Here is a 72,089-nt window from a genome sequence, read left to right as displayed (position 1 = left end):
CTGGCAAGAGAAGCTGGTATTTATGTGCAGCAGACCAGGGGAATTGGCGGGCTGGGGAATACCACACCCAGCCAGCTCCATTATTCCACACATGTGAAGCTGTGCTCATGGAAACCTGTAGAGCTACAGGTCCCAGACGCACAACCTAACAGTTGACATGCTCCTTTGCTGGAAAAAGCAACGGGACAGTAAATAAACATGGCTACCTCCCTAGAACTGAGCCACCATAATAGTAACACTTCAGAGTTGGGAAGACATGCTGAGTCTGGAAAAATCTCAAATTATAAGATGAACACAAAAGGCAATATTATGCAACATTACATTTCTGCATATGTTTCCTTTAGATCCGCCACTTGTCTCCAGCAGTTCAAAAAAATTGGAAGTTAACTGGTTCTTAGAAATGTGAGGTTTCTGTAGAAAAATTAGATTGTGCCAAGGACACATGTGAGTGAATACATTCTTTGTGTAGCAATGCAGAGTTGTATAGATAATTGATGATAATAGCAATGTACTGTATGTGTTCTGCTAAATCTTTATCATACCCATGTGAGTACAATAGGTAGAGTAACATAAAGAAAAATCTATTATTCATTCTTCCACTGTCTCTGTACGCTCCTCAATAAGTCATAGTCTCCACTTTTTTATTTGTCATGTCTCCCATCTGTCTTTAATTCAGTCTATTCCAGTGTGAGGACAACCATCAGCTGATTTAACACTGCTTGGAACAGTCCACATGTACTTTAAAAGGCAGATGAATTACAGTAGTTGACTTTGTGCTTTGGCATGCTAGTGGGAGTTGTGGATGTGTACATTTGTAAAGCACAGTAATTCTTCCAATAAAATATTGATGTTAATGTATTCTCCTGAAACTAGCCGCTCGTGTCATTTTATATATCATCAGTGTTTCCAGTCCTTGACAATTTTTAAAGGACACATTTTGCCAGTGACTTATGTTTCTAATATATTATCATTGCACTCCAGTCTTTGTCTAGGAATGAATGTTGGACTACCCAGCTAAAGAGAGGTTGAGTTTGGAGGTGACAAACCTGTAACAATTACAGGAGGCTGACTTATAACAATAACCCTTGCCCATATGCCCTAATAAAGCCTATGGACTCTATATTTTAGAATGGAGAGCCATTCAGTAAGAGCATCTTCCTCTAGTGAACTCTAGTGTGTTGATGCGTGACATACAGGGGGTGGACAAAAATACGGAAACACCATACAAAAGGCATGCCTTAAAATCAGTCTCTACATGTCTTATTGAAAAATGTTTTATAATCCCACGTAACTTAAATGGAGGTAATATACTGCCAGGAACAAGAACCTCTACCTGAGCAATAGGGTTCCATTGGTCAGAGGTTTGAGCCACTCAGCTGCTGTTACCAGTTGGCTACCACAACTACCCAGAGCAGGACAAGAGGTGAAGTAAACACAAATTTGCTGGGAATGCTCTCAGCTAAGCAGGGGTCAAAAGGGCAACTCAGTGCTAAGAGTTAAAATACAATGCATGGTGTTTCCATAGTTTTGTCCACCTCCTGGTGATGGCCATTCATTTGAATGCAGAATTGTATGCCTAAGGGCTTAAACATATGGACGCATGTGAAAATGCACTCGCCGCTACAGAGCGTCTTTGCGCATGAACCAGTGAAACGATCTTTTTTTTTACTGTTTAAACTTCGCGCTATTGCACATGGTGAAAAAAAGCAGAAAGATAGGTCCTGCCCTATCTTATCTCGCACATAGAAAAACTATGTGTGAGGAAAAATAGGGCAAGGCCTCTCTTTTCTCACGCATGGTAATTTTGCATGAGAATCAAGCTACTCAAAATGAAACCATCTAAATCATAAATAGCTAGAGGGTGGTGGTCATTTACCCCTCTTCATCTCCTCTCAGAACACTGGTGAGTGCATGCATGATATTCTGTGTTGTGTTCCCTCCGTCTGTAGGTGTGAACTGTGTTCTGTTTGTACTCCCCACTTTCCGTAGGTGTGCGGACAACCATGTCTGAACTATTTCCTATGTCTAAACCACCTGCATGATTGGTAGTCGGATGCCCGATCCATGTTTGTTTGGTGGGCATACACTATGGCTTTCTCTTATCTGTCTGTCCATCTGTAGGTGTGTAGATGCCTGGCGTAAAAAATGTCCTGTTTGTCATTGCTGTTTGTATTTGCTCTGTCTCTGTCTTGTGTTTCCTGCCTCTTGCCCTCTTTCCATCTAGGGTGAGCCGGGTTTCCCTAGGTTCCTGTGTGGGGCTGCCCACTTTTAGGTAGAGTCCCTGTTGCTCTGGGCTTTTATTAGTGTTAGTGAAGGGACTCACAAGATAACGAGGACCTTTGACATGGGCTTGTGAGCTTGTGTATTTTGGCCAAAATATTAACCAATATCTCATATTTATTAGTTTTTCTATCTGCCTTTTGAGTATGAGTATATTGGTAAGTATTTGGTTGCTTTGCTTGATTTATGTCTGTCTGGTCTGAATGCTAGCTGATATAGCATCTTATACTTGAACCATGTTTTGGTTTGGAATACATGTCCTTCCTTTTAGGTTTAAATTTATTATGTTCATGTAGGTGGCTGATCACACAGCTTGCAGGAATAGAACACAACTGAGAATGAGTCCACTTTCCTCTCCTCCAGTGCAAGCTCTGCACAGTATTTATGTGTTTTAGACACTATATGTGCTGACTCGACAAGGGAGTGTGGCTTAATTGAAAAAGCTGTGGGTGTAGTTTAGCTGGAAAGGGGCATGGCTTAAAATATTACACTATGTACCAAGATTTTGACACAAAATATTTCGGTGAACTAAGCCAACAAATATGTGATGTAAAGTTAGACAAAAGTGTCTAAAGATGCAACAAATTTATCACACGTCATGAGCTACTGTGTTAAGCTTGGTATATTCACCTAGTCCTAAATTTACCCTATCTAAATATTAGACAGACTTAGTATATCTGAGCCAATGTCTATACATGTACTATAATAGGTACAATATCCATGGTAACCAGTAATGGCCTCTACAAACTCCTGAGTGACTTAGGATAACTCTGTTCAGTTATCACTTTGACATTGTGTGATGCAGTTGATGGTTGTAGCATTTAATATGCTAACTTCCAAGTTGGTTATGTCATCACAAACTGCGCCATTGTCATGTCCAGATCAAGTTTTAGCTACAGCCTAGTAGAATAGACAGTAGAGGATCTCTGGAAAGGCTTTATTCAAGTAAGGGAATCTTTAGAGACACGTAAAGTTTCAAAAGCACATCTAAAAGTTAAAGTCATCGGTGCATCAAAAGTAACAGCAATTTCTATCATCTTTACACTTAACTGAATTTTGCTAACACTTTCTCTAACATACAGATATTACTGAGTGATTTGGTTAGGCGGATTGGTAGTCTTGTATCGTTGTAGATCTTCTACCTTGTACTGTAGATAGAAGACACAAAAATGAAATCTGAGATTTTCTCCTGGTTTTAATAGTCTTCACTGGAAATATTTGCTTTGTAAAAGGCATTCCTTAGGGCACACACTTTGCTTGATTTGTGTGTATTTAAGCCACCATCAGTCATTTACTTTAAAACCAAGTGAGATCATGACTTCTATAATAACCATTTTCCATTGACTATAAGAGTGGATTTTAACGTCTTTCCCTTGTGAGGCATTGCTCTCTTTCTGACACTATCTGGCTGTATTTTCCACCTAGTGCTTATTTAATACTATTATTGTAGTATTCAGTAATGTCTAGTTAATAAATCCACAGACGTTTAGTAAAAGATTTTATAACTTTGGTGTTTGTTACATAAACATTCCCTAACATACAGTTCAGATTATTGTTTATTATTCATCCCTTGTTTGCAAAAATTTAAGTTTCTAATTTTGGTCTATACTGTTTATAAGCTTCAAGTACTTTCAGTCTGCAAGATTCTATCTTGTAAATAAAGGGCAGAATAGAAGGAGGATTGTAGCACCACAGTCTTTTATGTCCCCCTTACTCAAAGAGATGTAGAAATAGCAAAAACCCTTTAAATGTCTTACCCAAACAGAGAATTCAAGCAGTCCGTTTGTCTGTAGATAGAACTTGCTAGTTTATTGAGTTCTGTGATCATAGCAGCATCTGCACTAATTTCTCTCTCAAGTATTAGAGGGATGCGAGGAGGAAGGAAGTATAATAAGAGCTAGCATGTGTATATAAAACAGTTCTTTGAAAAAAAAACAAGTGCAATGAAGGAATTGGGTGGAGCACCTCCTGGGACTGATATAGAGGTGTCTGTGGATAGCTCTGTGAGCCCAATGGGCTGTAAATTGTAGAGGTTTGGATTGTGTAAATCCTATTACTGCTGTCCCAAGACTCACTGTCATCCAAAATGGTGTGCATAGGAATAGGAAGATTCATACATGGAAGTAGGGCAAAAACAGGAGATGTGGCACAATCTTATTTGATTGACATCAAGAGACCGTGGGTTAAAACATTTAATGCTGTTTATGTAGCGCCGCAATTAATGCATTTTGAGGCTCTTAGCCTCCTCTTCAAAGAGCTAGAAGTGTACATTACATAAAAAATAAAACAGTTGCAAACATGGTGGGAACACGCCAATGTACTGTAAAATATACAAAAACATATCTTTAAAATCATCAATAAAAGCTAGATTTATAAAAATCTAATAAAAATGCAGTAAAATATCACAGAAACGATGGCAACTCTATTATAGGTGATACTCAATGTCTGTATCTAACATGTTTGCGCATCTATTTCATAGTTTTTCTTTTCCTATTTCTTTCCTCTTCTCCATCAGTGGTATTATTAATGTCAAGATTCATACATCATCAGATGACTGATTTGATTCCTCTGATCTCTGTTTTCCTATATTTCACTCTCTAAGCGCATGCGCACTGTATATAGATGCACAGTAATGTTAAATTCAGTATAATGACCTCTTCTTATAACAGAATTTCCATTGTTTCTGTGATATTTTACTGCATTTCAAAGGCTTTTATAAAATCTATATATCTAGCTCTAAAAAAAGCTATCCAGGGACTGTATAAACTTACTCGGAGTAGTGAAGTCAGAGCAGCCATTTCTGGCTGAGTTCCAACAAGCGGTCATATGGTACTGAAGCCGCTCCATTGTAAGTGACATCATCACTGAGAGACTGGGTATTGGCTCATTAAAATAACTAAGCCAGACCACCTTTCTATCATGGAGAGGTAGAAAGAGGGTCTGGCTTGGCTATTATAATGAGCCAACAGCTAGTCCCTTAAGCAATTATGTCACTAACAACAGAGGGGTCGCAATACCACATGACCGATCATTAAAACTTAGCCAGAAGTGGCTGTTCTGACTCCACTACTTTGGGTAAGTTTTTTAAGTCCCCTTTAGTTGATGATTTTAAAGATGGGCTTCTTATGTTTCTATATTTTGCTGTATATTTGTGCATTCTCACCATAATTGTAACTGAGTTATTTTAAATGTAGTGTACCCCTCCAGTCTTCTGAAGAAGAGGGCCTCGAAATACGTTAGTTTATGGATTAAATAAGGAGAATTACCGGTAAATGTTTTAATTGATAGACTCTTGATTTTAATAAAATAAGGTTGTGCCACTTCCCATGGTTTTTTGCCCTATTTCCTTGAATGGAAAGGCAACCTTGACCGGATTGCAGGTCTACTGTATGTACAACATAACAGACAATTATAACAGCTTCCTGTTAGCCAGTTAGAAATGTTTGTAACACATAGGAACTGATGCCATTGCTAATTATGATACAAACAGCTGAGCACTGAAAGTCTTCATAAAAGTACCGCAAATGACAATAGAAGAGCAGTGTGATTTTTAGATTTTTCCTGATAAGTATGTTTTAAGGCCGGGTTCACACAGTGTAAGGTAGTTATTTATGCAGGTGGATCCAGGAGTGAATTGTTGTCTTCCTTGTTTAATCCATTACTCATTTTCTTACTGTTAAATGCATCAAAGGAATAATATTAAATGCATCAAAAACTGCAACAAAATGCCATCTGGGAATCTAGTCAAGGATTAAAGAGATTCAGCAGTATTGTTATTTTCTGATGATGTCATTTGCTCACTTCACTAAACATCAATGAGAGTTAAGAAAATAAGATCCTACCAATGCACAGTGAAAGCTGGACTGCGAAAAAAGCTGATAGGAGGAGGATTGATGCGTTTGAGCTGAGGTGCTGGCAAAAGCAGCTGCATCTGCCCTGGACAGCGAGAGTAGCAAACAGAGAAGTCCTGAATCGTATAAGACCCAATATATCACTGGAGGGCAAGATGACCAGACTCAGGCTCACAGATTTTGGCCATGTAATGCGGACAGAGTTGCTAGAAAAATCTATAATGCTTGGACAGATCAGTGGGAAAAGAAGACCCGGTCGCCAAAGGACACGATGGCTGATACTGTCAGAGCTGATACTGGCATGGATATCACACAACTGAAAGAAGCCGTGCAAAACCGAAAAACATGGAGGGAGCTCGCCTTTAGGGTTGCCGAGGGTTGTGAATGACTAAACGGCTAACAACAGCAATGCACTAAATTGAAAAATTCCATAGTTGGCCTTGGATACCATCTTACACAAATGTGTACCTGGTGCAATAGATGCAGATTACTCCATCTTTATATATATAAATGAATTGCTATTGTCTGTTCTTTATGCACAGCCTACCAACTGGACCAATCTGCACCAAAATTGCCACTTAGGTAAATCAGGCACTTCTGATGGTTTCCGATCATGTTTCAACTCTCTAGAACCTACCGTTCTCAAAATATTTGCAAAATATCAGAATAAAAAAGCAAATATTAAGAGGATTGTCTATTTACTTGACCAATCCACTTCAATAGAAACCCCCATATTAAAATAATAAAGTCAACTATACTTACCCCTTCATGGCTGCCGGGGTCCAATGCTACAGCCCTGCTGTGGTCCTGGTGATTTTTGTTTCAGGCAATCAGGTGACTACTGCATAATGTTCCTGTACTCCTGGCATCAGTGAGCGTCGATGCCAGGAGAACGAGCGGTGATGCTGCAGCCTCTCATTGGCTGCAGTGGTCCCCTGACTTCTTGTCACATCATCTGTCACAGCAATCACCTGAACTTGCATCCAACTACAGCAGGGCTGCAGTGTTGGTTCCCGGCAGCTGCGGAATGGTAAGTAGAGTTGAATTTATTATTTTAATACAGGAGGTCCTATTGAAGTGGGTTTGTCCAGTAACCAGACAACCCTTTTAATCAAAACCTCATCAGGATGCCACTGGCAAGACATCAAATTTCTGCGCTTAACAACCCAGCCATTTTTCTTTACTTGCCATCAACAAACTGTACTTCATTATGTTTATTATGTTGGCTTAATATCAGTAGCAAACAAAGTTTTAACCACACAAACTACAAACAGTTATACGAAATAGACCCCGTGTGAAGCCGGGTCGAATTCTGCTTGTACTTAATAAGCATCCATTCATTGTAATGAATGCCAGTGAGTCTTCAAAGCAGCAAGCTAAAGACCAAGAATAATGATGATAAAGCCTGATTGGAGCACCCCATCCCTTACAGTATTTCAGGATATCCAAAATCCCATTATTTACAAGGTATTGTCTAACCAGGCAACTTTTTTAAACTTTTTTTTTTTTTTTTTGGCAATTTGACAGTTATTTTACTTATCATATAGAATAACTTTATGTAAATAAAAAGTGCTTCCAAAAATGTGATTTATGTGCATGGCATTTTATAATTTTAATAGTTGGGTTTTTTTTGTCCTTTTGTGAACTGAATTTAAACTCATGAGTAATGTTCTCTGGTGTTGACTAAAAGCATGTCGTCATTCCAAAAACACCCTCTGGGGGCTCTCTAGTATTCCTCTTTGTGCATTTAAATACGTTTCTCGTCATCTTTTCCATTGTTGTATCTGATAGAGAATTATTAATGTTCATTGTGATAGAAGAGTCTGTAAAACAAGTATCATAATTAGCGATACTCTTACAATGAGTCAGTGGATTGTTTTGTTCAGATCATTTCCTTCAGCATACAATAGGCTGATGCTACTATATAAAAAGCCTATCTCAGGATCTGAATATATCCATACATAACAATACTAATTTACTTGCCCTGTGGACTTTTGTTCATGTGTTGAGGAAAGAAGCTTTGTCTTTAGATTACAAGTAAAATGAAGACACATGTTTAACATTTGCTTATTTTGCTTTTTTGTGATGTATTAATGAATCAAACAAAGATTTTGACCCCTAATCAGATGGATATCAGTCTAAATAAATTAAGAAATGGTCATCTTTCAGACCTTCCTTAAATTACTTATAGCTATAATTGTATTATGAAAACAGTGACTGTAAATACATAACAGGAATAAGAGATTTCTATTGTGCTAACATGAAAAGAGATGAAATCCAATGTTTCTGGTTAAACTATTCTAATACTTAGAAGAGAGCTGTACATGCAAATAGCCAGTTCAGCCCAACCATCTATATTCACAGATCTTATGTTCCTTTTACACTGGGCGATTATTAGGCCCGAGCACTCCTCCAAAACTCTTGTTTGCCTAAAAATAAGGCTATGAAAAAGGACCAGTGATCAACTGACAATCAAGCAAACCCTTCTTCATTGGCTGATTGGCTTGTTTGTGTGAGTATAAAAATGCTCACTGATTGGCGGTATATTGTGAAAAGGAAGATGTACAGTCGGCCTATGGGGACAAAAATCATATTTGCAATCCCTGATCTCCATAAGCTAACTCTTGGTTCAATGAAAAAAATAATGAAACAAATGCCAATTGATATGCAAGTTAATCGGCGCTAGTTACTTTTGGACGAAATCTTGGCTCATGTAAAAGGAACATATTGGTCTGATTGGTTAAAAAGAAAGATGAGTGTGCAAACATAACCATGGGGGTTATTCTCTGTGTGAAGTGCGCATGAAAGTATAGGTGGAAGAAACACATGAAAGCACAGACGGATCATACAAACACCATGCGGATGCAATTGCAAACAAGTAAGTGAACCTATTGGAATTACGTGAATTTTGGAATTAGTTGCTAATAAAATGTGGTCTGATTATTATCTAAGTCTCAATCATAGACGGGCCCAATCAACTAAACTAATAACACATAAACAGTTTACGTCTTTTATTTAGCACACAGAGGGCTCCTTCACACGAGTTCCTATGATTTTTGGCCGGACACGTCACTGCCACAGCGCAGGCAAAAATCTCATGAACAAGAGGCAGTCGTGACCAAGTCTCAGCTGCATCTCTCGTTTAAACATCCGTTCAGACAGCCCGGGTGCGGCGAGTATACACCCCAAGCTGGAATACCATTGGGCGGGGAGAGAGAGTTTAGCTCAGCTAAATCCCCCCCCCCCCGCCCCCTCTTCCCTCCACCTCTCTGCCCCTTATCGGCTCATGGCAATCGGAGGGGGGAGGGGTGACGGAAGCTAGTGTGCTAATAGCCCGCCCCCGTCCCGCCCCCCTCATTTGCTGGCAGGTGGTAAGAAGCAGAGAGGGGGGGAAGGGGGAGGGAGGGAGTTTAGCATCAGTGAGAGATAGAGGATATTCCGGCTCTCCATGTCCTTCTTGATTATGAACTACCTATACGGGAAAAAGATGTTTGAATTGGATGGGGTGTAGGATGGGACGTTGGTCTTAGGTCTTGATTTTTTTAGTGTTACAGCACGGTTAGCCTTCATTCAGTGGGGGCGCTCTTGTCAGGGCGATCGCCCCACAGTTAGGCAGGGTGATCGTACATCCTGTATAGGGTCAGTGTGCTACCAAAGCATCACCTTCAATATAGACTGATTGTCCCTGGAAAGTAATCTGTGTGTAGTACCATCAACATCAGAGTTTAAGTCAACAAACTGTGCATACTACATTAATACCTGGGGTATAACCCTTTACCCTTAAGCCTCCCTCACACAGGTGTTTTTGTACAGTGTTTAGCACTGCCTTTTCAGCCAAACGCTATACAACGCTCCTATTCATTTCAATGAGGCTACTCACACAAGCATTAAAATGCAGCATTTTCAACACTGTGCTTTGAAAGCGATGTATGTCCTACTTTTGGCTTTCAGCTGTGCGTCGCCCATTAAAATGAATGGGCAGCGTTTTCAGCAGTGCTGAAAATGCGGCACAACTTGGTACCGTGTTTTTGACAACACTAAACACAAGCCCTAGCTACCCTACCTAAAAAAAACAATACTCACCTAGCAGGCGCTGTCCGGGTCCCTCCCGCTGTTCTCTGGAGCTCCGGGCAGGTTTCCAGGTACTTGTCAGTGCCGACAGAGCATCTTTTGCTGGTAAGAGGGTTTGAAGACCCTGCCTCCAGCAAGAGATTGCTCTTAATTGGTTCTTTGAGTGCTAAAAACAATCACAGAAAAATGGCCATTACTTACTGAGTGAGGAGTGCATATAGATGCACCCTCCTCTCACCATGCAGGTAGCTGACTACCAAATGGAGGAGCCAATAACACTATGTATCCACTATGTGTGGGAGTGTACACCAAGCATCCACCCCCCTCATTATCAGGAGACAGTGTGAGTGGGTGTTTTATCGGTGTCCTCACAGATGTTATTGGCTCCTCCAGGAGCATCAAGAAATTGTTCATCTGAAAGAGCCCATAGGAAACCATAGGTTCTTTTAGTTATAGTTCAGAGAAGTTTCAGTTTAAAATGATAGGGCACTATTTAGTAATTAACAATGAGCACTTTGGTTCCCAACATGGTACCCTTCATTCCAAATATAAAGGTATAGGCTCCAATTATTACTCTGTTATGAATTTGAAAGACTGTATGAAATTCATTTATTTTTCCTTCAATTCTAAACCAGTGGGTCACTGTGATTGAGAGGTATAACAGCCTTCAGATTCCCACCAAATGTAAACAGCAGGATACATGGGCACTGACCATTTGTCCATATGGGGCTCGGTTATTTCTGACGCCAACCCTGGCTGTGGCAGGACATGAAACAGACAGTTTATACATAATAACATGTGTTTAAAATAAAGCTGTTCTGCAAAGAAGTGTGGGCTAAAATTCCTCAACATCAATGTGAAACATTTATTTCGAATTATGGGAAACATTTAGTTTTATTTCTTCTGGCAAAAGGTGTTGAAACCAATTATCCCATGTAAAATATTTGGGGTTCCGTCAAACTAATGATTTAAATGACATGCATGCTTACTCAGCAGATGCCAGACACTACAGCTATGGTGCCCATGTAGATGGAAGGGCCAAGCTCAGTTTGGCCCTTTCTGCCTTTTCTATCCGTGGTTGAAAAGAACCTCAATGTATTTTGGTGGGATCAATCAGCGCTAGGACAGGATCTTCATTTTGATTCTTAGATTAGTTACAGGCCCGTTCTCCTCTGTATAGTGTATATTAGCACTTGAAAACTAGGGTGAATTGTCTGTTATGGGCCATGTAAATGCCACTGTCAAGTTGGCAAATATGTTGACTGAAACTTTAAAAAGTTTCGATTTTTTTTAAATTGGGGAGGAGTAAACTAAAATGAAAGAAATGAAATAATAATAATAAACTTTATTTGTATAGCGCCAACATATTCTGCAGCACTTACATAGACAGGGGGATACAGAAAGACAAAAAATACAAAAATTACAGAACCACGGTTACATAGTAATCAGTTGATGGAAACAATAGGAGTGAGGGTCCTGCTCCAACGAGTTTGCATACTACAAGCAATGGGGTGATACAGAAGGTAAAGGGGCTGGAGATGTGCGCGGTATGGCGAGGTGGAGAGTGAGGGATGTTATACACATAGACAATGGTCAGACATTTAGCCGTGTGAAGGCAGAATCGGTATGACTGCAGGAGCGGTTTATTATGGTTAGCAGGGATTGCAGTCAATAGGTCAGGAAGCATGTTATCAGAGGGGTACAGAGGGGTTTGTTTAGGGTATGTGGTATGCCTCCCTGAAGAGGTGTGTTTTTAGAGCATGCCTCAAGTTCTGTGAGTCCTGGATAGCCTTTGGTAGTGCATTCCAGAGGACTGGTGCTGCTCTGGAGAAGTCTTGGAGGCAGGAATGAGAAGTTTGAATTAAAGGGGCGCTCAGTCTGGTTTCGTTAGCAGAGCTGAGAGCCCTGGCTGGGTGATGGATTGAGATGAGGGAGGCAATATAGGGGGGAGCTGCGCTGTGGAGGGCTTTGTGGATGAAGGTAGCAAATAATTAAAAAGAACTTGAAATTACAATTGTTTGCAATATTCAAGTATATGAAGCATTTGAACATCCTGGCTAAAGTTATATATTGCAAAATGTTTTTAAAAAGGTGAACCAAAGCTATAGTATTTTTAAAATTTGCCTAACTTTTCAGACAACTTCTGCTCATCCTGTAGCCTGTAAGTGTCTCATCCATCTTGTAATATACTTTCATTAAATTTCTTTTTACCACTGAAAATCAACTGTGAAAACATGCCTATCTCTAATCCAACGGCCAACTCTGATGGCCAAGGACATGGCATCATCAAGGCTGCGAGGCATTAGATAGGCAACCAATAGGTCTTTAATATTATTAGCCAGACCACAGTAAAATGGGATTCGCAAAGCAGGGTCATTCCACTGAGTCTCTGTCGCCCAATGGCGGAATTCCACGCAGAAATCCTCAACAGGAGAGTCTCCCTGATGCAAACCACTGATCTTTCTCTCTGCCAGTGACACCCTATCGGGATCATCATAGATTAAACCTAAGGCACAGAAAAAAAAAACTATCCACAGAGGATAAAGCTTCAGAGGAGGAAGGCGAGGAAAAAGCACATGCCTGAGGAGCCCCCTGGAAATGATGATGAGTTCTGCAACTCGTCACCAGAGGAAACAGGACGTAACCTAAAAAAAAGCCTGTAAGACTCCCTCTGCAATCCACTGCTTGTTGTTAGGTATTCAGCTTCTCTAGTAACTAAGATATTAGGATGTTGCTTTGCTATGAGTGAGGGGCTGTCTTCACAGGTCTAGCTTATCTGCACTCACACTGCTCTCAGATCTGCAGTCAGTGTGTACACAATTTCTGCCTCCCCTAATGGTATATTTAACTAACCTGCAATGTGTACTTATCTTTAAACTGTAGGCAAAGCAGTATAATTCTTATTGTATTGCTCTCTATCAGCTGTTTTACTAGCTCTTGTGTCGTATGGTCACAGCATACATAGAACATATATAGAAAGCTCCAGAGATCTCTGTATATCGTTGTGGTAATTGCAATAGATTGGATGTAAAAAAAAAATCTAATTTTGGTTTATTGCACTGGTGGCCAATCTAGTGTACTACACCAACTGTAATATGTCGTATGTCAACAGACCAATGAGAAACCGTCAAATTCCCTCTCTTTCTATAGGAATATATATATATAGCAAAATGGGAATGTTTTTTTGTCTCTCCTGTAAAGTGTGACAGATTTAACATACAACCTATTTCAGTTACCACAACGATATGCTATGTGACCATGCAGACATATAAGACCTAGTAAAACAGCTAATAAATAGCAATCCAATAAGAATTATGCACCTTTGCCTAAATATAAAGATCAGTGCACATAGGTTAGTTAAATAAACCATCAGGAGACTGCAGATCTGAGAGCTGCCTGAGTGCAGAGAAGCTGAGTCTTTGAAGATAGCACCTCCCCCCACAGCTAAGAAACATCTTAATAACCCAGAGAAGCTGAATGCCTAATAACAAGCAGTGGATTGCAGAGGGTTTGCACTTCAGCTTTGATTTAAAGTGGTAAAGAAAAAAAAAATGTTAATGAAAGTATATAACAAAATTGATGAGACACACACAGGCTATTAGATGAGCAGAAGTTGTCTGAAAAGTTTGTTACGCTTTGAGGGCACATTGTGAAAGCTGTATACAGTTAGGGCCAGAAATATTTGGACAGTGACACAAGTTTTGTTATTTTAGCTGTTTACAAAAACATGTTCAGAAATACAATTTTATATATAATATGGGCTGAAAGTGCACACTCCCAGCTGCAATATGAGAGTTTCCACATCCAAATCGGAGAAAGGGTTTAGGAATCATACCTCTGTAATGCATAGCCTCCTCTTTTTCAAGGGACCAAAAGTAATTGGACAATGGAATCTAAGGGCTGCAATTAACTCAGAAGGCGTCTCCCTCGTTAACCTGTAATCAATTAAGTAGTTAAAAGGTCTGGGGTTGATTCCAGGTGTGTGGGTTTGCATTTGGAAGCTGTTGCTGTGACCAGACAACATGCGGTCAAAGGAACTCTCAATTGAGGTGAAGCAGAACATCCTGAGGCTGAAAAAAAAGAAAAAATCCATCAGAGAGACAGCAGACATGCTTGGAGTAGCAAAATCAACAGTCGGGTACATTCTGAGAAAAAAGGAATTCACTGGTGAGCTTGGGAACTCAAAAAGGCCTGGGCGTCCACGGAAGACAACGGTGGTGGATGATCGCCGCATACTTTCTTTGGTGAAGAAGAACCCGTTCACAACATCAACTGAAGTCCAGAACACTCTCAGGGAAGTAGGTGTATCTGTCTCTAAGTCAACAGTAAAGAGAAGACTCCATGAAAGTAAATACAAAGGGTTCACATCTAGATGCAAACCATTCATCAATTCCAAAAATAGACAGGCCAGAGTTAAATTTGCCGAACAACACCTCAAGAAGCCAGCCCAGTTCTGGAAAAGTATTCTATGGACAGATGAGACAAAGATCAACCTGTACCAGAATGATGGGAAGAAAAAAGTTTGGAGAAGAAAGGGAACGGCACATGATCCAAGGCACACCACATCCTCTGTAAAACATGGTGGAGGCAACGTGATGGCATGGGCATGCATGGCTTTCAATGGCACTGGGTCACTTGTGTTTATTGATAACATAACAGCAGACAAGAGTAGCCGGATGAATTCTGAAGTGTATCGGGATATACTTTCAGCCCAGATTCAGCCAAATGCTGCAAAGTTGATCGGACGGCGCTTCACAGTACAGATGGACAATGACCCCAAGCATACAGCCAAAGCTACCCAGGAGTTCATGAGTGCAAAAAAGTGGAACATTCTGCAATGGCCAAGTCAATCACCAGATCTTAACCCAATTGAGCATGCATTTCACTTGCTCAAATCCAGACTTCAGACGGAAAGACCCACAAACAAGCAAGACCTGAAGGCTGCGCCTGTAAAGGCCTGGCAAAGCATTAAGAAGGAGGAAACCCAGCGTTTGGTGATGTCCATGGGTTCCAGACTTAAGGCAGTGATTGCCTCCAAAGGATTCGCAACAAAATATTGAACCAAAAAATATTTTGTTTGGGTTATGTTTATTTGTCCAATTACTTTTGAGCTCCTAAAATGTGGAGTGTTTGTAAAGAAATGTGTACAATTCCTACATTTTCTATCAAATATTTTTGCTCAACCCTTTAAATTAAACGTTACAATCTGCACTTGAATTCTGTTGTAGAGGTTTCATTTCAAATCCAATGCGGTGGCATGCAGAGCCCAACTCGCGAAAATTGTGTTACTGTCCAAATATTTCTGGCCCTAACTGTACGCTCTATAACATTTGCACAGACCTACAGCAAATCTACAGTATTTGAATGGTTTGTTAGAACATGATGTCACCATGAGATGCACCAAATTATGAATTCAACAATCAGCTCTGCTACATCAATGTAAGAGCAGGTTACAAAGTGGATGGGAAAAAAATCCTCATTTAAAATAAATGCAAAAATGTTATAAGAGTGTGTAATACATGCCAAATGTGACTCATCCAAGAGCTGTTATCTGTAGATTTCCTGCAAATACACATATCTAATGTGTCCTGGATAATGGAGATGACCCTCTGCTTCCAAGCCAAAAATTCTGCTTCCCAGAAGTGATTTTTTTTTTAAGTAACTTGGGATTTGTTAGTATTATTATTAGTTTCAGTAGTAGTGGTTTAGTATTATATGTAATTTAGTGACAGTCCATTAGAAGATTCAAATCCTTAAATAGTATGTTACAATGTCACAGAAAATATATACAATTACATTTAGCAGATTAATATTGTGACAAACCGGATTGGAGATGAAATTGGGGGGGGGGGGCAGTACAGTGGCCATTTTGGTTCAGCTCCCTAAACCACTGCATCCCTACGTAAATGATCAGCCTTCACGGGCTCATGCTGCAAACATAAATTCCCTGCATTTTAACCAGTGCTCTTACTTCCCTGGTCTCTGAGGGTTACTGCTTTTTTTCTTGGACCTTGGTTAGTTGTCTCTGTTTTAGCCTTTAGAATATTAGCTCCTCCACCCAGGACTCGGCACCAGTGGTCCTCCAGCCATCTGCAACCCTAAGGCATGGGGTTTGCAGGTACTCTAGCTTTGTCGCTAAGCCACTGGTCTACCATTCTAGTTAGTAGGACCACACATCTGTGTCTCCAGGCACGGGAAACACAGGACCTGCTACATGGGCATATGGTCCAGCTTCTCCAATGTGGGCTATATGCCCTACTACTATCACTCTAAGGTGTGGCCCCTACCCACTTGGGAAACTACACAGCTTCAGAGAATTAGCCCCCACTAAATACACTATTAACAGCATATAAACAGTAATCAGAATGTTGCACAAATTTTTTGCATGTGCATATTTTGGGAGTACTACTGATCTTCCTTTAAAGAAAGCTTTTTGCTGTCTTTAAAAAGGGGATTCCGGTCTCGGGCAGTCATGGCTGAGATGTGAACAGACATCTGTGGTTATGTTCACTGAGGGCCCAGTATTGCAGAAAATGGCCAAACTGGCTGATCTACACTATTAACATAACTCCCATAGAAGTTAATGGGGATTACAAATGGAAACAACATTGCAGCAGCTTTCGATGGGCCATTGATCCTAAATAAGCACTTAGATCTTTGCTGCTTTTGGAGAAAGGATCTGTTGATCTTTTCTGGTTGTAGCCTTAACACTACAAATATGTTATACAAATGTAACAAATTTATGTGATAGAATTAATTTGCAGGTCCTAATTTTCTTTGATTTGTTAGCAGTTAACCATCTGGGAAGCGTGTGATTGATGATTAAGACGTAAAACTTCACATCTTAATTATCAATCTGGAAATGAATGAAAGGGGATGAAGATGAATGGAGTTGTTTGCAGTAACATAACAGTTGGATATTTATATGTCTATCGACATTGAAATATGTTCTGTCAGTCACGTCCTCCGTTTATATGAGTTATGTGTTTATTCTTCAGCCATTGGTGTTAATATTCACTACACTGCAGTTCTGTGTAATGCAGACACATCAATCATTATCTTCATGTAAAGTAAATAGAGGATTCCTTATAACTCTACAGTTAAAGATTTCCTTTCCAGGGTGATTTTACAATGTTATTAAAAGGGTTATACAGGCAATTTTTATTGATGACCTGTCCTCAGGATAGGTCATCGATAATTGATCAGCCGAGGTCTGCCGCTCAGGCCCCCGACTGATCAGCTTTTCCGGTGCCCATTGTCACCAGCAAAATACACAGGGGACAGAGTGGTTCACTCTGACCCCTGTGTAGTGGCTAGTGCTGGTAATTGCAGGTACAGCTCTCATTGATTTTAGTAACAGCTGATTGGGTCCTTGACCAGGTGACGGAAACCAGCCAATCAAGTATTGACGCCATTTCCTTCTTTTTCCTTCATTGTCCTTTTTCCTTCTTATTCCTCATTTTCTTTTTCGTCTTTTTCCTTGTTCTGTCAGAGGATTTGGCCAAGACGAGCTACCAGATATTCAGGTTCTTGTCGCACCACAGCTTGACGCAAAATAGGGTTCTACTTTTTCGGTTAGCTTAACTCTAGTTATGATCAGCCAAAATGTAGCCAATTAGTCATCTGTTGGATGATTCTTAAGGCCGCCTGCAGACAGCCGGGTCGGATCCGGCAGCGAGAATTCTTGCTGTGGGACCCGACCCGAGCACCTGCAGAGAGCAACACGTACTCACCCGCGCCCCACAGCTCCGGATCTTTCATGTGTTGGCTGCTGGACAGCCGGCACATCCGCAGTCCGGAGCCGGCGGCGGGTGAGTGATGTTTCTGTGTGGGGCTCGCAAATAGAACATGCCGCGGCTGTCTGCATAGGATTGCGTTTGTTAACGCAATCCTATGCAGGCTTCCAGCGGCGGAAATCTCGCCGCGGAATTTCCACCCGTCTGCAGTCGGCCTTACGAAACAATTTCTCTGCTGTTCCCAAACTTGAAGCAGGGTGCTGCTACTCAGGATGCAGAATTTCAACAGAAGAACAGTCACGCAATGAGATACGTATTTCTCTTTACAATATGTATGAAATAGTGAAGGATCAGGAAATTCGAATGTAGATCTCTCTGTTTGTACAAAAATATGAAATGCAAAAATAAACAAACAGGAAAAACAAAATACTATGATGAGTAAAAATAATCATTACTAACAAATCACTAGGGGAGTTATGATGTTTGTCAGGAAGATCTATGTACCGTCACTATTCTTCTGAAAACTGTATTTGGCAACATGAAGGGAAAATATAAGTGATGTAGGACCTGACAATAGCTTCACAATCTAATATTTTGTGTTTTATCTTTTTTATTCTAATTTTGTCACTTGCTGCCGTGAAACATAAAAATACATTCTCCAGGAGTAGAACAAAGGCATTCTGTACAATGTGTAGGCTGGATACATGGAAATGAAGTACATCTGATCACTGTGGGATTTGCCCTCTGCTAACTTTTTTCTTTAACGAAATCAAATGCAAAAATAAACAATGTTTTGTCATTATTTGGTGAATGTGATCATTTTCAGTGGTTTGGAAAGTGATATTTGTTTTTATTGGAACATATGAGAATACTATGCCTAACATTTTAGTTTCAGGTACAAACAAATTTTGTTTGACTAGTGTGATCAATGGACGTCAGGAAAATACACTGACTGTATATGTCATTTATTTATTGTACAACATCATTTATTTAGAGTTCCTAAAATCCATGCAAGAAACACATGGAAATGGTCATGTTTCATACAAGTGACTCTTACTAAGGTCACCTATCATGGAATTAGATACTGACTGGTTTTATATACGTCTAGTATGTCACATAATTACAATATTTTTATTGCTTACATTTGGGAGGTATTTTGGCCAGATTTTTCTAAACATTAGTGAGTTACAAGATCCATCCATTGTATAGCTCTGCCTCTATAAACAGAATAGTTACTTGATCTAATGAAAATGATATAGTACAGTTCATACTTCCGTATCCAAGTCCCTGTGACTCAGTCATCAGATCTTCATTCCCATACTATTGGACTGTAAAGTTAATATATATGCCAGGCAACCTAAGAGGGACATGGGTCCACCACCTTTACCTCTTTACATACATTGATTCGAAAACAATTCCTTTACTTTAGCTTACAACAATAAAAAAACAAACATACAACTTGTTGGCCTTGTTTAAATCACACACACATATAGACATATTGAACTTGAGGTTTACAAGGCTGAGAGGAACGGTATCTACATCTAGCTTGAAGAAAAGTTAAAAACAAGCATTGTTGCGTTGCACCCAATGTTGGGTCAACATAAGTCCATATAGTTTTGGCTTCCTGTCATGTTACAAAGTCTGTTAGAAGGTCAGACATTAATAGGTGGCGCTGCAGAGGCATTGTACCATCTCCCATTTGAATACCCATATGGCATGGAAATTCAAGATATTCTTTTTGTGCTTCAAAGTACACTAAATGAAGCACATCATGGCATAAGCAACGTATGTATCAAGCTCTGATATGTGGATGGAAAACAGTCTGCCTCTCTAATATGGTCATTGTGAAATCTAAAGTTGATTGACTAGTTTAGCTATCAATGCACACCTAAAGACACCCATGCAGGTAGTGCATTGGACCTCCTTTAGCCTTCAGAACTGTAGCATCCACCCTAGGTTTCGGAGGACTCTGCATGTGCCAGGAAAACCCCACACCTTTATTCAACTTCCACCAGTCAGACCTGCTGACACCTGACAGGAAGGGTTCATCAATTCATGCTGCTTGCACCAAATTCTGAGCCTCCCACTAGCATGGAGCAATAGAAATCTAGACTCCTCTGAAAGGTGATGGTTTTCCACTGCTCAGTGATTACATTTTTGCACTCTTTTGTTCTCTGAAGTCTTGTCTTTCTGTTTCTCGAACTGGTCATCTGAGGGTCATACCCATTTGTGCTAAGGAGAGCAGAATTGTGTATTCAGACGCATTACTGTCTGCTGTGTCAGTTCAAGGCTTCTAAGTTTGGCTTGTCTGAATTAGACAGCCAGTCCTTCCTGTGTGAACAAGATTGTGTAGCTCCCTGGGATGCATGCTGAATCACATCTTGCGAAAGACTAGCTTTTCTTTGGAAGCTGTTTTCATTTTGTCTATGTAAGCGCATCCTTTTGGCAGCTGGAGTATATTGACTCATTGCAGATTTTTTTTGTCCCAGCATTATCAGCAAAAAAAATGAAAAAGCAATGAAAATTAAGAAAAAAAAGGAAGTAATGAGCTAAATCAGCCTCACAATATGAAAAGTATACCCTGAATAAATAGGATGGAGCAGATTTATAAAAAACGTCTAAAGGTGTGTTTCCACGGGCAGAAATGCTGCAGAATGTCCACTGCAGAAATTCCTCGGCAAAGTCTGCAGCATTTCTGCATCCAAAACAGAGTCAAAATTCACACTATTGGTGCGGATTTTGACTTGAAATCAGCTGCATACCCGAAACTGATAATTTCCCACTGTTTCAGAGCATATCATACACAGTCCATACAAGTGTATAGAGCTCACGCTGCGTACGTACCCATCAGTGTGCATGGATCAATGAAAGTCAATTGACTTTCATTGACTCCATTCACCATGTATCACGTGTCTGTGCATCGCATGTGTGATACGCGATGAAAGCGCAGTCGTGGACATGAGTCTTTAATGTGGCAGATTAATGAAACTGCTTAATAGAGAAATTGTATTTGTTGCATATAGCAGCCAATCACAGTGCAGCTTTCATTTCTAATATGAAAGGAGCACTGTGATTGGTTGCTATAGGCAACCAAGACAATTTCCTTTTTAGACAGTTTCATAAATCTGTTTCAATGTATTTCAGGAAAATATGTAAATTGCAAATGGAAATATATGTAAATAGCAAATTAGATGTGTATCATGCGCATAAATACTTATGTAAATAAAACAAAGCTTAAATGTAGTGTTTAAATCAAACAATCTTAACAACTTTGATAACGAGGAAAGAACATTATTGAAAATACAGATTTCAGGCCACCCTTAGGCCACCTGCAGATGGCCGGGTCGGATCCGGCTGCGAGAATTCTCGCAGCGAGACCCGACACGTACTCACCTGCTCCCGTGGCCCCGGCTGCTTGATGTGCCGGCTGCTAGGCAGCTGGCGCATGCGCAGATCGGAGACGGCAGCCAGGGAGTGAGATTTCTGTGCGGGGCTCTGCAAGCACCGCGCAGAAATAGAGCATGCCGCGGTTTGTTTGCCGCGCGAGATTTCGCACGGACAAATCGCGGCCATCCGCCTAGGATTGCGTTTGTTAACACAATCCTATGGCAGCTTTCACGGGCGGAAATTCCGCGGGACATCCCGCCGCGGAATTTCCGCCCATCTGCAGGCGGCCTTACACTTAAGTGTTTTTATTACTCTGGAAGTACAAAACAGATTTTGATGATACAAAGTCTTTAATATAACTCAATAATGTAGCTGCATGATAAAGACATTGTCCCAATGGTTCTTGAGTTATAAGCGAACAGGCAGATAGATAGGTGTTACATTGTATAATAAATAGAGATTTACGCATACGTTGCATTGCATAATAGGTCTAACTAAGGGCCCATTTACACTCAACGATTATCGCTCAAATTTCATTCAAACGACCGCAAATGAGTGTTAATCGTTGCGTGTAAACACGGCCATTGTGCACTTTTCGTCTGAATGATGATTTTAAGGTCAGCTGAAAATCCATCATTCAGCCACTGAGAGATAAAGAATCTCTCAATAGACCACATGCTGTGTTCTCAGCGGGAGCCAGGAATTTACATTTTATTCTGCTGGCAGCCCATGCTAGAACAATGCAGCTGTGTGCAGAGCTCCTAGCATCTGCAAACAACTCATGGAGACCCTTTTACATGCAAATGAAGATCATAAAGTGTTAACGGACATTAGTGTCTATTAACACTTTATGCAAAATAATCGCTAAAACTTCAATCTTTTAATTGTTTGAAAAGATTATCTTTGCATGTAAATGGGTCTTAATGCTGGTTTCAAATGTACATACTACAGTTGCATTTCTGTGTGTGTAAGATGGTCCTGTGTCCCAGCAAGACCGTGGAGTCTACTAACCCAAACACAGGGCACTTGTCTGAAACCAGCTTTATACTGTATATCAGAATTAGTGTTGAGTGCACCGAACAAGTTGAACCCTGGTTTCAGGTCGAACTTTGTGAAAAGTGTGGTTCAAACCCTGAGAGGATCCTCCTCCTCCTTGAAGAGAAAGAAGAAGAAAAAAAAAAGTAAAAGCATGGTGTCTCAATGGTTAGCACTGTTGTCTTGTAGCACTAAGTCCTAGGTTCAAGTCTGAGCAAGGACAATATCTGCATGGAGTTTGAATATTCTCCCTGTGTCTGTGTGGGTTTCCTACTGCACTCCAAAAACATGTTAATAGGTGATTACAGATTTTGAGCCCCAATGGGAACAGTAAATATCAAGTTATATAAAGCACTGCACTGTATAATATGTATGTGCTCTATAAATAAATGTGATTATTATGAAACACAAGCAAGATATACAAACGGCTTTTAGATGTTGTCCTTGGTCCGATTTGAACATAAGACCCCAGCACTGCAACTGAGCCCCACCACCAATATTATACACCAATTTTAGGGGTATTGGTGAAGCTCTGGTTCAGACCAAACCCAAATTCGATGAACCAGCTAAACCAAACTTTTCGAAAGTTCACTCAACAGTAATCAGAACAGATCATATTTACCGATGGCTCTTCATTATGTATTTCAAATCTATTAAAGAGGAACATACTCATATTTTACACTCAAGGGGCACTGAACATATACCTGTCAGTAAATCCAAATTATGGGCGCTGCACCAGAGAAGTTTGTGAGTTTCTGGCATTCCTTCTACTTCATTGTTTTATAGCAAGAGCTTATATAGTGTGACAACCCACCACATGGTTAAACAATTAAAAGCCTATAGCATGTGTGATTACAAAGGTTAATCATGGCAAAGATGCATGCCCAGTGTCTGATACTTTGTTAGTAGAAAAATGCATGTCTTTTGTACTTGCTGATGCCACAAATATTATGTACACGACACTACTGCATAAAATGTAATTCAATACTTTCACAGTTGCAATATGGAACAGAATAAAAAAAATAAAACAGCCACCAGATCTATCAAAATGATGGAACCCGGCAACAGTGGACAGACCTCATTAATTATAATGGGTTCCGTGCGGTTCCATCCTAGGGTTCCATCACCCAGAAAAAATAGTGCCGCATGCTGCATTATTTTTTTCCTACATTTATGACCGAACCCCTTGATGGAAGTGTGAACAGACTCTGTATCTAATCAGCAGTATATAATTTTATTTATTTGTTATATATCTGTTGACTATGATATATATTAATATAATCATTTAGTTCTGGTTGGCCCATTTTGCACTGAGCAACACGTCCATATAGTGGTAGATTAGTGACTAGTACCTACATTTCTATCTATTTAGTTCAGTAATACGTGAGCTGAGATATCTGTGCACTAGTAATATTTGGCCAAGCATTTTCTTTGGCTTGTTGATATGTATTCCTTTGTGTGATGTATATTGATATAGACAAATCAGTAATGTAGAACTTTTTCCCAGATACTGGTGGGAATACATTTGCAGTACTCTCCATGTGTGTTGTCCATTTAAAGAAAAACCACTGACATTTCCTACACAAACTGGTGGGAAATAATCTGAAAGCCTTTATGCAAGGCAGATGTTAGCGGCCTGAATGTATTTAGTATGTTAATGAACAAACAAGTCTATTGGGAAGTGTCCTATTTTACTCTCTGGAGACATTCCACAGTGGTTCAGCTGATTGTTTCACTGAAAAAGCATGTACTACTCAAGATGAATTTCACCTCCACAGAAATATGAAGCTGCAATGCTATCCTTGCTCTAAAATATATTGCACATTGCCAAAGGTCATATCTGTTCCTTATTCTCAATACGAATGGTGCTATGGTTAATTAAGTGGCAACAAGCAGTGGTCCATCAGAAAACATATCACTCACTGTAGTAGATTCTCTAAGGTTAGAGAGGTCAAATCTGCAGTGCAACAAGGTGGCAGAACAGCATTTGTTTATTACTCTCCCACACCAATAAACTGAGACAAACAGGACATGTCCTGCAAGGCAACAAAGGAGAGGTGGCAGGTTTTTTCAGTTTATTTTATCTGTGTGAAGGCATGTTATGGCTCTCGGTATTCTGGGTACATTGTTTTTATTAAACCATTAAGTCCATCAGGCCAAAAGTTGGACCATGTATGGGTAGTTCACTGTAACATGGCAAAAACAATATATATTGCACTGCCTGTACTCTGCATGTGTAGAAAGCAGCATATACACACCAGAGCAGCTCAGTGAATAAATACTGTATGAGAACCAAGCTCATAACAAAAATACAGCACCAGATCCAAGTTCATAACATAAATACAGCATCTGAGCCAAGGTCATAAGTACAGCACCAGAAACAAGTTTGGTACAGAAATACAGCACCAAAACCAAGCTGATAACATAAATACAACACCAGAACCAAGCTCAGTACATAGATACAATACCAGAACTAAGGTCATAACATAAATACAGTAGCATAACTAAGCGATTGTATTGTAGGGGCACCTTGGAACATGAGAGTGGGGGAAACAAAGCCATGAGGAGGAGGATTCATGTAGTTCCTCAAGACACTGCCACTTGGAGGAAGATCATCATCTGCCTGGTGCCCCCCCCCCCCCCAACCCTCCACATCCTTACAATCTAGTAGCCAGCACCCTGTGTGACAACACATCCACAACAGTGTCTGCCACCCAAATATGCTCCCATAACAGTACCTGCTGTTTACAGATGCTCATATATTAATTTGTGCCAGACACTGTTTCCTCTGCAACTATGTGCCAGGAACAGATGCCCTAAGAACAGTGACTGTCAATTACAGATGCCTTTATAACAGTGTGGGCCATGTCCTGATGATGATCATAGTTTCTCAGCCACAGATTTCATTCATAATAGTGTGTGCCAGTCCCAGGTGCCAACCTTAACTGTGTTTGGGCAATAGATGGAGTTTGCATGTTCTTTCCATGTTTGTGTGGGTTTATGGTTCCCTCCCATACTACAAAATCATGCTAATAGGTTACTTTGGAATTCAGATCGTAAACCTCAATGAGGATTGGGACCAAGTAAAAAGCTAAAAAGAAATAAGATACCCCCATAATAGAGTGTGTCAATAAGACCGGTTTCACGTCTGCGTTGGAACCTCTGGTCGGAGGTTCCATCACAGATCTGGCTCAAAATACTGGAAGACAAAGTGCTGCATGGAGCGCTCTTTCTTCCATACAAAAGCCGGGCAGCTGAGCAAACGCTGAACGGACCCTATTATAGTCAATGGGGGTCTGTTCTCTGCTGCTCAGTTCTGTCTTGAGACAGAGCCATTCAGTCAAATGCAGCAAGTAAGGGGAATCCACAATGCAGCTGTGAAACCACCCTAATAAATAGCATAAACTAGTATGTGCCAGTAAGTGAGATGACCTCATAACTGAGTAGAGCTTACATATGGCTTCCAAATACAGTATGCCCTCACAGCAATATCTGCTACTCACAGCAGCATCCCAGTGGCCACCTAGACACGAGGCCCACACTGAGGAGCTGGGAGGGTAGAATTGGCATTTGTCTTGGTGGCTCTACCAGACTCCAGGGACGCATGCAACCTCAGACCAAGTACCACTAGGCCTCTTCCAGGCAACACTGGGACAGTGGTTACCTGTATACGTGTGGTGGTCTGTAGACTTGTCATGCTTGACGCCACCGTTCCTTACACACCGGTATGATCCTCAGTGGAGAAATGAAAGCAGTCCACACACATAATTAACTTTAGTACCTCAGTTCCTGGGAATGGGCAGTGACCGGAAACCTTTACTTGAAGCTTGTTAGAGTACAACATTACACACGCCAGTGCAGGAAAGACAAAAAATGTGAGGTCAAGGAGGAGACATAGGATGACATCGGTCCTACAGTCCACGTTATCTGTAAGGTACCACTCCTGGAAAGGATGGGGATAGGATCACTCCACAGACACACTCAGTATTTGTAAGCAGCTCTGCATGGCGGACTCTTCACTTCAGTCACTCCTTAGAGATGGTACCTCTAATAGCAGGCCTCAGGATACCTCTCCTCTTCCTCCATCACTTCACCACATGAGGGTTGAAGGTACCCCCATGTGGTCGGCACTCCACTCCACACTCAACCATAGAAGATGATGAAAGACCCTTTCCCACTCTCAGACACTCACATTTATAGGGTCTAACATACCACGTGAGCCTTTAAAGCTGCAGATTTTTATCTGATGTGAGAAGAAATCGTGAGCAAGTGACATGATAATGAGGCAACGTTACTGCAATTGCAATGCCTCAGCATCTCTACTGAAATCAGAAAAGATGCAGCAACTACAGAAGCAGCCACTCACCCCACCGGGGATCCCTCCACATACCTAGTGGAACAGAGAGAGATATAAGACATGTGGTCACCTTGGAACATTTACTGGGCTGGACACAAAATACGAGCAGCAGGTGGCACTATTCAAACTTTAGTCCGCTAACATCTGGGGAGAGAAATTTTTTTTTTATGAAGTGTAAATACAAAAAAATGTATATAATTATGGGTGGCATTTAAAAACAATATTTTTCATGGGACAACCCCTTTAAGACCAAGGGTGTCACAAAGTTATCTTCTTTGCAAAGGTCCAGGAAGTCAGGTTCTTTGTTGTTAATACGGTCCTGCAGTAAGCAGTAATCCTAAAATTGTCTCTACTGCGTCATTTAAACAAATACTACTGCATTGTTTTAGGCGGAGAATAACTTTTCCTATTTTACCAAAAACAAAAACATTGTCGAAGCAGACAGCAGGGGAGATTTAAAAAATTTTAGACATTTTTCCCACATCTAAAAAAGTATACTGTACATATATGGTATTGTAGTAAATCTCCAAATATTATGATTGCAAGTGCATCCTCTTCTCAAGTCTTCTTTTCCTCACAATGCACTGAGGTCACCCTATTGTAATTATATTTTGGCAAGTAGACAGCAGCTGTCACAGTGATAGTAGGAGTGTGCCTGGTGCCAGTCTCCGTTGTCACGACACGAGCAGTGGTGTAAGGAATAGAGCCTGCAGGATGCAGGACAATACTGGGAAGGAAAAGGAGGGAATCCTCGACCTTGGGCTGTGTTCTTGCTGCAGTAGACCACTGAACCCAAAGTCTCGACAAGCAGCAGTCAAATTCTTGGAAGCTGGAGAAGCAGCAAGTGAAAACAAAAGATTCTATCATGAAGGAAATAGAAAAAAAAGCAGCCAGAATAATTGATTTGTTTTCAGAGATAAAATAAGCAAAAGGGCAGAAGAACGCTATCTGCTACACAATATCAACACGCATAAAAAATAAACTCTTCACAGCCGCCAAGCTTCTATAAAACCAACAAACTATACATTCTATTCCTAGCTTTTCTGCTTGGTATTTTTATCCACAATGCCACTTATTGTAGATAGAGTTCTATGGAACTGAGCCTATAGATAGACATTGTGCATATCTAAAATAGGGTAGTTACTCAGTATTTAGGATGTACATGTCCTTTTGGCGTTTCACCATAAATTGTGACTTGTTAAGCAATATTTTTGCAAAATATATACTTTTTACTATTATTTTTTTTATTGTACTGTATAATAATGTACCAAAAATGTTTCTCTTATGGAGTTATACATTTATCTTAAAAGGTCTTAAGTTGGCCACTACATGAGACATTTATTGGAATATCATTGGCTGATCCAGCTTATCACAGTAACATCTGATGTTAAGATTATGTGCATGACCATCGCAGACCTCAAATTCTCAACAGACCTCAGCAAATCTAGCTGGATCTGCCAGTAGTCTATGGATAATGTCTTACTCATTGTGAGATTTGGAGATGGAACAGTTGGTCGAGTTCAACTTTAACAGTGAACGAGAGAGATTCACAAAGTACTTGTATTGTGCAAACATAGCTATAAATGTGGTTTCGTCATAATTGTATCAATCCAAAGAATAAGGTTTACATGTCCTTTTATATTGCTTGATGAGCACTTTAAAAAAACAGAGGGTAGAATTGCCCCATTTACCCCCAGAAAGAGTTAATAAAATTAATCAGCAAGTTATACAGTATGTACTCCAAAATAACAAATCATTCTATTAAAAAAACAACCACTCACAAAGCCACATCAGAGAGAGAATAGAAACAGTTATGGCTTTAATAATAAGAATATGAAAAAAACAGAAGAAAACCCCCTATTTATGTAAGCCAAATTAGACCCCAATCCGTAGGCGGTTAAAAGTGTTTACATGGTATCAGCATGTAACAGATAAAACAGAGAGAGTTTATAGGAATATTACCAGGAATGAAGGAACCAGGCCAATCGTATCTCTAGGATTGGCCACCAAGTGTTAGGTCCACGCGACGCCAGGGCACCAAGCCTCGGCACAGACGCAAGACGGCATTTGCACAAACACCATGAACGCACACAAAATGCATACTGAACACCATTGTGGGAATGTTAACTGGTCTCATCGCAGACATAACATATCCCTTTTCTATTGGGACAGCCACAGTGTAAAAACCTGCCTGCAAGCAGGGCGATCTTCCCGATAAGGACAGCCCTGCGGTGGAACATAGGGACCTACCAATCCCTGGATGGCAAACGATCCACAGCAGGACAGGACGCAGCTCGCACCAACTCACAGAACAAGACTGTTCACACCTGGCATTTGAAAACCTACACAGATACTGAACATGTCGCTGTTCACACCAACACTCCAGGGACTTGCACGCAAGATAGAACAGGACTGTTCATACATCATGTCTGGTCACTTGCCCTGACCCAATGAACACCACACTATTCACAGACATGTCTGGCCACCTGCACAGACACGCACCACACATCATCCATTAAAGCAAAACCCTAGGGTGACAGACAAACCCAATACAGAAAACCGACTCAGAGCTCACATGCATACAGATAAACCATAGCTAGTGCAAGTGTTCTCACACCAAGGGGAAAGAGTCAGACACTGAACTAAAATACAGGGAACAGTGTCCGGCATCACCCACCTGACACACACATAAGATATCAGACGTCTGGAGGCCGCACTTGTCGAAGGGAAGGGAAGAGGGGCATATGTATAAGATGCAGACAAGGACTACAGGTGTCCAGACTGTCCTCAAGGAAGGTGAGAGACACACTACAGACTAGACATGTATAAAACCATGCTCAGAGTGGGATTAACACATAATGCATAAACATGATAAAATGACCAGCATTCCCTGGCAAGAGAAGCTGGTATTTATGTGCAGCAGACCAGGGGGATTGGCTGGCGAATGCCACACCCAGCCAGCTCAATTAACCCTCACCTGTGAAGGTGTGCTCATGGAAACCTGTAGAACCACAGGTTCCAGCTTCACAACCTAACACCAAGATCATGTGACCCAGATTTATTGCCCAACGGCACAGGTGTGCAGGGTGGCAAATACCTCTTCTAATCATATCCATATACTTAGGAGCATTGGGGTATTATGGCTGGCATAAGGAACATGGTGGCTATCATGGATAGTATGTGGAGTAAAAGCAAGCAGCCTGGGCAGAAAACTGGACAGCAGAGTATGATATGTAGTATAGGTGAAAAGCAGTACAGTACATGCAATGGTGTATAGATAGAGTGCAGTACACTACATCTAGTACAGGTGTACAGGTAGATGAAGCACAATACAGACAGATAGTAGTAAAGTATATTCAGGACAGGTAGACAATAGTACAGTACATGTAGAATAATAATAATAATCTTTATTTGTATAGCGCCAACTTATTCCGCAGCGCTTTCAGGCATGGATAAATGCAAAACAATACAACAATTACAATGTGAGATACATTGGGTTAGACACAAATGGGTTGAGGGTGGTACAGGAGGTGCAGGGGTTGGGGAACACAGGCAATAGGAAATTTCACGTACAGATCATTTATTAGAAGGCAAACAGGGTGGGGCACCATAGGGAGGGGCGAGGGACTAGGTCAGGAGATTTGGTATGCTTCCCTGAAGAGGTGCGTTTTTAAGGCAGGTCTGAAATTTCGTGCATCGGGAAATGGCCGGATGCCTTGGGGTAGAGCATTCCAGAGGATGGGTGCTGCTCTGGTGAAGTCCTGTAGGCGAGCATGTGAGGTTCGTATTACAGGGGTGTTTAGTCTGAGTGTGCTAGCCGATCGGAGTGAGCGGGCTGGGTGGTGTACTGACAGTAGGGAGGCAATGTATGGTGGTGCAGCGTCATGCAGAGCTTTGTGAGTGAGGTAGAGGAGTTCAAATTTAGTTCTGCAGTGGATGGGCAGCCAATGCAGCGACTGGCATAATGCAGAGGTGTCTGAATAACGACTGGATAGAAAAATGAGTCTAGCTGCTGCATTTAGTATGGATTGGAGTGGAGCGAGTCTAGTGCGGGGGAGGCCAATGAGTAGCGAGTTGCAGTAGTCGAGCCGGGAGTGGATGAGCGCAACCACGAGCGTCTTTAGCGTGTCCGTGGTTAGGAACGGACGTATTTTAGCAATATTTCTGAGGTGCATGTGGCATGTTTGGGCCAGAGATTGGATATGGGGGGCAAAGGAGAGGTCAGAGTCCAGTGTGACCCCAAGGCATCGGGCATGCCGTCTGGGGGCTATGATGGTGCCAGACACTGGAATGGAGATGTTGAGGGGAGGTCAGTTAGAAGGTGGAAAGACAAGGAGGTCAGTTTTAGAGAGGTTTAGTTTGAGAAAAAGGGAGGACATAGTGTTAGAGACTGCGGACAGACAGTCGGTGATATTTTGGAGGAATGGTCCAGAGATCTCACGAGAGGAGGTGTATAGTTGGGTGTCATCAGCGTAGAAATGGTATTGGAGGCCAAATTTGTGGATGGTTTGTCCAATTGGGGCAGTATAGATAGAGAAGAGAAGGGGACCAAGGACCGAGCCCTGGGGTACCCCAACAGCGAGAGGAAGTGGAGCAGAGATAGAACCAGCAAAAGAAACACTGAAAGAGCAGTCAGAGAGGTAGGAAGAGAACCAGGAGAGAGAAGTATCTTTTAGACCAATAGAGTGGAGCATAGTGAGAAGGAGATTATGGTCGACAGTGTCAAATGCAGCAGACAGGTCAAGGAGGATTAGTAGGGAGTAATCACCTCTCGACTTTGCAGTCATCAGGTCATTTGTTACTTTTGTAAGGGCAGTTTTGGTCGAGTGTAAAAAGCGGAAACCAGACTGGAGGGAGTCGAGGAGCGAGTTGTCAGAGAGAAAGCGAGTAAGGCGGGAGTAGACCAGGCGTTCCAGTAGTTTGGAGATGAAGGGGAGGTTTGAGACAGGTCGGTAGTTGGCAGCATCAGTTGGGTCCAGGGTTGGTTTTTTAAGCAGAGGGGATATAATGGAGTGTTTGAATGAGGAGGGAAAAGTGCCAGAGGTCAGGGAGAGGTTGCAGATTGTAGTGAGGTGAGTAATGAGAGCTGTGGAAAGGGACCGGAGGAGGTAAGAGGGGAGAGGGTCGCTAGCGCAGGTGGTGGGGCGAGCAGCGGAAAGGAGCCTGGAGACTTCCTCCTCTATCATTGGTTCTAGCGTAGATAGTGAGTAGGTGCTGGGTGCAGTGCTGATGAAAGTGGGAATCGGGGCTAACCATGCAGCTTTCAGAGATTTCTTTTCGAATGTTGTCGATTTTTTCTTTGAAATAGGCAGTTAGTTCTCCAGCAGTCAGGTCTGTCGCAGGGGCCTGTTCTTTGGGGCTGAGGAGGGAGTGAAAGGTCTCAAAGAGTAGTTTGGGGTTGTGGGATCGTGAGGAGACAAGGGAGGTGAAATAAACTTGTTTGGCATGGTGAAGGGCTAGGTAGAACTGTTATACCTAAGAGAAGTGCTCATTAATAGCCAATCAGTTTATGTAATTCAGTCAAGCTATGTTCACAGCTGTATTGGAGCCTAAAACAAACTTCTGATAGAAAATCCCAATGGAGTCTTATGGATACTCTTCATTTCTATTATGTGACTGAGCAGTCCTCGGGTGGCATTCTGTTCTCCTGTTGCTATGATGAAGCAGAAAAATGGAATGCCACAATACTTAGGTTAACAAAGCCTAATACAATGTCTGGTTTTCCCCATATGATGCACTTGATCACTAGTATTTTACTTCTAAAATTCCTATGATGATTAGCTTGGATCTTCCACAGTTTTGCCAAAACCAGGAATTGTGATAACATTACAAGAAAAACCCTACCATAAGCCCAAAACGAACCCATTTAATTACCTCGCTGCTCCATTGCTGTTGGTTATGTCATCCTTGCCAGGCTTTGTTTATTTGGCTGCAGCAGTGATGTGCCTATATACCTCACAGGCGTCAGTGGTCAAATATTGATAGCCTGTATAAGAAGAGCCCCATGGATCTTCATATCTATGGTAAACAGATAAGGGCCAGTTTAGCTATAAAACTAACAAAAGCTATACACTGACATTCAAAACGTCATGGGACAGGGCCTGATATCATTTAGGACCCCCTCTAGCCTGTTGAAGTGCAGCAACTCAACGCGGCATTGATTCCACAAGTAGACAGAAGATGTTTGGAGGGATATTGAGCCATGCCATCTGGAAAGCCACCCACAGCCGCGTGGTATTTGTAGGTGCAGGCCACAGTATTCGTAAGAACTCTCCAGAGTGCTTTTTGAACCAGTTCTGGCCAACTTGGGCTTGTTGGTATGGTGGATTATCCTGTTGGTATATCCCATAATTGCATGGATACATGTAGTCCGTGAAGTTCTGCAAATGGTCACCAAGCAGTGAAACATAACAGGTATCTGTTAATGACATGTTTCAAACACACCCCACACCAGTATGGAACTACCACCAGCCTGCACATTGCCTTGTTGACAACTGAGATCCATGGCTTCATAGACTCTGTGCCACACCCAAGCCCTACCATTAGCCCAAAGCAATTGGTTTTATGACTCATTGAACCTCATCACTTGTGGCCAGTTCTCTAGGGTTCAGTAAACAACCTCACAAACCCAGGTGAGGCGCTGTGTCTAGTGTTGCAGTGTTAATAGAAGCACTCTGGTGGGTCTTCTACTCTTATATGCCAGGAGGCTAAAGAACACTGCACTGACCTGTAGCATAAGCATGTGGTACCTCCTGTGTTGAAAGTGGATATGACTTCTGCAGGAGTCACTTGTCTGTTCACATGGAAAATTCTAGCCAGACACTATTGGTTGCAATTATTAAGGAATCATGGGTGGCCACAGTGCAGTCCACTGTAAGTGGTAATGCCTTCTATGACGTATTTTCAGTACACATGGGACACTTTGGATCAAAAAATGTGAAATGCTCGACAACTTTGGAAATGGAATGTCCCATCCTTCTGGCACCCACTATCACGCCTTGTTCGAACTCCAATAATTCACATTGCCTTGCCATGAGCAGCTGGCCAGTGTTCAGTCACACTCACAAGATAACATCTCAAACTTATGTAGGTGTGGGTGTTCTCAAGCCGTCACCTGAGGTAACGCTACTTCATAATCAATTTGCATACTGCTATCCCATGATTTTTGGCATGACAATGTATTTAGGACCAAAATTACATATTACTCACTTAGTTACTTGTTTCTAAGCCCTGGATCTTAAATGAACTCTCTGGTATTAGAGTGCATGTAAACAAACCAAATGAACAAACTTCAAGCACAAGTGACATACTGAAAAGTTCATTTGGTACATCCTGTACTCGGGTTACAAAACTATAGTCGTGTAGTCCTGGATATCCCCTTTGTATGGGATGCAACTCATTGTGACATCATTGTTATCTGTGGTTTTCCACAGAACTGAAGTCAAGCCTTAAAAATCTGCTATCCTACGTCAGGAACTAGACTTGGTTAAAGCTTCGCAACAAAGTTTCTACATAGTGACAGATCATAACTGTTATCTCCATGACACATCTTTTCCACACCGTGAAATATGTCAGTAATATCTTGCTTTATACAGGTTTAAGTCGTCAGCAGTCCATATTCATACTGTACAGCAAGCAAGTAGGAAAAAAGAGGCAAATAAAGGCAATGAATGCATCATATTACTAGTCTAGAATAAAGACCCTGATCTTTTACCTACTACCAATTAGGGATGAAGGAAATGTAGAGTAAGTGGAAAACTGTGTGCCTGTGTACAGCAGATACATGCCCCGTCTCTCAGTGAATCAGCTCCATTGTGTCTAGCGGTAATTGATTGTGATTTATAGTGTATGACACTTCAGAGTGATCTTCCCTATGTTTCTTATTAAATTGTGTGATTTGGGTAAATTAGACTGGATGAGAAAAATAATCTCTAGGTCTGTGGGACTGGGCTATCAGCAAGGAATGCACAAGATATTTCATCCAGCTTTTTCCACCATTCCTGCGGCCTTTGTAAGAATCATATCGCCATGATCTCATCATTGTGGCTAATATGCTCCCCTAGCAACATTCCTCCAGTAACCAATATCTGTATTTTAGCTAAAGTCCACTAAATATAAAAGACTATTGCTTCTAGAAATAACATGAAGAACATTTCCCTGTACATGTCACACCTTGTAATGTCAAACTGTAGCTCTTAATAGTGGCCAACTTAACATGTCATTGGGGCATCAAGCTCATACATACTTACTGTACAGTATATGTAGCATGTAGGAATGTTGTGTCGTCCTGGGTAGCTACAGTTGTCACTATTCATATGTACACTGAATGGCCATTCTATTAGACCCCCCCATCTATTAGCATGTTTGACCACCTTTAGCCTCCAGAACCACAGCAGTCCATGGGGGTATAGATTCCATTATGTAGATTAATCTTTTTTGGCCACTCATGCAGACAGGTTACCTTTTTGCAGTCGCTGGGAATTAGATAGAGATATTGACATGCTCTGAACAACTCGATTCATGGCGCTGCTGTCAAATTCTGACACTCCCATCAACATAATGCAACAGAAATCTGGATTAGTCTGATCATTCAATGCCTTTCCATGGCTCTGTGATCCAATTTTGTGCAATTTGCAATTTTTGCCTACTTAAGTCTTAGCTTTCTGTTTCTCTTTGACCGCAATGGTACTTGAACTGGTAATCTGTAGTTATAGCCCATTCGTGCTAAGGAATGCCGAATTGTGCTTTTGAACATGTTAGTGGTATAAGGGGGAATGCGATATTACATAATATGTTTGCTGTGACATGTGGTGTACTTGTTTCTTTAATGGATATAGTTCATAGAGCCTGGAAGACTAAGAGATATCAGGGATCATCCAACTGTATAATGTAGAATCACAAGGACAGGCAGCACAAAATAAATAGAAAAAAGAGGTGCAGAAATGGATGTATAATGTATATTCAAGCAACAAGAAAAGAGAACATCCTAAAGAAAATGTACACCACTGATACTTAGAATTCAAGAGCAAATCTTTATTTCAATAACTACACCAACTGCTGTTGAACTTATTTAAGTATCAGTGGTGTGCATTTCTTTCGGGATCTAATTTTTTCTTGTTGCTCCGACTGTATAATGTGTGATCAGTGCTGCCAATAAAATTGGCCTTGAACACTTTGGAAGGGGATGCATGAAAGACTAAACTCATAAGGATTGATCTCAAGTGCAAGTAGACATTAATGTTAAGTTGCTTAAGGACATCTATGGTGAAGCGGCGAATGCTGGAAATTTAAGAGCTTGATCCTTCTAAAGGTTCAAAGAAAAGAAGAGAATATACTCTAGTATGCCAACACTCTTCAGGAGATCTTAGTGTTACGTCCGCTGGGCGCACAGAGCCTCAGAACGGACAGAAGTAGGTATCGCGTCTAAACAGGACGCACAGGCTGGAACACCAAAGGGAAGAACTTTGTACTGTTATGGACAGACATAACATAAAGACTGACAAACGTTAAAAACACTCACCAACATACCAGCAACCATAAATGGATGGAATAGCATATGTACAAGGTATTGGTTCATAAATTGGCCAAGTCACTTAAAGCCCACGTCACAGGTCCTTATTGTCTCACGAGTCCCTAATCTTGATAAAGACTATTTTCAGTCGAAACGTTGCCTGTATTTGTCTGTGGAGTATGGAGCAATAAAATTTGATATTTTAACTTAAAACCCCCAACGGATGCTGCCACCTCCTTCTTTTTTGTTATCTGACACCGGGACTTGAGGTCCATAGTCCCACAGGTGGCTTGGCATATACTCATTCAATACCTCTGCAGTTTTTCGCATCTTCTGGTGTGCTGTGGGATTCTATCTTGGACATTTCGGGTCCCTAATCTAATGAGACAACTAACCCCAGGAAACCTGTCTGCAAGCGGGGTGATCAACCCAATAAGGACGGCCTCACGCTGGAACCCAAGAACCTGACTCACCCAGAGATGGTAAACAATCCACAGCAAGACAGGACACAGTTCCCACCAACACACTAGGGATAGCATGCAACACAGAACAGGATAGTTCATACCTAATGTCTGGCCACCAGACCCACAGAACACATCACTGTCCACACACATATACAATGAACATGCCTGTTCACACCTGATGTCTGGTCATCTGCACAGACACTGAACATGACACTGTTCACACCTATACACAGACAACACATAACAGGCATGCAAGAAACCAAAACGCTAGAGTGAAGGGATACCTGCTTCCTCTTACAGAGGGACTGGTATATATAAGTAGCAGACAGGGGAGATTGGGTAGCTGGAGAACACCACACCCAGCTAGTACAATTATTCCACACCTATGAAGTTGTGCTCCTGGAAACTCATAGTACTACAGGTTCTAGAAGCACAACCTAACACTTAGCCAGCATACAGAAACAAGATGCCTCCTGAATAAACACCATGGGTCCAATGAAAAAAATATCTTGAGAGACCAATTTATTCTCGGTTCACAAAGCATATTACTATGCCAAATACTATGAGAGCAAGTCGTGGTAAACCCTTCACTTCCATTGATTGTCCACCAGAGCTGTTGCCCAGAGTCACAATGAAAACTATAGCCATTATGCTGTAAAATTGCAAACCACCATAAGCCACTGTGGCACTGGAATATCTGGCAAATCTATGTACAGAGTGGAGTGCCTTTGTGCCTGTTGTATCAAACTGGTAGTGGTTTCTTCACCCGAGGACTGGCAAGTTTAAAGTGGGGGGGATATAAAGGGGAATGTAATGTTACATGATATATCTGTCTGCTGTGACATGTGGTATACCTGTTTTTTAATGGACATAGGTCACAGAGTCTGGATGACTAAAGAGATTACAGGGGTACTCTCTTCCTCTTGTGTGGTGTGCTCTTTGATGGAGGTTCCACTGCGCGTGTGCGTAGCTAGCTGAAGAGGGAGAGTAGGCAACACAGGTGACTCTCCGGACCCGTAATGTGGCCTGTAACTAGAGGTGATTTGTGCCATTTACACAACAGACCTAAGGATCAGTGAGTGCTCTGCCATATCTGTTCTGTAAGAAGAGTGAAAGCACATAGCCACCACGCTTTCTATAGAAACTGCTTACAGTACAGCCAATACCCAGCCTGAAAATCCAAAGTGATCTCCCATCTGTGAGTAAACAGCCCCCATGATTTGGATAAGTAGCACAGTTGCGCTTAAGAGTTTCGAGTAATGGAAAGCACTTTATGGTTATAGACATCGTGGACTTAATGAACTGCAGTCATGTATGATTTCATCAGTGCTAACTACTTTTGATTCCATTATAGGGACTAAAAAAATCACCGAAAAGGGGAATATACAGAGAAAAATTGCAGAAAGCAGACATATACTTACCAATGTACTAATACAACAGGGCAGGTAGAACCACCACATCCCTCAACATGCAGACAGTCAAACTGCTAAATGGAGGAGCTACTGCACATGTGCAAGATACTGATGAACAACCACTCACACACCTTCCTTATGCTGAGAGGGGTAGCTGCTTAGTAATATACTTGCACATAGTTGTCTGCCCACTTTTTAGCTGATGACCTATCCTTTGGATAGGTCATCAGTAGTTAACGGACAGGAATCCAACGCTCGGGACCACCGTCAATCAGCTGATCGTTGGACCCACTGTCCAGTGTGTTGCCATAAGAGGACACGGGAGGAAGTGCTATGGCATTTCTTACTCCTCTTCTTGTCAGGACTGGATGTGACATGCTGACCAGAAGAGAATCAGGAAGTAACATAATAGCTTGTCTCTCCAATTGATTTCAATGGGAGTGAAAGCGGCGCTTCCCCCCTGTCCTCTTGTGACCACATCCAGCCTGCTGCACTGAGCAGCGGGCCGGTTGATCAGCTGATGAATGAGGGTCCGGAGCAGCAGACCCCCATCTATAAACTACTGATGACCTACCCAAAGGATGTCTGATCTGATTATTTTATCTTAATTTTAGGGAGTTGTTGCATGGTAAAGAGGAAGGGGGTCTCTGAATGTAATCAATCTTAGTATAAAAACCAATCAAACACATGATCCAATAATTTTGTCAATATTATATGGTTTGTCTAAACATCGCCGTATATGCAGAGATGCATGAATATGTTCCCATAGAAGATCAATCCCTTTATATCAGAACCAATGACTCCACATACAGGTCTAACAAATTCCTAGACTAGTGGAACCAGCTTCCATCGGCATAAAACAAATCATCACCACAGAAGAAAATATCACAATTCATTGAAATCAGCACTGTGGTGTAGAATTGATTTACAGCGTGCCACTACTAAATGCTCAATCCAAAACCTCAACATCAATCCACAAACAACATTTATTGAGCTCTGAGGGCTGTTCGCTTACAGCTTCAATGTTACTATTGATGTTATGCTACAACTTTCTTTTTGTTAGAGCATTACTTTTTTTGTCCAACAACATAAGAACAGATTATTAAAGTCAACTACATGGCGACCTTGAGGAGAAACCCTACATAGATGGACACTGCAAAAAATAATTAGGTTTCCTCCCTTTGGGATATCAATGGAGGAAATGATATATATATATATATATATATATATATATATATATATATATATACATACACACACACACACACACACAAATTAAGCTCTTGTTACAGTTAATAATAAAAGTCAGTGTAAATAGTGTCCAGTCAGCTATATGTATATATATACTTCGCCCGAGTTAATTTGGTACTGGTGTTTATCTGGTGTTCACACGGAAAATCCTATGAAGTCGTGGTTACTTTAGAGATACTGAGGAAAAACATATTTCACCATTTTGCATAGTTCTCTGCGTTACCCAGGAAACACCACATGAAGGTAACCATGCGACGTTTCCTTCATATAAAATGACATCAGGAAGTGAGAGAATTAGATTACGTACATAAAATTTGGACACTAATTCTTTTGCGCTTAGAATTGAATAATCGAGTTGGGACCCATTAACTTTTCATATTTATGACACAATCAATGCTTGTGCCAAATTTCATGTTTCTATGACATTGGGAAGTGAGAGATTTAGATTATGTACGTAAAATTTTGAAGCTAATTCTTTTGCGCATAGAATTGAATAATGGAGTTGGGACCCATTAGCTTTTCCTATTTATGACATAATCAATGCTCGTGCCAAATTTCCCGTTTCTATGACACCGGAAAGTGAAAAAATTACATTCCGCACGTAAAATTTGGACGCTAATTCTTTTGCTCATAGAATTGAATAATGGAGTTGGGACCCATTATCTTTTCCTATTTATGACATAATCAATGCTCGTGCCAAATTTCCCGTTTCTATGACACTGGAAAGTGAGAAAATTACATTCCATACGTAAAATTTGGACACTAATTCTTTTGCGTATAGAATTGAATAATGGAGTTGGGACCCATTAGCTTTTACTATTTATGACATAATCAATGCTCGTGCCAAATTTCCCGTTTCTATGACACCGGAAAGTGAGAAAATTAGATTCCGTACGTAAAATTTGGACGCTAATTCTTTTGCGCATAGAATTGAATAATGGAGTTGGGACCCATTAGCTTTTACTATTTATGACATAATCAATGCTCGTGCCAAATTTCCTGCTTCTATGACACCGGAAAGTGAAAAAATTACATTCCGCACGTAAAATTTCGACGCCAATTCTTTTGCACATAGAATTGAATAATCGAGTTGGGAACCATTAGCTTTTCCTACTTATGACATAACCAATGCTCGTGCCAAATTTCCGGTTTCTATGACACCGGAAAGTGAGAAAATTACATTCCGCACGTAAAATTTTGACGCCAATTCTTTTGCGCTAGAATTGAATAATCGAGTTGGGACCCATTCGCTTTTCCTATTTATGACATAATCAATGCTCGTGCCAAATTTCACGTTTCTATGACACCGGAAAGTGAGAAAATTAGATTCCGTACGTAAAATTTGGACGCTAATTCTTTTGCACATATAATTGAATAATCGAGTTGGGACCCATTAGCTTTTACTATTTATGACATAATCAATGCTCGTGCCAAATTTCCTGTTACTATGACACCGGAAAGTGAAAAAATTACATTCCGCACGTAAAATTTGGACGCTAATTCTTTTGCTCATAGAATTGAATAATGGAGTTGGGACCCATTATCTTTTCCTATTTATGACATAATCAATGCTCGTGCCAAATTTCCCGTTTCTATGACACTGGAAAGTGAGAAAATTACATTCCATACGTAAAATTTGGACACTAATTCTTTTGCGTATAGAATTGAATAATGGAGTTGGGACCCATTAGCTTTTACTATTTATGACATAATCAATGCTCGTGCCAAATTTCCCGTTTCTATGACACCGGAAAGTGAGAAAATTAGATTCCGTACGTAAAATTTGGACGCTAATTCTTTTGCGCATAGAATTGAATAATGGAGTTGGGACCCATTAGCTTTTACTATTTATGACATAATCAATGCTCGTGCCAAATTTCCTGCTTCTATGACACCGGAAAGTGAAAAAATTACATTCCGCACGTAAAATTTCGACGCCAATTCTTTTGCACATAGAATTGAATAATCGAGTTGGGAACCATTAACTTTTCCTACTTATGACATAACCAATGCTCGTGCCAAATTTCCGGTTTCTATGACACCGGAAAGTGAGAAAATTACATTCCGCACGTAAAATTTTGACGCCAATTCTTTTGCGCTAGAATTGAATAATCGAGTTGGGACCCATTCGCTTTTCCTATTTATGACATAATCAATGCTCGTGCCAAATTTCACGTTTCTATGACACCGGAAAGTGAGAAAATTACATTCCGCACGTAAAATTTGGACGCTAATTCTTTTGCGCATAGAATGGAATAATCGAGTTGGGACCCATTAGCTTTTCCTTTTTATGACATAATCAATGCTCCTGCCAAATTTCACGTTTCTATGACATTGGGAAGTGAAAGATTTAGATTATGTACGTAAAATTTTGACGCCAATTCTTTTGCGCATAGAATTGAACAATCGAGTTGGGACCTATTAACTTTTCTTATTTATGACATAATCAATGCTCGTGCCAAATTTCCCGTTTCTATGACATTGGGAAGTGAGTGATTTAGATTATGTACGTTAAATTTCGACGCCAATTCTTTTGCGCTAGAATTGAATAATCGAGTTGGGACCCAATTTCTTTTCCTATTTTGGAGATAATCTATGCTTGCGCCAAATTTCATGTTTCTACGACATCGGGAAGTTGGAGAACTTTTGGCGAGTCAGTCAGTCAGTCAGTCAGTAAGTCAGTGAGGGCTTTCAGCTTTATATATATAGATATATATATATATATATAGAAGATATATATATAGTTTATTTTTATCAATGAACAAAATGCAAAGTGAATGAACAAAAGAGAAATCTAAATCAAATCAATATTTGGAGTGATCACCCTTTGCCCCCAAAACAGCATCAATTCTTCTAGGTACACTTGTACACAGTTTTTGATATAACTCGTCAGGGAGGCTTTTCCAAGCATCATGGAGAACTAACCAGAGATCTGGATGTAGCTTGCTCAAAACCTTCTGTCTCTTCATGTAATCCCAGACAGACGATGATGTTGAGATCAGGGCTCTGTGGGGGCCATATTGTCACTTCCAGGACTCCCTGTTCTTATTTATGCTGACAATAGCTCGTAAACACATTGGCTGTATGTTTGGAGTCATTATCCTGCTGAAGAATACATTTGGACAATTGAGGACACTATTAATCCTGACTAAATCCCCAACTCCCCAACTCCATTAGCTGAAATCCTGCTGCAAACTTGCAAGGACCCCCCACCATGCCTCACTTTTGCCTGCAAATACTGATTATTGTACCGCTCTCCAGGCCTTCAGCGAACAAACAGCCTTCTATTGCAGCTAGATATTTCACATTTTAACTCATTTGTCCAGAGCACATGCTGCCATTTCTTGCACCCCAGTTTCTATGTTTGGCCTTGCTTCTACATAGAAGATATGGCTTTTTGGCCCAAATTCTTCCATGAAGACTACATCTGGCCATACTTCTCCGAACAGTAGATGTACTAGGGCTCCACTGGTTTGACCAGTTCTGAGCTGATTGCGCTACTGAACATCTTCTGATTCCAAAGCATGATGTGTCTTTCATCTGCTGCACTAAGTTTCCTTGGCCGACCACCGCATCTACGATCCTCAACATTGCCCATTTTTTTGTGCTTCTTCAAAAGAGATTACGCATCACATATTAAAACCCTGGACTGCCTTGAAAATCTTTTCTTAGTAGAGACTTTGCTGATGCAGTATAACTTTCTTGTGTCTTGCTGCTGTGCTCAGTCTTGCCATGGTGCATGACCTGTGTCATGAAACTGTCTTCCACAACCTTACCATTGAAGCAGAGTTTGACTGTTCCTCACCCAGTTTTAAGCCTTCTACATAGCAGTTTCTGTATCAGTTAACGACTGTATTTCAATTTACATATGAAAATAAGGATCATTATCATCTGTTTGTATAATTGGTTAATCATACACATGACTGCAATCCTGCAACATCCCTGACTTTATGCAAGTGTACCTAGAAGAATTGATGCTGTATTGAAAGCAAATCAAAATATTGATTTGTTTTCAATTTCTCTTTTGTTTTTCACTTTGCATTTTGTTTATTCACAAAAATAAACTAATAACATTTCTATTTTTGAAAGTACTCTTAGGCCGCCTGCAGACGAGCGGGTCAGATCCGGCAGCGAGAATTCTCGCCGCGGGACCCGACCCGAGAGCCTGCAGTGACGAGCGCGTACTCTTCCGCGCCTGGCGGCCCCAGCTCTTTCATGTGCCGGCTGTGGCGCAGCCGGCGCATGTGCAGACCGGAGCCGGCGGCCGGGTGAATGCGTGCCCCGCACAAAAATAGGACATGTTTCGGTTTGTTTGCCGCGCGAGATTTCGCGCGGCCAAACCGCGGCTGTCTGCATAGGAGTGCGTATTGTAATGCACTCCTATGCAAACTTTCAGCGGCGTAAATCCCGCGGCGGGATTTCCGCCCGTGTGCAGGCGGCCTTACTTTGTAGCATTTTTTCCACCCCAGCCTAAGGGCTCAGTCACACAGGAGTTTTAACGGGCGTTTTTTCGCATGTAAAAAAGATTTCACTAAATAGAACCAATGCTCTTCAATGGCAGCAGTCACATGTGCAAATTTCACATGCGGAAAAACGTCTACAGTGAAAATTGTAGGACACTGTTTTTGAAATTGCAGGTAACTGCGGCACAGGTGTTTTTGAATGTGAAACCCCTGCATGCCAGGGGTTTCACATTGTGCTCAATGGGGTCGGCAGCAGCAGTGCTGACCCCATTGAGAACATATAGCGAAGATCGCGAACCTCTGGCACAGCTTTGACAGCTGTGGCAGAAGAGCGCAATGTTCTCCCATTAAATTCAATGGAGCCGGCGATACAGCTGACTCCATTGAAAGCATTGGGCTGCCGGCAAACCCTGCAGTGATTTTTGGAGAAGGGCTTAAACTATAAGCCCCTCCCTGAAAAATCATCGCTAAAATGTGTGAAAAATAAAAAAATATATATACTCACCTCTCAGGCACATCCAGCGGAGTCTTCTCCTGCACTGCTATAAAGAGCTTTCAGCAGGCAGGGATTTAAAATCCCTGCCTGCTGAAAGGACTGCCTCTGATTAGCTGAGCACTGTGACCAATCAGAGGCAGCTCTCAGGTATTGAATAACAGCTGAGAGCTGCCTGTAATTGGTCCCTGCGCTCAGCCAATCAGAAGCAGCACTCACCCATTCATGAATTCATAAAACCCTATGTGCATCTGTATATGGCGAAGGGTGGCCTCTGGGCCCCGTCAGAGCAGGGGCCGGGTCACCATCGCGACCCTGGCTACCCCTGACAGTATGCCGGTGGCTCCAACTGTTTCATTGTCCACCATCCAGAGACAGGTGGCACCATTGTTACAGGCCCCCATGTCTGTCAGAGCTATTTCCAGGCACTTGGCTAAAGGACATTCGGTTTCACAGTGCCCATTACATGTACTGTCTTTAACACCCACCGTCACCTCTGTTTGCTGTGGTGTTCTGAATGATGAAACTGGACTTCTGTGGAGTGGAACCAGGTTATCTTCAGAGACAATTACAGTTTTAGTTTGGGCACGGACAAGGGCCATGTTCATATCTGGAGATCTAGGGGTGAGCATCTCAATCCTGTCTTTGCTGTGGAGGAGCACACTGCGCCCACTGATGGTGTGATGGTCTGGGGCTCGGATGTTGTAATCACTTACTTATATCAACATTACAATCACACGTAAGAAAGCTTCACTCTTTTCCAAGAAATCCTTCTAGGGGAGGGATTTTTTTTTTACAATAAGTGTATTATAGTGAAAAAAATGAAATGACTCAACCTTACTCCTCCAGTCTACTGTTCTTCTACATCTCTGAATTGAGAAATATATCTGCAGTTAAGGGCGCCCACCCACTGGCGATTTTTTTCCCTGCGAAATTCGCAGCATTTTTTTCTCTGCAGGGGTCTATGGGACTTGTAATGTTAAAATCGCGATCGCGCAAAATCGCAATTTACCGCGAAATCGCGATTTTGCGCGATCGCGATTTTAACATTACAAGTCCCATAGACCCCTGCAGAGAAAAAAATGCTGCGAATTTCGCAGGGAAAAAAAATCGCCAGTGGGTGGGCGCCCTAAATGTGTCAAATCACAGTAATTTTAATAAATCATGTAGAGTTACTTGTCGTAATGACAATATCTGCCTGATTTCTACTTCATGATACAGTTCTGAAATGTATGGAATGGATTAATAATAATCCCTTTGTTATAAAGCACCATTTTCTGCAGCGCTGTACAGTAAGTTACAGAGTACTACAACAGTCGATTGCAATCAGATACAATGTTACTACATAAATATGAGGAGAAACAGCCCTGAGGGCAGCATAAAGTAGTGACACATTTCGGCAGCGTGTCACCTTACTTGTCAATATGGTGATGCTTTAATAAAATCCCAGTATATCAGATGCAGAGCAGGCCAAGCACTGTGTGAGCCAGGAGTCCTTTCAATGACGTGCATACTCTCTGGAGCCCTCATATTCATGACCTGTGGGCCCACACATTAAGGACACTCTGACGCATGCGCTTTTTATCGCGATTACCGAGTCGGTTTGAACGCAGTGCTTACCGCGGTGCAACACTCCCTTAGATTTAAATGAGGCCTCGCAGACCTGTGCTCGAATGTGGCGTTTTCTAATGCCACGATTTTCGAGTGCTGTCTGCTCTATTTTGGCGCATTTTCACACTTTTTAATGCACCTCATCACCCACGATAATGATGCTGTTTGTTAAAAACGCAGTGAAAACATCAATAAAAATCGCGGTAAAACAAAGTCACAATCAAAATTGCAACATTTTACTGACGCTGTGTGTGAGAGTGGCCTAATAGGAAGAAATCTTTTAATTAGCAGCGGAAGGGCGGGGAAGCCTTGGTCAGTATGATGATCCCCACTTGTTCCAGCATCTTGAAGAATATGTAGCACTCACCAATAAATCAGGTGTAATGCTGCTTAGTCACACAAAAAGTAACGTTGGAATCGTACTTGCTCATATATATATATATAGTTTTACTTATTTAGTTTTTATTGCTTCTTTTGATGGCACATGATGTCATTTATCATATATTCCAGCTTTAACCTTTGTTACATTTACTGACATCACATTAGATGTATTTTGCATTTTTACTTTCTTTGAGTTGTTTTCGGAGCTTAGATGGTCTATGGTGAGACCATCATATTATGTTGGTTCTCAGTTTTTCTGCCTTTTGAATTTCTTTTATTCTTGTGTTTGTAGTTGACTAAGGCTTCCTGCCCTCAGCCAAGTCGGATTCTGCCTGCGAAATATCGCAGTGGAATCAGACCTGGCGCCCCACAGAGACCCCATACTCTCCAGATCCGCGGCAAAAGTCTCAGCCGGCGAGCTGGCGTGCATGCACACTGCAGAGCTTGACGCGCCGGCACTGGGCTGTGTCTTCCACTGTATTGCTGGGACGGACGGCTTCCATTGACGGCAATGAAAGTCGTCCGTGTGATTTTCCGCAATGAATAGAACATGCTGCAATTTTCCTCAGCGAGCAGAAAATCGCAGTTGATTTCCACTTGTAGGCAGGGGAGAATCTGTTAACATAGTATGCCTATGGACGGCTATTGCTGTGGGATTCGCGGCGGGTGTCTGACCGCAAATTCCGCAGCAAATATCCGTCCGTGGGCATTTGGCCTAAAGGTATCACATTTTGTTCTATATTTGCTTATGCACAATTTTCATGTATTTTTCTTTTCCTGGCTGTCAAATGTGTCAAGTGACATTAGTCTGTTTCTGTATACGGTGCCGATAGGATAACACTCTTCATTGAGTAGAGCCCACATTTAGGATAGGATAACACTCTTCATTGAGTAGGGCCCACATTTAGGATAGGATAGCACTCTTCATTGAGTAGGGCCCACATTTAGGATAGGATAACACTCTTCATTGAGTAGGTCCACATTTCTAAAAGAAAATATTATATGCTGATATAATATAATCTATAGGGGTACTGATAACTAATTTCTGTCTGCTTTGCTCAGGACTTAATATCATCTGCTTTGCTAGGACTTAATACCATTCAGAAGACCAATTGAATTGCTACCTAAAACTAGAGAATTTTGAAGTCCACCACTGCGAATAACTAGCGTCTGTTACTTTTACATCATAATGACTTTCATAAAAGGCAAAAAATGAAAACAATAGACTGACCCAATGTATTTCCCAGCTGAAAAAAATCTAATCTTGTCGCAGTCCTATATACCTATGACTTGTGTTCACATACTGCACAGTGTCCAACTAAACAGAAAGCTTAATGTAGCTATAAAAACAATTTCAGCTACTTTAAAAGCTTCATAAACTGCTTGTAGATGGAATATATTTTTCCAAGGAATGCAGAGCCTTAAGATGCAGCATGGGAAGTGTTCCTGGAAAAGCCACACGGGTTGTAATCATATATTAAGCAACTTTATGAGAATCATTTTCAGGTTGGCTGGGAACATTTTGATTAAGCCAGCAGTCTTGTGGTCATTGTGTATAAGTCATTGTGCAGCTTATTTTATTTCGGTCCATTTTCTATTGGTCATTTCTTGGAGGCATAACCTCAGAATTTTTAGACTATGAGAAATAGACATTGACTGGTTATTCTAGACCAAGTGTGAATTATATTGTACTGTTATATCTTGGGTGATTAATTCACACATACAAGGCTTTGATAAACATAGCTATGAGAAATGAAGCAATTCTTGTGCAAGTTGCAGTTACATTTCGTTTCATTAACCAGTGTCTAATAACTTAGAGGTCCTCCTAATCTGGCAGTCACAAAATAGGCCCAACATCAGAGTTGGACTGTGACACCTTGAGGCCACCAAAGGAATTGTTTCTGAGGGCCTACCCTATAGCTATGAAGAATATAAGCATTTCCACTTCTAATGAGTTTTACTTATATTACACAAAGATCATAGGAATAAAATAAAGCTCCACGTATGACAGTGAGTTTCTCTTTCAGCTAAGAAGGCCAGTAGGGTAGCACCGTGTTCAGCCCTATTGGCCTGAAGCATTGGAACCCTGAATTCGAATCTGGTCAAGAGCAATACCTGCATGGACTCTGATGTGTTTGCATGGGTTTCCTTCCACAAGCCAAATAGATTGTGAGGGGAGACAATTTATGTACAACAGTGCTGAATATATTATATAAGCAACAGATATAGGTAATGAAATCCATAAATGAATGTTGATGTTCCACAATAATCAGTTAAAAAAAGCCATGTGGCTCTTCTGATCAGCCTACCTAAGTCAACAATATAATTAAATGGGTTATCTGACTTAAAACAATTTATATAGTTTTGAGACACCCAAAGCCATTTCAAAGCAATATACTCACTGTGGCACTAGACTGCTGCTTCGGCACTCTGGTGCCACAGCATCTGACAGGTGATATCACTAGTTCTTCTGGCTTGGTGACGTCCCGTAAACCTGTCACGCAGGATTCTAATATAGAAGCCTCTTCAGAGTTACGGGATGTCAGGCCTTCTTTTCTACAGTGGTAAACAACCCATGTGACCGCCGCAGCCGAAATATATAGAAGACCAGAGCATGCAGTAAGGGAGTATCGTGGCAGCAGAGATGTGGGTACTGGGCTTATTTTTATAAGTAAAATATATGCCCCCACTGCCACCAGTGTAATAATTACTTGGAAAACCTCTTTAATTGATTCTGCTTGATGTGATCAGCCTTGTACATGAAATTAGGCAGTATGCTGAAAATACCAGTGATCACAATGCAACTCTGTAGCGTTAAACTCAAAAAGGTTCTTAAACTACTAAGGGGTACAACTAAATGTGAAAAAGATACAAGTCCTTCAAGTTCAACCCACTATCCTGTAATGTTCATCTAGAGGAAAGCAAAACAGCCCTTAAGACAGTTGCAAACTGGCTTAATTAAAGGGGTTAATTCCCAATGGCTCTTTATTCTAATCTTTGTCCAGATCCAGATCTCATACAAAGTTACAGCGCTTGCATGTGTTTTTATTGAACAATTGCTCATTCTGCCCAACTTGCTCCTCCATTCCTCCCTAATGTGGCGCCTTCCTGATTGGCGGGCGAACATTCAGCCTGTTCACATATGACTGCCAGGCAAAGGAGAGCAGTTGGACCACAAAATCTCCCCAAATCTCTCTTCCTGGCATAGCTAGACTTCTGCTCTGCACTACTTTTCACTTTACAGTATAAGTGCTTTTTACTTCATTGGCAGTTCACAGCATCTGCAAACTTATATAAATATCTCAGCTGCGTGATCAGTTTTTATCCTGAAGTGCAGGCCATACTTTATTATAGCATGCACTACTTCCTGTAGGAAGTATATAGGATATCATGTTATAGAAAGTGATGTAAGCTATAATAAAGTCCTGGAAACAAAGACATGTTCATGCAGTAGGTACATAATATATATATATATATAATCCCGAAGATGCTATGTGCTGCCCATGAATAATGTTCTGTTCACATCTTATTTGATCCTTACGTTGGAGTATGCCCTGGCATATTTCTCGGATGGAAAGCTTACATTGGCCTATATCTATAATTTCCTTAAAAAAAAACAATTTATACTGCATTTGGCTGCATTCGGCATATGGCCCAGAAGCTCTCCCGGGGAATACGCCAATATGTTCAGATAATAATATGTGAACACAGCCAATCACAGAAACTAATGTCATAGTGCAGAGCTGTCACATGTCACTCTTATCTTATTGGATAATATCAGGACAGAAGACAGACGCCACCACCCTGCTCAGTCCTGCTCTCCGGCAGCTCAGGGCTCAGATTACATTGCAGCTTGTCCTGTCCCTGTATGAGAAGCAGGAAGGGAGGGGAAGCAGTAGACACACTGGGGATGGAGCAATGTCATCTGAGCCAAGGGTGGCCAACAGTCAAGAAATTCCTGGATGGTCCGTAAAAATACGGCACTTTTTTCCATCAATAATATTAGATGCTTCCGTTAACTTTTTGAGGCTGTTGGTACTTGAGTGGGTTACTGTGTTTGGAATTATCATCATTTTTTTCAGTTCAGTAGATGCTGGTAATGCATTCATATCAGTATCTGACCTATAGATGTGTTACTTATCATCTTTATCATTCAGTGTGGTTTTCTGATGTGTCGATGCAAAATGTTGTCTGTCAGTGATTTTTAGATATGTTGTCCAGGAAAACAAAAAGTTCAGGTTGGCCACTTTGATCTGAGCATATACATCCACTTCATAACTGAATGGCTGGTGTCAACTTATACCAGTTGTACATATATACTTATATACAGAATATACCAAGTTACACCAGCATGCTCCATATCACCTCCTGGGCACTGCAACTTCACGCCGTTGTCTTCACTGACATTATGATATCTTCCAATTCCGGGCCTCACTGCTGTTGTTAAGTGTCCGATTCCTCCACCAGCAAATCCTGAACTAAGAACATGCTGCTTAGTAGTAGTGATGAGATAACAGCTTGCGCGGAGCCCGCTCTGTGGGGGCTTTCTCCCAAGTGCTGTACTACAGTGACCAGGGGGCCTCTGGGCCCCCCCCCCCCCTGAATTAGGGGCCGTGCCACTGGCTGGTGAAGGTAACCTAGGACAACCAATTCAATAATGAATGCCACATTGATAATGCATTCACAAATTAATTGTTACCCATGCATTTTTTTTTAAATATATGCATTTAATAGGTTTTTCCCAGATTACAATATTAATATAATCAATATTGGATCAGTCATGGTTTCCTAACAGTCAACTGTTTGCAAGGGTCACAGTACTCAAATGAGCACGGCCGCCTCTAGATTGTTTACGCTGCTTTGTACACCTGCACTTACTAGTGGCTGTGCTGGGTATTGCAGTATTGTTGTATTGAAGTGAAGTGCTGCTGATTGTTGGGGGTGCAGAGAGTCAGACCACCACTGATGTCCTAAAGACAGACCATCAGCATTGAAATTCCGTAAATACCCCTTTAAGAACATTAATATTTTCAAGCATGCATATTCATTTCAAGGAGGTCTACAGCGAGGCAGCCGCTTTAATAACATTATTATTCTTACATGTTTTATGCACTAAATCAAAATATAAATTGTTAACACTAGAATGTAGTCTACGTTGTCTATAATATATAAAACATCCAGCTCCTATGATCTAACTTCTAGAACAAATCATTTCTCCTCCAAAGAATAATATTCTAAACAAGTGCATTATGTATCGCTAAGTTGTTTTATAAGAGGAATGTGTATTATAAATGGTAACCTAACAACAACAGTGCTAAACGCGAAATAAATAACTCTCAGTATAATACACAGGACCCAAGAGAAAAATCTCAGCAGGAAAGCGTCTCTGTGCTGCATGACCCTAGATCTATAAATCTTTTTTAAATCAGTCTGAGTGGTGTGAGTGTTGGGGGCTGCACTGCCAGAAATAGCTCTCTTCCTGCAAGATGTTGAAAAGATTACAGCTGCAGAAGAGAAGGGGGGGGGGGGGGGGGGAGACTGGCTGTTAAAGGTAACTAATAAAAGTCCCATTTTGTTGGAAGGCTACAGGAAGTAGAAGCAGCTTTGGCACACGTGTCTATGGTGCTAAATTAACTGTTAACACAAATAATCAAAGTGCAAGGCCCATCAAGGAGCTGGCGCCAGTGAAATGAGGGAGAGGCTAGGTCAGCACTACCTCCAGAGCCGGCATAGCAGGTGGAGACCAACCAGGGACTTGACAGGATGGAAGTGCTTACAAAATACATTGACCAACTGACAGAGGAAAACACCACTGCACTCTGTTTTCCAGCTATTGTATGCTCAACAGTTGACTTGTTTTCTGCTAGTGTTTGTATGTGTGAGTTATTTTTTTCATGTCTGTTGATGTCATGATTTCAAAATGACAGGATAAGTGGATGATTGTTCCTTTTTTGGCAATAATCTTGTGCAGTTCCAATGCTGGTCTGCTGCCCTTCACCCATAGTATTACCCAACAAGGGCCATGCAATGCACTGTGCATGATTAGGTCTTCCACAGATGCAATATTATTTGTAAACATAGGAATATTTAGTAAATACTCGCAGATATAGGCCGCCTGCAGACGAGCGGGTCGGATCCGGCAGCGAGAATTCTCGCTGCGCGATCCGACCCGAGCGCCTGCAGGGACGAGCGCGTACTCACCCGCGCCTGGCGGCCCCGGCTCTTTCATGTTCCGGCTGCCGCGCAGCCGGCGCATGCGCAGACCGGAGCCGGCGGCCGGGTGAGTGCGTGCCCCGCAGAAAATTAGAACATGCCGCGGTTTGTTTGCCGCGCGAGATTTCGCGCGGCCAAACTGCGGCCGTCTGCATAGGAGTGCGTATTTTAATGCACTCCTATGCAAACTTTCAGCTGCGGAAATCCCGCGGGAAATCCCGTGGCGGGATTTCCGCTCGTCTGCAGGCGGCCACAATTGTAGCGTTACAAGAATGCATAATAATTGTTAGATTCATTAGGCTCTTTTATATTGAAAGTGTCAATGTATATACTGGTAAAGGTAAAGTCCCCTGGTGCAAGCACCGAGTCATGACTGACTCTTTGGATGACGTCACATTGTGATGTTTTCTTTGGCCGACTGTTTTTGCAGGGTGGTATAGCATTGCCTTCCCCGGTCATTATTTTACCTGCCAGCAAGCTGGGTACTCATTTTGCCGACCTCGGAAGGATGGAAGGCTGAGTCAACGTTGAGCCGGCTAACTGAACCACACGGGGATTGAACTCACAACCTTCAAGTCAGGAGCGAGAGCTTAGGACTGCATTTCTGCTGCCTTAAGACTCTGTGCCGCACATTGAAAGTGTCAATGTATATACTGGTAGCAAATGCTAAACATAAGGCCTCTTCCAAAGAAGATTATTAATCGTAGAACTGGTTGAAACTAATGGGTGTGTGAGTGGTTGTTCATCAGTATTTTGCACCTGTTACCTTCCCCCATATAGCATTTTCCTCCTGCATGCTGCTGGGAACTAGTCTTGGTACCTTTCTGTGCACCCTTATATCAGTAATGGCCATTTTTCAGTAATTTTGATGTTGTCTATTGGGCCACGGCTGACTGTATTTAAAGCAGAGTGTAGCTGAATTATATCTGTGCTACGGTTATCTTGGAGATGTAGAATCAAAGAAAGGCAAGTCTGAGGGCGTAAACACACGACCATAATTTTGTCATTTTTTGCAGGCATGAAAATCACGCCCACAAAATGTGACGGAACAAAACTATTGATTTAATGGTTTTGTTTTCACTGGCGTGATTCTCGCACGATATTACTATGCGAGAGAAAAGATAAGCCTTGCCCTATCCTTCCCACACATAGTAAGTATACTTGCAAGAAAAGATAGACAGGACCTCTCTTTCTGTTTTGTTTTTTATTCGCACGCAATAACTCGGAGTTTGAAATGTAAACTTTGTAAAAGGTTTCGTCTGAGTTCGCTTGTCAGCATGTATGAAGTCTGTTTCACGGTTCAGCAGTTCTGTCTGAGTTCGCCCATCGGTGAGTATGAAGTTGGTTTCGCAGTTGGGTCTGAGTTCGCCAGTTCGTGGGTGTGAAAGATGGAACAATACTGTAGGGTCTCATCTGAAGAGGTTGCTTTCCTGGAGTAGACGGACTCTCACAATTTGATCAAAATGTGTACTAAGAACCTAAAATCAGTGCACACTAGCATATTTTGGGGCCATGTGTCGACCATGTAATTTCACAGACAGCACATGGCTGCATTATAGTCTATGAGGCCATATACGTGGACATTTTTTCACACAGACCCATAATCCGCATGGAAAAAAAACTCATTCCATGTCCTACAACTGTGTTTCATTGACAAGAAATACGTAGCATATGCCAATGGAAATGAATGTGCCCTGCCCGTGTTCTGTACAATGCGAGTTGTGCCACTCTCAGTTACGGCTCCCATGTTTCCACAAGCAGCACACTCTTTCCTCAAGGTGCTGTTGCTGCTGGTGGTGGAACTGCTGCTGCTCTCATTCTCCTCTTTCTCCCAAAAGAACATTTTCTAAAGCGCTACAGCTTTTCCTTGGATAAGGCCCACGCTTGGCTGTTCTGTTCACCTGGCAGAATTTGTCCTTTGCAACCTTTATGACGCTTTACAAACAAGCAGCATACCTGTCGTCTTGCATAGCAAAATGCTTGATAGCTCTACAGCTGTTCCTTGGAGTAGGCCCATGCTTGAGTGTTGTGTTCATCTTGCAGAATTACTCCTTGTAAAATTTATGACAATGCTTTTAAAACAAGCAGCATCCCCTGCTGTATTGCATAGTGAATTTTTTGGTAGCTCTACAACTGTTCCTTGAAGCCAGCCTGTGCTTAAGTATTGTGTTCACCTTGAAGAATTTGTCCTTGTAAAATTTGTGATATTGCTTTTAAAACAAGCCGCACACCCGCTGTCTTCCTTGACCTTCTTATATGGGCCTTTTTTTGTTTTCACTGACATCCATGTGCTACGATTGACCTCTATACCGCTGTATACTATTTTGACCATTTTTTCTGATGAGGAGCACAGTGTTCCCTTGATGTGTTGTATTCCCCTGCCATTTGGGGAGCTTCAGCTGCATTAGGGACCTTCTGGAGGGCAAATTAGGCATCCAATTTTTACTCCCGTTGACTTTAAGGGCAGTCGGCATGGGCCTTCGTAATTCAAGATGATTTTCAAAAACACACCCCAATACTAACACAAACGGATTATTCCACTAATCGCTCATCACTACTGACTAGCCCCTTCAAGGCTCTTACAGCAAGGCACATGAGTATTTCAACAAATCATTAAGCCTCTAGTCTTTGGAGATGTTAAATCCTAAAGAAAAGTTAGTTTGTTATAATTAACATAAATGAATTTTAAAATTAATATAAGGCAGCACAAACCGGTCTAAAGGCCCTTTTACACACAACAATTATTGATCAAAATTAGCTCAAAAGCCATCTTTTGAGCGATAATCGTTGCTTGTAAATGTGTGCCCATCGTGCACTTACCCTGCACTTTTCGTCCATCTCATTTCAGCTCAGCTTAAAATCTGTTGTCCCTGATAAGAGGGACCGCACACTGAGTTCTTTGCAAGCAGCACTGATAACATTCTTTCAGCTGCTGTCCTGCCTGAGAACAATAGCAATGTATTTAGAGAACAATAGCGATGTATTTAGAGAGCAGACCACCTGCTGTTCTCTAAATACATGCAAATTAAGCTAGTTAGCTACTAATGTGCTAACTAACCTATTAGTAGCTAATGCAAAATGATCGCTCCAAACAGTTTCTGATGAATTTTGAGTGATCATCTGTGTGTGTAAATGGGGCTCAGCAGGTAGTATTGAAAGGCAATGCGAATATAAAATGCAAATTTTGGTTAAAAGTATAAATATAACATTTAGTTTTCTGGTCCAAGGTATTCCATAAGATAGTATACGGAAGTTGGAAGAACAGAGAACAAGGATGAGTTGGTAGACAAAGCTTAGAGAGATGACAGAAAGCAAACATCGGCTAACACAGCAAGTTTTCAATTTCTAGCCTGCCACAGACAAAACATGAAATGATGAAACCAAGATTTCCCTACAAGACAATAATATTATAATGACTCTAATAAAGAAATACAACAGGCTTTCCAACCCACAATATCCATTTTAGTGGAAATTTGGTATATGGTCAGCAAACAATTTGCACATAAAAATGAAGGTCCTTGAGTATTAAACCCTTAAATTTTATGCAGCTCTGTTCTGCACGTTTGGCTCCATTATGCACATGTATTTGTACTGTACTGGAAAACTGAATTTCTATGTGCAGACGTTCCCCATTTGAAAATACATAAAATGCATAGCAGATAAAGCTGCCAGATGCAATTAAAGTAACTGACTCCATGAGAAAGGCTAAACTTAGAAGCAATTTAAGGCAAATTTAGAAGGGTTTCCAAGTTTTACACACTGAGAATTTGGGTTTTTCAAATCTCCCTGTTTAAGTTTGGGCTTTCTAATGGATACATCCAGAACAAACTATGGCATGTTGGAGTAAAGCATAACTTTGTCCTGTTGTACAAAATTTTTCTTTCAATGTTGGGCACATTAGGTCTATTTTGCATAGATTGCAGTGTATAACACTATACATAAGTGTAGCCGGTATTATTGTATCTTGACGCCACCGAAAGCTAGGGGCTGACCTGGATTTGCAAGACTTAACATCCTCTAGCAAGTCCCTAGCTTCTGATTGGCAGCCAGGATTCAGCGCCAGGGACACTGTAATCCCCATTACTCCAGTCTGTGATGCAGTGTGCGAAGCGGCAGGGTGACTCTCATCCCCATTGTCCCAGCAGGGGACCAACAAGCTGGCCAGCCAGTCAGCTTGCCGGGCCCAGGGTCTGTGTCCCCGGGCCCCCGTCGGCCGCTAGTGACATGCGAAGAGAGACGCCGGGGGTGAGCAAAGCGCCACGACCAGGTCATCACACAGCACTCCGGCGTGTAGCACACCGACAACAATGCAGCCAGGTGCCTGCAGGAAGGCACAGCAGCACCAGAACTGACGGAAGTCGCGGGGATGCAAGCGGCGCAGACACCTGTAGCTCCTGACACGGCAGTCCACCGGTCAGGGAGAACACCAGCGACAGTGTCAGCAGATACGCCTGGAGCCTGCAGGGAGGGTGAGGTACCTGCCCGCCAGAAGGGAGAGGCCAGAAGTTGAATGTTGACGCCGGCAGGAGGACACACTGCCAACCGGAGATGCAACAACAGCAGCGGCCGGATTGCACTTCTGAGGTGATACACCGACATAGCCCACAGTGCTTGACTGCCAATCGGAAGCTAGGGGCTCAACAGGGGGCGTTAACTCCTGCAAACCCAGATCAGCCCCTAGCTTCTGGTGGTGTCAAGATACAGTAATACCAATGTAACTACCAGGATAGCAGGCATGGTAGCTGCTAGGGGCCTAGGAACTATGAGTGGGTCATCTCCACTGAGACGTTAGGTACAGTTATTGATGGGAGGGTTCTTGCAAAATTGAATGTTGCGCCAGTCCAAGAGTGGCTATTTACACCCCAACTGTATGCGGCTGGGTCATCATTATGAGCATTATATTTGTACTTTGCCATCATTATTTGTTTTTTCTTCTGTACTGTGATGTCTTATATATATATATTGTAACATTTGTGCATGCCTTTTCCCTATGCTATAATATAATTAATTGCATTAGCCCTGTACCGTGGAATTACTATGAACATTATTAGATTACTGTCAGCATTTTCCTTGCACTGAGACTATACTGTGCACCATTATCCCTGAACACATTATATCACTGAACACATTATTCTACTACTGTTACATCACAGTGCACATGATTCCTGAGCTGTAACTTCATTGTGTTAATTATAGCTAGGAATAGTGTGACTGTGGTAGAAGACAACTGAGAAACTGGAAGCTTGAAGTAATTCTTGTTTTGTAATAAATAGATTCGGAACAAAGAGATTTTGACTGCGAATAACCAGTGCGTTTTAACAACCAAAATATCTTCTATACTGTCTAGGAATTATACTTGAACAGTACACTGCTCAATCAGGACAGTATAAGCTCTTTTGATCAGTCCATTCATATCATTGTCAGCAATGTGGATAAATCAGAGTCTCCTCAATATTTAGAGTCTAATAATATAGCCTCTCTTAGTGGTTCGGCTGGCCCACACAGCTTGGGGAGTACTCTCCAGTACACAGCAGGACAAATACAGGCAGTAACCATTCCAAGCTCAACATTGAGATGGTCAACCACTTGGCAGTTATACTGTAGTTCTGTCTTAGTTGTTTTTAATTGTGCACACTATGGTCCTAACCTAGAGACTGGTCTCTACTTATACTTGCTATTTAAGTTCAGCCACTACATAAGCACCATTGGCTATCTCTGGGAATTTTCCAGGTTCCCAGAAGTGATGTATGGCATCTCTGCTTCTTTCTCTCCAGCAGCTCAGACTTGTCCTCTCTGAAATCACTGGTCTAAGTACTTACTGAGGGTTTCTTCTACACTCTCAGTAGCTGGCCCCTACTACCAGCAGGGTAGACTTGGGGGAGCCGCTCTCACTCCTCCTGAGCTACTCCAAAACCAACCAGTTCTCTCAGAGTGCACTCCACAAAAAACGTTTCACTCCTTTTCTGTCAGTTGATTGGAAGACCACTTCTTACACAATTTGGCCACTTTTGACAGCTATAACAATTGTTTGTGAATTTTCTTCACACATCTCAACAGGATAGCCCCCTTAGAATGGCATAGTAAATATTGTTCCATTGGGACTAGCTATTACTTATCCTATCATGTAAGTGGATGGTTGGTTCCATAAAGATGAGCTACTATTTATTTTATTATCCACTATTGATTAAGTGGGCAGTTAGTTAGCCCTAGATAGAGAATTTGGATTTAGGTATTCTAGCTGGATTCATTTAAGGTAGTCTTTAAAAATATTCCAATAAAAGTCATGTATTAATTCATTAGAGGATCCAACTAATGAGTTTTTTTCCCTTTTTGGTTTTTGTTCTTTTACAATAATACTACCCAATGCTATTCTAAGAGTCTATTTTTACCTCTTTTCTCTCAGTTTTGCAAACAATCATTATACAGTGCCCATTGACGTGAATGACTTGTCTGTGTAATGCAGGGCTGGTTAGGTCCTGCAGAGCAAGAGATGCTCTTATTAACCACATACTCAGCAGCGCACCTGCTGCCAATCAGTAAAACGTCTGGTGGTCTTGACCTCTGGATACTTCCATGAACAGAAGGTTAAAAAACTTTAAACTTTGCACCCTTGTAAGTCAATGTCAACAAGTTGTGGCTTTAAAGGTTCCACAATCAGTAGAGGTACGTAACCTTTTGATACTATTCTTTAGTGTGCACATGCATCTATGAATTTCATGCATTGAACTTATTTTTATTACTGTAAATATATATCTGCAATGAAAATCCACCCCCCACCCCCCTCCATTTAAAATTAAGTTTATTTGCCAAAAATTCGGGAAACCTTTAACTGTTTACAAAAAAATCAATCAAAAAAGAAGAATTTAAATTGCTCAACACAACTAATATAACACCTTGTTCTCTGAATTCATCACAAAATGCCACTTTTAATCAATACTCAGAATTATTCAACCCAATGAACAAAGTCTCTCATAGGAGCACACACATTTGCAAAACAATGGTTGTCTCAAACATATCTGATGCAACTAATCAAGGGCTTCATTAGTTGCATCAGGTGTGCTTGAGATGAAACTCATCAAATACTTGGACTGACCAGGGCTTTGTTGACCATGACATTTGATTGTGTGTTACAAATATGGCTGTCAAGAGAGTGGTCCAAAACATTAGGGGAAGAAATCACTGTTTTTGCACAAACAAGAAAAAGGATATAAAAAGATAGCAAAAGTACTGAATGTTCCTACAGATGAAGTTAGAAGCATAGTTCACAATTTCAAAGTTAAAGGAACCCTGGCTACACTACCTTAATGTGGCAGAAAATGCCAGCTATTATCAGTAGCCACTAGATTTCTGAGGCGGCAGATGGTTGAAAACCCTTAAGTGATTGCAAAAGATCTGCAACAAGTGGCAGCAAGCACTGGGGTTTCATTTGCATACTAAGGCGCATACTAAACACTGAAAGTCTTCATGCCTGAACTCAAAGACATATACCTCTACTGACCCAAAAGTACAAGAAAAGTTGACTCCAATATGCTCAAAACCATATAAATAAGCCACATAAGTTTGGGGATTCTGTTTTGTATAGCAATAAAAAAAAACTGGAACTTTTTGGGCCTATGGATCAGTGGTATGTTTAGAGAAGGTAGAAGTCTAGAGAAGAAGCAAACACTGAAAAAGAACACTGCCTACAGTGAAGCATGATGGTGGCGTGGTGATGCTTTGGGCCTGCTTTGCCTCCTCTGACACTGAAAACCTGCAGCGTGTGGAAGGCAAGATGGATTCAATCAAGTATCAGAAAATTCCAGAAGAAAATTTCATGCCTTCTGTGAGAAAGGTGAAGCTTAAGCGTCACTGGACCTTCCAAAGCGATGATCCTAAGCATATCACAAAGTCCACCAAGGCTTGGTTTTAGAATATGTACTAGAAGATTCTGGAGTGGCCTTTACAGTCATCTGACTTGAGGAATAGGCTAAGGTTCCTCAGGATGCTGGTGTGTGACTGCGCATTATGCTTGCATCAAGTCAGAACAGCAAAAGGGTGTTCTATTAAGTCAGTGATTCCCGACCGGGGTGTCCCGAAAGGCTGCCAGGGATGCTGCAGCTCTCTGGTTGGAAATCACATTGGTATTATTGTATCTTGCAGCCACCAGGACGTCCTGGTGGAGACAAGATTGAAAGGGGGTTGATGCCCTCCGATGCCGATTGGCCGCCAGCTTTCTGCTCATCATCAGGCTCATAGGTCCTGTCAGTCAGTCAGAAACTTGGGCACCTGGGTGTCGAGGAAAGCAGCAGTGGCGTTGAGAGAGGTGCAGCTGCTACAGGAGCAAGGTGAGCAGTACAACACACCAGCCTCGCTCCCGGCGGCAGTCCTGTCCCACCTCCGCTCCCCACTGTCACACGGCATTTTACTGGGGCCGCCGCCAATCGTCTCCCAACTCCGTTCCCCCCTCTCACTCTCCCCTTTACTGGGGCCGCTTCCGCAGGCTGTCCTCTCCCACCTGCTGTCCCTGCTGTAACTCCGGCCATCTCCCCTGTACTGTCCCCTCTCCCTTTGACTGTCTTCTTCCCCTTACCAGCCCTGCTGTCCGTGTCCACATGTGCTGCCACTGGGCCCACTGTCACTGTCCCCGTGTCCCCTGTAGTGGTGCTGCAATAGGTTTAGCTTTTACTACAGGGGCCGCAATAGAGTTCACTATTACTACTGGGGTCACCTATTACTACCGGGGCCGCAATAGGGGTCACCTATTACTGCCAAGGCCACAATAGGGGTCACCTATTACTGCTGGGGCTGCAATAATTGCTACCGAGGCCAGTGGGGGGTCACCATTACTACCGGGGCAACCAATATAGGTGGTCGCCATTACTACCAGTGCCACCAACATAGGGGGTCGCCATTATGACCGGGGCCACCAATATAGGGGGTCGCTTTTACTAGTGGGGCCACCAATATAGGGGGTCGCTTTTACTAGTGGGGCCACCAATATAGGCGGTCGCTTTTACTAGTGGGGCCACCAACAGCGGGGGGGGACACTATGACTACATGGGGCGAATTAGTTGTGGTATTTATAGTAGCTGTAGCAGCAAAGCGGATGAGATTTTGAAAATCATCCACACGGTGTGAAAACATTCTGTACAAAACCTGTTTGGATATTGACAACTGGTGCAGAATTTAATTCCATAGGTCACGCGGACAGCAAGCGTGGGATTCGGCCTAACTTACAAAGCAATTTGAATACTTTTGATTGCAACTATATATTTCTATCAACTAAGCCTACATAGCATTTCTTGTAATCCTACTGCAACTTTGCAATGAAGAGAACAAGTAAAGGCCCATTTAGACGGCACGAATGTCAGGCCAACTATGCCCGGAACTCGTCCCCACACATACTCCCTCTTGTAATGCTGCATAGGAGCTAGTATCACTGGCTCACAGTGGGGTGGCTGCAGGAGATATCTGTCCCCACGCTCCCACGCTCCTCTCCATTGACATAACATAGTGGCTGTTCAATACTGAACAGCTGCTATTTACACTAAACAATGAGCGATCAGCTCATCATCCATCATTTACGCAGCATAAATGATGGACGATCAGCTGAATGCTGATCGTTCAGTGTGAATAGCAGCCATTAAGTATTGAACGGCCGCTATGTTAAGTCAATAGAGAGGGGTGGGGAGTGCGAGGAGTGAAATATCCTGCAGCCTCCCCGCTGTGAGCCAGCGATACTAGCTCCCAAGCAGCAGCACGAGAGTGTGGGCATCGTTTGCCCGACATTCGTCCCGTCTAAATGGGCCTTTAGTAGTAAAAAAACAACCACAGAACATAACCTGTGATTCTGGTAGACAGGACAATCATGTAAAATGCATAACATTTCTCTGTTATATGTATTTATAAACACAGGTGGGGACATTTATCTAAAACTGGTGTTTTTCATACTGGAATTTGATTTTAGAGCATCCTGTGCTACCTGTTCTTCACTTTTTGAGGTCTATGGCGTGAATTACAGTAAATTTAAAAGGCCATGGCTGACTCCACCCCCTCCTGCAAAGCCCTGCCTACTTTTAGCCTGTTTATTTTGTAATATTAGAGTAAATTTGAAAGACATGGTTGACCCCCTCCCCTTCCTGCAAAACACTGTGCCATGTTTAGCCAGTTTCTGGCATAAATTATAGTGAATCTGAAAGGCTGTGGTTGACCCCACCCTCTACCTTCAAACCTGCCTATATTTTTACATAACTGAAAAGGGGGTGTAAAAAAAAACGAAAGGTCAGAACTTTTTCTGCAAGTGGGACTTGCGCAAAAATGTTCAACATTTCTATGCCAGAATTCTGGGAGCAAACCTGTTTATGCATTTTCCCTAATTTTCTTGAACATTGCAAAGGCTACTAACTCCAAATATAATATAAATGTCTTAATTATTTACAATAAGGGGTTCATATCAACATGAAATGTATTCTGCTTTGATGATTCAGATGTGTTAGCAATCAGATGAATAAAAGTATTTCCAGAATAACACAAGGGCAGAAGACTATGTAACAACAGGAAACAATGGAGACAGAAAGCTTACCTGTGGTTTAGCTCAGCTAGTTAAAATCTAGAATAGAGAAAATAACTGAAATAAAGGAAATGGATACCTAGATGAATAATAAAACACAATACAACTCTCGGATTAGAGCAACCACCCATGTACATGGATTCAAAGGGATTATTAAACATCATCCAAAAGTAAATATGGTATACTCATTTTCTTTAGTACAGAATTATGTATCTATTTCATAGTTGTGCTCCCTTACTGCTAAACTAAGTCATAGCCTACTCAGACCATAAACTTTTAAGAAAAATATCATGTTTTAAGGCGGATGCGGTAAAGAGTGAACAAAGAAGATATTGACAGCTAAAAGACCAACCTGACCAAGTGGAAGCAGCGAACCTGTATAACTCAATAAAAGGTCAGATGTGTCGACATCTGTCTATGGCATGAAATGAAAATGCTAATGGAAGTTGAAAGGTTCTCCAAACCGACTGATAGTTTTGTTTACTTAGCATTTCCTTCGTTTCTGGTAAATAGTCTCCAAGGTGCCAAATCACGTTAATTCACGTCAATTAGTAGTGAACTCTCTAATGACTAAAGATGTTCTATTTAGCAGCCAGATACGGAAACCTATTGGTGCATACTTCAGTACAATAAAGGAGAAATATTAAGGGGGGATTTTTTTCTTTAACTTTTTTTTGCTATGTTTTCTGGGCATACCATCTCTTCAAATTACAGACGGAACCATTCACAAACCCAATGTTTTATGTTATATCAAAAGTAACGCTCAAGAACATTTTAAATAAGGCATTTGTAAACTTGAGCAAAAAAAAAAATCTCTTTTTCTTATTACTAGTCACTAAGAACTCCAAAGTTAACTACGGTCATTTCTTATTTGCATGGCATATAAATATGAGGTAACACAGTTCTAAAATGCTTTTGTTATGCACTAATATTTTATTTTTTCCGATGAGTTAACAAGGTACTGGAGTCAGTTAGTAGTCTTTCGAAGTTATCATCAAACACATTAAGGGCAATAAAGAGTGTTGAGTGAACCCAACCAGGTGAACTCTGTTTTAGGCCAAACTCTGGGCAGTCCATATCGGCTAAACCTACTGAAATATCTCCTTCTCTTTCTCCTCCTCTTTCTCCTCCTCCTCCTCTTAAATAGTGTTAAGTGGTGAAGTTTGGGTTAAGGTCGAATTAGTTTAGACTAAACCAAAGTTTTTGCCCAAAATCGGTGAACTTCCCAAACTGAGCATTTGAAAGGTTCACTCATCACTAGCAGTAATAATAATCAAAACATAAAGTATGGAAAATGTAAAATTATCCAGGAAGAAGAATCATTTATATGCTGTCTCCTCATACAGTGTGTTGATAAGGGAAGAATAAAAAAGAACTCAGAATTCACAGTAACATGCCACCTGCTTAACCTCAAAGTTTTCAGAAGAATTCCATGAGAGAAACCTTGCACAGTGTATGCTGTTGGTTCATTGATACTTTGGAGTTTTTTTGCTAAACTTAAGGCACATTGTGGAAAGGTGTAAACTAGCCTGTTTGTGCTCTGGTATTGGGTTTTACAATATTGGACTTAAAGCAACCCTACAGTTTTGTGACAAAATTTTGTTCCTAGACTGAAGTGGAAAGGATATATATCCTTGCTGTCAATCTTCGATGTCAATGTCTTTTAGATCCGCTGGTTTGGGATCATGTATTCAAGATTTGGGATCATCTGTTCAAGATGGCCACTGCAATGTTCTAGCTACATAATGGACATTGAGCACTACTCTCTGATTGGCTAGCAGTGATCACATGAGCAGTGCTGGTGAATCAGTGAACAGGTATAGTGCATGGCTAGTCTAAAACTACCGATGTACTGTGGGGCATTAGGTAGTCTGAAGATTATGTCGGATATCTTAAATAGCAGAAAACTAGATGGATCAGAGCGACATCAGAAAAAAAACAGCAGATAATATAACTGATCCCTCCAGTCCAAGGACATCATTTTGTCCTGTAGCTAGAGGGTTGCTTTAATAAAACTTTTATTCTTTACATGCCTTTTGGTGTTTATTCTTTACATGCCTTTTGGTACTGGAACCTATCTGGGCTTAGTTTCGCTGCTAATGGTTCAGCGGATATTGTGAAAATAACTGGCATAATGAATTCCACTAAACACCGGGGAAATTTTAACTTAAAATCTGTTTGCCTCTGTTCGAAGGCTGAAACATGGAGGTGGTTAGATCACTTAGCAAGTTAATGACCCCAAACATACATCAAAATCTACCCAGACGTTTTGAAATGGCCCTCTTAGTCACCAGCTTTGAGCATAGTTGATAATCTATATTGTGTAATGATGAGTGTAGGCCACAAATGACAACTCAAGAGTATCAAGAAATCAAAAAGATTTATCCAAGATCCCTCAAGTATTTTCAAACTTGTTAAAGGGAAATTCCTATCTTAGCCAATCATGGTTGAGACAGAAATACTTCTCACTATCCCGCGCCATTGGTGGCCAGTATTATGTTAACAGCTGAATCGGCTGTGCCAGGTGGTTTCCTTTTTTTTAATCAGATCATTTTTATTGAAGTTGTAATTTTAATACGGTACCAGATAATTTCTATGCATTAATATATACATAAGCATAATATACATAAGGCATATCATTATACCCTCCAAACAATTAATTGAAACATAATTATATTTAAGCAGATCATACCCTCACCCATCCCCAATAAAACCTACTTAAACAGACTAAAAAACAACAACATTATGAACTAAGGGCTCCTTCACACTGGCGAGCGCCAGTGATTCACGGCCCGATATCGCACTTGCCACCATGTGAAAGCCCTGTGGATGCGAGGTGTTTTCATGTGTAAACAGCCTCGCATCACTGCGGAGATGAAGGGAATCCTCCCGTGACTGTCACAGCCACGGCAGAAGATCGTGGACTTCTCCCATTGCTTTCAATGGGTGATCTCACAGCTAGATAGAACGTGCTACGATATGTTTCCTGCATCACATCGTGGTTCCATGCAGGAAAACATCGCTAATGTGAATGAACCCATTCAAAAGAATGGGGTTGATATTTGTGCGTCTCATGCAATTTTCACGCCAGAGTGGAGCCAGCCCACTCTAAATTCCATAAACTTTACTACGGTAACTCTATGCAACCAGCATTCCATAGTAACTATCTACTTATTTATCCTTAAATATTTTCCTTCCCATATAAGCAAGCTACGCTATTTTTGTAACTTCTGAGATGCAGAAACAGCACAACTTTCATTCACTTCTATGAGAGTGTAGGAAATGGCATACAGTGGTCAGTTCAGCTATTTCAGGACTACCATTGGCAGAATAAAGCAGAAGGAAGTCAGACAGGATGGGGTTGAGGGAGGTAGTTCTGGAAATAAGTGCAAGTCCCAGAGGTGAGACCTACACCTATCTGACATTTATGCTATTTCCTGTGGATATGCCATAAATGTCAGAGATTGGAATACCCCTTTAAGCATTACAGACCTTTTCTTCAGTGTTGCTATTCTCATTGAGGTTTCACTAAATGATAACAGGGTTGTACCAGAATCACAAGTTATCTCCTGTCCACAGGATTGGGGATAACTTGCTGATCAGCTTCACTACTGAGACTCCCACTGATCCTGAGAACGGGGGTCGTATGTCCCCTGTCCTCCTCAATGCAAGCCTACTACACTTCCCGTTGTAGGAAGAAAACTGAATGAAGCGCTGGTTGCACAAGTGCGCTCCCACTCTATTCATTTTCAATGGGACTGCCAGACATTGCCGAGCGGTAAGCACTCAGATATTTCCATTAGCCCCATTAAAATGAATAGAGCTGCAGCTCTGCATGTTCGTCCAGCGCTCTATTTATTCTAACGTTACTGCAGGAGGTGAGGCTATCCCGCAATGACAGGCAGAGGGGATGCTGTGGATAGCGGTAACTTGTGATTCTGGCACCACACCTTTAATTATGGGGGTGTTGCTTTTTTGAAACCTATATGTGTGTTACTAAAGAGAGACTTTTATGGTTGAAAAAAAATAGTCTGAAAACGAAAACTCTACATTTTACCCCTTTGGTTACACTTGCTGAATGAGCGGTTTATTTTATATTGATTTTAGATCATTCCCATAAAGATTGTGTCTCATTGTGCCCCTGGGACCTGTAGTTTCCAGGAGCACACTGCTGCAGGTGTGGGATGATTGAGATGGCTGGGTATCAGGTAGCAGCTGATTGGGGCAGGGAGCCTGTCAGCAAACAGGAGCCAATCCCAGGGCGCTGGGAGAACAGCCCCCAGTGCCTGCAAATGATAGGCAGAGGCACAGACATCCACCAGAGAGTCCAGAGCAAGAATGCAGACATAGCGCAGCAAGTGCAGAGCAGAGATCCAGACAACAAGCAGCGAGTGCAGCGCAAGCGCGCCAGGGTGTCATGGTAACAAGAACGCAGCATGGGGCGGTAACCCGCCGCGTCCCCAGAACCCAGATAACTAGGGACACGCTCCCTGCGCATGGTAGAGTGTGCCCAGAGCCGGCGCACAGGATCACGGCAGCCAGGGGAGGTCACTAAAACTGGGGCTCTCCTGCGCCACACCGGGAACTAGGACTGGTGGTGCGGGCATGGACACACCGAGAGCTGCCGGACCTGACACTGGGTGTGTATTGCTCCAGTCAGCCAAGCACCACCGGTCTGCTGTATATAAATACCAGCCCCTCTTGCTAGATGGCGCTGGTCATTTACCTTTCTCCTCATCCCTCTCAGAACCCTGGAGTTTGGAGTCATGCATATTTTGCTCGGGGCTACTGCATGCATGAGATTCTGGGTGGGATTCCCTTGTTTGTTGGCGTGAACAGTGTCCTGTTCTGCTTGCACACCATTTTCAATCTGGCGAGCTGTGCCCCTAGGTTCCAGTGTGGGATCGTCCCTATTGGGATGATCGCCTGGTTGCTGGCAGGACTTTCTGTGGTTTAAGTTGTCTTGTTAGAGTGGGACTCACAAGACAATGAGGACCCTTGTCATGGGCTCATGAGCTTAAGTATCTTGGCCAAAATACAAACCAATACCTAATATGTACTTTAGCTATTCCATCTGCTTATGCATGTTGGTATTCTATGTACGTGTTTTGGCATTTGTCAGTCGTTGTTGGATGACTGCTCGCAAGACCCATTTACTGTTCAGTCTGTTTCGACGTTCATTTGTGTGCATTCCCCTTCTATTCGCGTTCGCCCTTGGCGTAGTGTGCATTACGCTCAGGTTGGACGTGACAGAGTGTAGCCAATAATAATACTGGAGTTGATTGTATATACAGTGCTCGTTTGCAGTACTGAGATCCTGCATTCCAATTTAGATCAAGTGCAACATCTGAACAGAGTTTGCTTAAGTTTCCTCCCATACTCAAAAAGCATACTTATAGTACATGTGTCTGAGAAAAGTAAATTACACTGTTAGCTCCCTAGCAGTAGGGACTGATGTCATGTGAATAGTGGCAATCAGTGTACAGTGCTTTGGAATATGTTGGTGCTATACAAGCAATGAGAAATGTATTTAATATATGTGAATCATGTCTGTCGCCAAGTGCCAGAATTTGAAATTCCTCTTGGCAAAAATTGCTTCTAAGGACCGTCCCATGTAAGGTTTCTTAACCTGATCTGACTTTATATCTCCTCCATCTGAAATGGGGAGAAATATGTAAAACAAAACCATTACAGGTTGTTTAGATTACTGCGGTAGATTTTGTCGAGTCTAATTTTAGCTACAATATGTCAAAGATAGGAAATCAAGCACTTAAAAAAGATGTAATACGTTGTATAGTCCTCGGGAGCAGACCGGGTGAGAACTGGACACTGCGCAGCGAGCAGCAATCAAGCACCGATCAACTTCACTCTTAACTCCAACTCTGTGCTACGTCGATATAAAAATATACAGCAGAAATATAAAGTACGGGGAAGAAGGAGGCTTACAAGGTGAAACACAATATTATACTTAAGGTTTGGCAAGTGCACCCCAAATCTTTGATTTCTGTGCAATTAACCAGATCTCAGCATCTCTGGCTCCAGAGAGCCGCAGAGTTTTTGGTTTTATTAGCTATTTCCTTTCCCAGCCGTCAGCAATGCCTTCCATCCTTAAAATGGAGGTGGGGGTGGGAAAGTCTCCGATAATGTTATGGTGCCATAGAAAGACCACAGCAAAACAAGTGCCAGCCAGTCTATTTTTCAAACTGAACACAGAGCTCATATAAACCAGCCTCACGCTTGAATTAAACACGTTGTTGTATTCAGTCATTTACGTGTGGCATAATTAAAAACATCCATCAGTAATTCATCGGATCCCGTAGTGCAGAGACACAAAGTCTAGAAATGTTCCCTCTGTAAGGTTTTAACTTCTTAGGAAATATAAGGAGCTCCATCTTTTAAGGATTTATAGGAGGAATTACTTCTCTAAAAATTTCCTTAAAATTATGAGCAAGAAAAAGGGATCATATGTAAAGAGTTACAATCTATCAATCTGTCCTCAGCTGACTACACACAGTGTAACCTGTCGGATATAATTACATCCGGGTGTATATCTGGCCATATTACATAACTTTATACAGAAACAAGCTATTTTATACGATTAGATGCTGTCCACTGCACAAATGTGCAGCAAAGTGCCAGATTTAATAATGTTGGCCATGTTTTATATATTCCCTAAATACCCCAGTAATCCTATTTCGTTTGTATATTTGCTTTCCAATTTATTCTGTGCAGATCTATCCAGCAATGGTTCTGCCATCTTGCCACCATCTGAGCGCTTTAGAAATGTTATATAGTAATAATTGGGCTACGCTGTACTGATTGCCTAAGGCCTCGTGCACTTTAGCCCTTCATGCAGCGCACAATGCAGTTACATTTCGAGGCCGCTTAGTTCTGAGTAGGTTCTGTTACATCGATTGTTTTCCTTTTGTAGACGCACAGACTTCAGTGCCTCCAGGGAAAAGCTCGGTCGGATGCCATTGCAAGAATAAGTAAGGGAATCCTTTGCAGTTACCTGGATTTTTGCATTGATTATTAATAAAATGCGGAATAATTGAGAAATATAGGTAAACACCGAGGTCTCCTGCAGACGAGCGTGATGTAGTTTTGCTCTGAATGCAGCCCAATCATTTCTTCTCGCAAGTGTTTCTGCGCAAGCATCATTTTTTTCGCTGCTGGTGTGTTCACATCCCACGCCGCTTTTGAACCGGTTCAGCAGCCTAAGTATTTGCCGGTGTTAGCAATTAACAGTGTGAAGTTACACGTGCAATATCGTGCATAGACTTCTATAGGGCATCTCACGTATTTTTTCGGCTGACAGAAATGCGGGTGCGAAAAACGCTCCATGTAAGGGAACCCATTGAAGCCGATAGCTTTTAATGGATGTGGTTTTCGCTGAAAATCTACTACAGGTAATCCCACGTGCAAAATTGCCCATGTGCAGGAATCCTAAGGCTGGCTTCACGTGAACATATTTGCGCACACAATGCGCATTGAGTAGATCCCATTGATTACAATGAGTTCATTCACTTGCGCGTATTTTCCTGTGCATTTCGGTCATCCCAAAAAAAAGGCAGCACACCCTGTTTTCCTTTGTACACCAACGATAACCTTAGAAGTCAATGGGGATGTGCAAATGCATGTGAAATACGCTAGGAGATGTGTGATATGCAGCGTTATTGCATAAGAAAAGAACATATCTTGAACTCATTAGACTAATTAGCCATTTTAATAATAAATTTTTTTTGCCTTGCACTCACAAAAAGCAGTAAAATATACACCGAAGTGCGTGCAAAAAGCAATGTTCGTTCTGCAAAACATGATGCTCATGTGCGCAAAAACACGTACGCTTATGTGAAGCCGGCCTAAACAAGTAACACACAAACAGTTGTACCCTTCTTGCCTTTTATTGAGCACATTGAACAAACCTCCTTAGTGCAGGTGTTAATAATTTCTCAAGGAGCTAATTGGCAAAAGGAGTTGAGGAGGTGAGATTGGAAGTGTGTTTTTCACAGGTGCTTTGCTCATTATATAAAGCTATACAAAGCCTGGTTACTGAAAAATTGTTCTTCTTATATAAGATTGATCAGTGTGAACCATGCCTTGATGCAAATAGCTTTTAGATGACCTCTAAAAATGTGTTATAGAAGTGCATGCTACATTTTATATACAGACTACTTATGCGTAACCACTATATTTCGACATTGTGGTATACATGGCTCTATTGAAATGCAATAATATCGTATTGGGCAATCATGTTCAGTTTGTATTCCAAGAGTTTAAATCTACTGTGTAAGTATACATACAATTTTAGCATCCTGCAACATTCACAAGACAATATATGCAGCAGTCAGGCTTTGTGAAACATGGCTATGCTTCTTCAAATCCCCTTTTATTTACCATGACCCAGTCATTTATTAGTTCCCGGGGCTTATTTATGTCATTTCTTTTTACTTTTATGCTTGACAGAATAGCACCAGGTCATGCCAGCCAGGATCACTATTTGTATGTGCAAAAGGTCTGTACTGAGCTGCTATTTTACTAGTTGTGGTTTACTCCCTGTACAATTCCCGTCATCTTCCTTTGACCTTTCACAGTAACAAGGTGGTTTTAACCACAGGAATGCCACTGAGTGGGTGCTCTTAGTCAAGTGCACTGGGATGATAAACCTACTAAACTGGCCACTAAAGGTAGAGTTCTGCAAAAGCATCATGCATATGTGGAGCAGCAGTTTATTACTGGCTTATTATTTATACAGCTGCAATCATTCAGCTAAAGAAATCCCTCCTTAGGTAAAAGATTAACCTGTAAATATAAGTCAATTAGTTCTCATCATCTGCAAGGTCTTGTAAGAAATATAAAACTTCTTTAAAAAAAAGTCACACCATTTGACCTATTACTACAATCAGAAAGTCACAAATAACATGTGAATAAATGTTGGGTCAGTCAAGCTCTGACATTTGGGTTTAATAGAGACTCGGGGTGTGTTCACATGGGCGAGCGTGATGCAGGTCCATGAAAATCTGA

The sequence above is a fragment of the Eleutherodactylus coqui genome, chromosome 9 (genome assembly GCF_035609145.1).
Source record: "Eleutherodactylus coqui strain aEleCoq1 chromosome 9, aEleCoq1.hap1, whole genome shotgun sequence".
Taxonomy (NCBI): Eukaryota; Metazoa; Chordata; class Amphibia; order Anura; family Eleutherodactylidae; genus Eleutherodactylus; species Eleutherodactylus coqui.
The sequence above is the reverse complement of the archived record's forward strand: the minus strand, read 5'-3'. Positions refer to the sequence as shown.